We start from the raw sequence: 72,089 nt of genomic DNA, 5'->3' as shown, positions 1-72,089 counted from the left end.
TATTCATGGCTATAGGAATTGTTACTTATTCTACAACCATAATGTTTCATCAGATTTCATATCTGTTTAAGTATCATTAGTCTTGCACGAGGAATGATTCAGTGAGAATATTTTTTTCTTTAAGTTTATTTTGTGTAGAGTATATCCTTGAGGAATCAGTTTTCACAGAAGAAGGGTAACAGGACATCTGTCATCCAATGAGTTGACATGAAAACTGTTGTTCCCATATTCAAGCAAACAAGTATGAAAATGATAAGCACTAGTTTTGCCTAAGCCCAGAATAAATTTTGCAGATTTGATTTGCTTGAATAAGAATTAAAAATAAAAAAAGACGAAACCTTGACAGAAAGTATTAAGTGCAGAATAGTAAACTGAAAACATAAAAAAATATCAATGATATAAAAATTGTGTTTTGAAGAACTATTTTGATGAAACAGAACAATGTACTAATATTGGAATTCAGCTGGTAGTTTGTCTGTACTGGAATTTCACCTTGCCAATGGGAAGACAAAAAATAGATCTCAGAATTCCACACTTATTTCTCTTATTTCACTTATTATCACAGAATATTCTAATTGCTCTGCTTTTTATTATGTTCAGTTGGGAACTGATACATACAGGTATTTGAGCAATTGGTGGATGTGTTGCTGTTTGTATTAAGAACCAATACTTCTCTGGCCTCTTTGCTTTTATGTTAGACTTTATAATGCAAATGAAAAAGCAAATTCGGGACTTTAAAATTATGTAAACAAAACCTTCAGGCTTATTACTAGGAGTTTTTTTTAATAACTTGTTAACACACATTTTAATGCTTTTGCCCAGGCCTTCATGCATTTTCCATGCAGGAATGATTACAGATCATTTGAGATCAGAGAACTACCCATGAATCACTACAGATTTACAAGAAATTTGACTTCAAACTCAGTTACAGTCTGATTTTAAAGGCAGGATGGCAGTGTATCTTGTTGCGTTCTGCAGCACAACAACTTTGAGAATGTATTTCTGTGGAACAGAAACTAAAAATATTGATACTGAAATTAACACTCTAAACTGATCTAAATTCCCTACTTACAACTATCCAAATATTCCCAGGTTGCATTAATCTGAAAATATTGTTAAGTAAATATTAATATGGGAATTCCAGAACTGGAGAGCGATTGTTGTAACAGTGAGAGTCAATAAGGTCTTGGCATGAATGTTTTTTATTTTTATTTTTTTCATAAAATTAAATTTGAGATTAAATTTATTTTTGGGTTTTTTAAACATGTGTGCCTGAGAAATACATTTAAGTAAATGTTTTTTTTTCAACCCAAGCTTGCATTTTTAACCTTTTTGTGAATTATAATAGAATTACGTTTGCAGTGACAAAGAATTCTATGTACAATAATTAAAGTATAACTAAAAAATATTTTATGCCAATATATAATAGTTCTAGTTGTGCCATTTTTTCTGTATAATTTTATAGTGGCAGTATTATTAATGCTCAATTTACTTTTTTATTCTGATCTGCGCAGGCATTGAATTTGTGAATGTGCCTGCCTTACTGTTTTGTTTTACTTGTCATTTATATATTTTATTGTGTTTGAATTATTTTCTACTTACATTAGATATCATTGGATATTTTGTAAGCTGTCTTGTAAGAGGGTGTCTTGTAAGAGAATAAAAAAATACTTTGGAATTAGAATGTATCACAGAGATCTAGACCATTTATTTGATTTCCTACCTCTTTGTTCCATTTTCATTTAATATTTTTAATGTTTTATTAAAACTGAAAACAAACTAGTTTGGTAAAATGTATAATTATTATTTCAAAATACAAACTTGTTTCAGTGTATTACTGGAAATGCTGACTACTGATATTAGCTTTAGCTTTATTCTAGAGATTGCTTGTTCCAAAATGATGCCTTTCTGTCTGTATTATAAATACCTGTTGATATCCCTGGATAGCAGGACAGGTTTTGGCATAGATTGTGTTGCACTCTAAGAACCTATTTTATCTTTTCATTGACTTGTCATATTGCCAATTGCTTACAAGCCTGTTCTAAAGCTATCTAAACACATACAGTATTGTAAGTTGAAGAAAAAATATTTAACTCACAAAAGCTGCAGTACTGCAATGCAGTACTATATTTAAAAGCGTTACACACAATTTATAGAAACCTTTATTTCATAAATGGTAAATTAATGTATAGTGCAAATGTAAGATTCACTGCTAAGCAGTAGAACAGGGGACTTAAAGTCAGTATATGGAGTGTCCAGTATCTTTTCCACCTGAGTTCTGAGTTACAGTACAGGTCCAGCCATTCAAAATGCGCGGAGTATGCTGCGTTAAAATGCGGTAGGCATGGCGCGTCATAACGCATCATTCGTATCATACCGCATCATACCACATGTTATGATAATAGTATCCAGAATCACCTTGTAAAGGTGGAGCTAATAAAGCTTAATGTCTCATGTACAGCATTTGAGCTGTCACCAGAAAACGCCCGGTTTCGAATCCCGGTAACTGCTGAGGGACAATCTTTTTCCAATTAAGAATTTAAGTTATACTCTTTAGACTTTTAATAATTTTAAACTGTGTATTACAGCATGTTAATCATTAAACATTAAAAAGTCGGTATATTTTATAAAAGCATGATTTCTCAGTTGGACAAAAGTACACAATTATGCAGAAATATTTTATGCATCAAAGTCTTTACGAAAGATATGACTAATGAATGAGCTTGGACAGGCTGTAAGTTCAAAGTATTACCGTGGTCCACTTTCTTTGTAACCGTCTGCATCAGTGTAACTATTTTGACACGAAAAAACTTTATTTTTTCATTGACAAAAAGTAACACCACACTATCTTGTTTAAACGGATTGTTTTGTTGCTGCACAGACTGTTAAACCAGAGGAAAAGAGCACCTCTTTCTTCTAAGCATTTCGTTGATCTGATCACGTATTCGTTTCCAATCATACTATACAAAGTAAGTTTTGAGAATCTCCAGTTCACCATGCCTATAATGGTAATTTCCCAGAGATTGCTCATAAACGATATTAATTTAGGAACTTAAACATATTATGTAAACTGTATATGGCTGGTATTGGTAGTTTAAAAAAATACACACCAGTATTCCACTTTCTTCCTAAACATGTTAAGCATCAAAGTCTTTCATTCAGTTACATACTGTGGTTATTTTGGAATATTTTTTACGTGCTCCTTCTGACTATATTAAGTTGATATATTTCATAAAAAGTTATAATGTTTTAACATTTCCATGAATATTTGCGTTCGTTATCACAGTAAAAAAACGCATATTTTTTAGAATTTGATTAATAGGGAATATAATATGGAATAATTCTTTAGAATATCTAAAGAAATTGTTAACGATATAATTATATTCATATACTGTAGTTAACTATTTAGCTATGTAAGTGACATACCTTTATCGAAGCATCAAGATGTTTTATAAATAACTGTTTTTAAATAAAGTAAACTCTTTGAGTTATCAACTGTAAAATAACCAACTATAGTCTGTCAAAATAAATAGGTTAGATGTGTAATTGACTACTCAGATTAATTGTTCACTCAACAATGAGCAGGAGACACTATGCTCCCGAGGAATTTTGTATGAAACTCCTGACGTAGAATAATCTCAAGATGGCAGGGGAGAAATTCAAAGAAAAGCCACCTTTCTTCTGCAATTCCTGAATGTTGTTTATGCTTTAAAATTCTGTGTGTTTTTAATGGACCTGTTCATGAAAACAATGAGATGAGAAAAAGTATTGCATGACTATCTGAATTAATAGATATCCCACTGTATTTGAACAACAAAATTAAAAGCATGCTTGTCATTTTTCACTGCTTCCATTTAATTTCTCCTCAATCCAAAGCCAGAGTAAAACACAGCAATAAAAATGTCACCATATTGAGCATGAAAAATGAATCATTTTCAAACTGTTTTCAAAAGACATTCATTTTCTCTGAAAACCTTCTCTTCTCCCTGAACAAATATGTTTGGTGTTGTTTACTCTATTTTATTTATTGTATAAAAAAATGTTATTAGCAAGTTCAAATGGCTTATCCAAGGTCCTGTTCTGGGGAATAGAAAAATTAAATGTGGAAAAATTTGTTTTAAAAGTTAAAAAAATATTTTAATTATCCAAAACAAATTTACAATGATAATCTCACTTTGTTTAACACTATGCTGTTGTAGGATATCAGTAAAGACAAAAATGCAAAGTGGCTTCTTCCTTTTAAATTTATTAGAATTTTCTGCTAATTAATATAATTACTAGCATACTAAAATAAGAATGCAGAATGAAAAAAATTGACTTCTTCAAGTGGAGTTGAAAGTAAGTGTCACAATTGTCATCCCTCCTCTAGAGGGCGCTCCGACCCTTTTGTGTTTTAGTTTCATTATCACATTACACCTGTCTCTGGATTCATCGTTATCTAAACCCGGTGCTCTGGAAGAGTCTGTGGCTTGAAGGAATAGCCTTCCTAAAGGCGTCATGACCAAGCTGAGTCCAGGGCTCAGAGCGCCTGGCCTCGTCACTCCTAATTTACAAGTTCCTTGTCCCTTTCCCCGTTCATCTTGTCTTGGATGAATCACCTGGTTTCGGATTTTGGACTGTGCCCCGGATTTCCTACATTGGACTGTTTTTGGACTTGTTTGCCTGTGTTCCCCCCTTGCACCTGGGTTCACTGTCGGCACCGCCCCCTGTTCGCCATCCCTTCCATTCCTCACCGTGTTTCCCCATAGCCCTTTTCCAGTCACGTCCGGATTATACCGTCTGCACAGGGTCCTAAACTACGCACTACACGGGAGTCAGGACCAGCTCCCATTACAGTAAGATAGGTGAACATTGCCCTTGCTCCCCTTAAGCCAAACATACTGTATGCAGACTCCAGTTCCAACTTTTTACCTTTTCAAATTTTTGCAATGAATTGAAACAGAAAACAGTATTGATAAATTAAGCAAAAGACTAGATTAAAACAGTGTCTTGATAATGCTTTATAGAAACAGTGAAACTGAGTAGGATTACTTCTTCATAATTAGATAAATTAAACAAAAACAAATTAAAAACTTCTTCCTTTTCAACCATGGTTTTACTAACTGTACTTGTGGTATACGTGGTATCAGGCCAAGCCTGGCCTGTGAGACTTTCTTGAACCTAGAACATACTTAGAATTAAGCCAAACGTTTTTAAAACTGTCTCTGAGACTCAAGTTCAATTTCTTCTTTATGTCTATGTGGGAAAAAAAAAACAAAAAACATTCAGGCAATTTTTGTGATCTAGAATAAAAATGATGTTTTAGTGATTTAGTGATTTTAGTTTCATTGCCTTTCTCTCGCAGCCCCACATGACTGAAGAGTGTTTGGAAGATTGCCATCACCAAAGTTCCTATGCTAACAGTCTCTGGAGGTGGTTTAATATTATGATAGAAATGCATGACCAAATTTATTAATGAATACAGTAATTGCATATAGTTTTCTGTTGCTTTTTATCGCACCACAAAATGTGTGCTGTCTGCTGCCATCCTGCAGTTTCTCTTCAACCCTTTTCAGTGTTGTCTTTAAAATGATATCAAGGACAACTGGTTTTCTAAATTTGTGACATGTGTTATGATTGATAGAAGAGTGAGAATACTTTAATTTTCTATATGCATATTATAAGACTTTTGTAAGGACAGTAAACTGTTCTTTATTTAACAACACAATTAACTTCAGTTTCAATATCATCATTACCATCTTCTTTTGTTATCTGTCATTCTTGTAATGTGCTACTTTTTATTACAGTGTAGTGTACAGTCATCCACACTGTATCAAACCTAGCAGGAAGGTAGTTATAGTGGCCCCTTCTGGCAAAAAGAAAGGTTACACCCTTTGTTGCGTTACAGTCCGAATAGTGCTGCGTAGCTTGCATGGGGGACTGACCCTTTTTCTATGCATTACGAAAGACACTTGCACCTCTGGCCACGCAATGTTTGCATCCCTGGTATATCCTGTTTTCCTGGAAAAAAATGTAATTAAGAAACTAGTAGCTGTTATTATTAATAACAAGTATGGTGAAAATCCTTGCACTTGCTTAGTTCTTTTTATCCCAAAGGACATGCTTCACCCAACACTGAATTTCTTTACCCACTTGGGTAATGCATTGCAGCCATCATGTGATAGCAGCCCCACAACACAGCAGATCAGGTGGAGAACTGAGAATTGCTTCAGTCAATGGGAAATTTAGGGAGGTTCTATTGTATAAGCCCAGGACACCAAGTAACATCCTTGAATTTCAAACAGTGCCATGGGACCTTTAATGGCCAAGTAGACAGGACCACTGTTGAAGAATGCCATCTGAAGAATGGCACACTGTACGACAAAGAGTCCTCAGTCACTGTACTGGGTCATCTGTGTTGAAATTGTATTGAAATTCATTTTCCCTAGTAATGTTCTGCAATATGCAGCACCGTAATAATTCTTATAGGACATTTTTTTCTTTATTATTTGCCTTGGATTCGATGAATTACACCCTTTCACTGCACGAGATTTGTGACCTCGTGTTTGAAAGTGAAAATAAGATACATTAAACACATCAAGAATTTTTATCACCGCATCTGTTTCCTTTAATTTTTATCTGTTCTAGTGTTATCATCTTGTAACAATGAGCCAACAATTGCTTGCATTCCTGAAATGAAGAGGTGCAACACTTCTTTTTATTTACAGTTTTGACCATCGTTATCCTTCATTACTGCCTTTATTAAGTATAATATTTACTGTTTGCTATGCTTGGATTATTTGAAATTTATACATTTTCTAAGTTATTAAAAACTCATACTTACATGTGCTTGTTACGTTTTATAGTAGCCTTATCAATTTAAGACATACTGTATGATCTAAATATTTATTTCTGCCACTCTGCATATCAGTTAATTTTGGCTGCCCTGCAATTAAACACCATTTCTAATTTAATGCAATCCAAGTCTTAATTAAGGTGGGACTGATTATTAAATGTAAAGAGATTTACTGTAGTATACTTAATGTATTGTAATACTGTATGTAACCTGCAGCTTATACTAATATTTGCGAAAAAAACTAGTCTAAAAATTTTCATATACTGTACATCTTCATTGTTATACTTTGCTGTCTGATTACCTCTGAAGAATGGTTCCAAACCTTGGGCAATACTTGGAGTCTAGGAAAATGTCAATTTGACATTAATCTTTTACAGTGAGTGGCAACATTAATCTTCTTCCATCCTGACCAAGCTGCAGTCTATCCATAGAATCAAAATCTCTGCTTCAACAAACAAGCAAGCAAAGAAACACGAAACACCTGAGGACTACTCATAGAAAAATGAAAGAAAGTTAAACAGAACAATATTTTCAACACACTCTAAACTTCCATATGTACCATGTGTGTAATTTTCAATACTGTTTAATTTCACTGCTTGAGGGCTCAGAATTGAAGGATAAATGTTCAATCCAGGCTTTGAAGTTAATTCACTAAAAGTACAAAACAATAATAATTAAAAAATCCTGAAGAAGAAATGATTAAATGGTGTATCTAGAGTGTTTTGGGAGACTCAGACTGCTCCGTCAGCAGTCTTAGCCCCTGTTGAAAAACATTACAGAAATTCATAAACTGAAGGAAATCTCCTGAGGGGCACCTGGGAAAGAAATGCTGTTGTTTATAGTCTTTAAAAGTAAACAGTAAAATACTTTTTTAGTGAGCAAAATACCATTTTATATCCATGCAAAATTCATAGCCACTTCATCCTTAGAAGGATTGTGAAGTCAGAGCTTAACACAGAAGTCACAGGACTCAAGGCAGGACTACAAACTGGACAGGACACCAGTCCATTTTAGAGCTCGTGTATGCACACAAAGGCAATTCAAAGACACCTATTAACCTGCTATAGCCAGCATGCCCTTAGGAGGTAGGAGGTAAAAAGAGAAAACATTGCATATCCTCTTAAATCAGAATATTTATATATATATATCACTTTTCCAAGTCTATATTTCTCATCAGGCTTAGCCGAATCTGATTTATGTTTCAGATGAGATTGTGATTGCTTACTTGATCCAATTGTTGACCTAACTGGTCAAAATTAAGATGAAGTCTTTAGCAGTTGCTGATTTACATACAGTACATTGGACTGATGGAACCTGCAGGAATTGGTTGTTTGTGGAAGGTCCCATAAAATGTGCAACATTTACATTATGAACTGCTATTGAAAAGAAATGCTACCAAGTCCAAATGTTATTTTGATGAGTTGTACTGAATGTCAAGTAGATCAATTCCAAAAAACAACTGTGTTAATACTCCCCTATCTTTTTATGGCCTAGCATTAAAAATTGTCAGTTAAATTAAAGCTTCCAAATTTTCTGTTTTATTCAGACTGACTCCTTCGTCCTTGCAATTCCATCTGCTTTATATGATATGCACCATAAACACAGCACTGACAAACATTTGCTTTAAGAGCTTTTATATACTACCTTCTGTTTCTTAAAGGGAGGCATTAGGAATTTCTACAAAAAATGATTTGTACATTTTATAATTGTCCAGTTTTTATCACCCTTACTTTAGTTTCTGTTTACAACTGCTGTTTTCCAACTTGTCAGATATCTCTGTTTGAAAATGTTTTTCATTCTTTTGCATTGAGAAGCCTTTTCAGAAACTGGAAATAGTCTGCTATATATAAGTTCGTCTAAAATACAGTAATCATACAGAAAAACAATAAACAGTGCTGAAATCCATGGATATGAAATGTATTAAGGGATAATTACTTCTCTTAGATAATTCAAATTCAGAAACAGTCAAAAACAACAGAAGGGGTTTTCTAGTGTCTCTGTGATAGCCTATTGTGATAACAGGATTCCTAAATTGTGATATTCCTCTTGTATGCTTGGGTACTTTTCACTGCTTAAAGCTAAGCTACCATTAAGGTGAGAGCTTCAATATTTGAAATCCCATTAGAGAAGAAAGTCTGACAGTAATGATTGCCTCACTGTGGGAGCTTGTTAGGTGAGATGATCTTTGTGACTCTATTGTGTTATAGTTGATGGTAACCGCCTGTTAGAATTTCAATAAAAGTAATAAAAATGACAGAAGAATGAAAGTTATACAGTTCTACTCACAGGCTAAATGAAAAGCTTTTGTTTAATTCTTTTGCAAATGCAAATAGCTGCTGGATATGAATAAATGTGTTGACACATGGTTTAAAAAAATAGATGTGAACATTGTCCCTTTAAGAAAATAGAGCTGAGCCACAGTTCATGCATTGTTTCAGTGAACCATTTAATTTAGTTTGTCATGTAGTGTGCATGCATTTATATCAAAGCACTTCAACTACTTTTAAAGGAAATCCAGATTGCACAGGTTTCATTGAACTCTCTAACCCTAGTGACTTTTGATCATCCAAATTTGTATGAAATTATGTATTGTGTATTGCAGAAAATATCTGGCCACTTACTACACCTATTCTCCACTTTCATGAAATATTACAGCCTTATTGAATTATCATCATTATTACCAAAAACCTTTCTGTAACTTAATAGGGTAGAAGGTTAAAATACTTAATAATTGCTCACACTGTGAAACTTGTAATATTTAAAATGGAAGTTTGTAAACAGCTAAGGGAAACAGAGGTTGACTGGTAAATGTATAGAAATTAACAATGGCCTCTGGTCAACTAAGTGGTAATGATAGTTTTTAATAGCATTAATAATAGACATGTTCTCAGATGACAGTGAATTTTGAGTTCCTTCACAGAATCAGAAGTGTTTGCTGGTGTACAGAGTTCAAAGCAAAAGAACTGTTTTCTCTGGCACTGATGCAGTGAGGCTTGTGAGCATGTAGGAAATGAAGTGGTAGGAAAATAATAGGGGAATGCATGGAAAGGTCATTAATAATCTTGGAAGATTTGGCAAGCTTTAGTTGTAAAGCAGCATTGTGCCAGCAGAGTGTCTAAGTGGTGCATTCCTGTACTCTAAAGCACAGCATGGATCTCACACCATCATGCCTTATGTGATCCAGACATATGCTGGTCTTCAAGGATGATCGCCTCATACACTTGTTAAAATGTTCCAATTTTGAGGCGATATGGAAGATATTATTAATAGTATTAATAATGAATGACCTTGGACAGGCTGTGTTTTCATGTAATCATGGGTGAATGAGTTAAACTGATGCAGATGTTTACAAAGAAAGTGTACTTCTGTGATGATTTGAGCTATTTGAATATAATTATATCGTTATTAATTTCTTTAGATAAGCAATTCTATATTATATTCCAAATTAATCAAATTCTCAAAAGTATGCGTTTTTTTACTGTGATAACGAGTGCAAATAATCATAGGAAAGGTTAAAACATTATAACTTTCTATGGAGTATATAAACTGAATTTAGTCAGAAGGAGCACGTAAAAACTTTTAAAAAATAACCACAGTATGTAACCGAATGAAAGACGTTGATGCTTAAAATGTTTAGGAAGAAAGTGGAATACTGGTTTGTATTTTTTATTTAAACTACCAATACCAGTCATATACAATACAGATGCTCCACTTCTTTTTTTTTCTCAGCTACTAAAATTTCCCTTTAGTTGTAAAATTCAATATTAATAGTCAATATTAAGCGTATTAACATGCACAGTAAAGAGATTAAATTATTAAATTGTTTCACTAACCACGAGTGCCCCTGTCGGTCATTTTGGCCACCAAATCACATACTGCGGTACAACACGGTGAACTGTAGATAATTTCGCGCGGTACGTACCATGTACCGTGCATTTTAAATGGCTGCATCTGTATATGTTCCATGCAGAATGGTTAGTGTTTTATCTGGTTATACTTTCTTCACATTAATTTTTGTTCTTGAATTTCATAGCCTGTATTTAAAGAGTGATGATGCGGTTTTTGTGTTCATTTAAACAAATGTCTATGTGTTGTTTCATCTGTTGGGGGGAGGGTTCTGATGGATTTCTTCTTTTGTAGTTATACATTTTAGTGTTGACATTTGTCCATAAGAGACTGATTCACTTAGTCTCCAACAATTGGCTTAGAATTACACTGAAGGGAGAAATCAATTCATTACATATTGCATGCCAGTATAAATGTCCTGCAGAGACTATGATATCAATATGCATTTTATATAGAAATGCTTCAGTGACTTTCAAGTAATCCATCAAGATGTTAATAAAAATAATTGGATTTCTGTCTTCAGGCTTAAACTGGAACATTTGTCTTTCTTTTAGTTTGTTTAAACAGTGATAATGTTTCTGTGGTGCTTCTCACACTTCATACAAATCATATATCATATATATATATAACATTATGTTTTTTTTAAATCACAGCATTTATCTAAATGTTGAACATCCTGACAATAAATCTGTATAACACTTGTTAAGACATTAAATAAAGAAAGGATGTAGGGAATATCAGAAAAATATTACTACCATTTTTTCACCTTTTTTTTGCACCAGGATGACTGACTTATTATACTACAATTCCCAATGTAAATGTTACAAAAAACAACAAAAAATGGAATCATCATAGATCTTGATATATATATATACAGTATGCATGAATTTTTGGTTGATCCAGTTTAATGAAATATATTTAATTACAGGTCAGTACTGTAATCCCTTTTGGGTAAAACAGACTGCATACCATTTTCAGCACAATATGCTTTAACATAATGGGGTTTTGAGATGCATCAAATGTGGTAGCAATGATAAGTTAATTTCTTTTTTTTCAATTTAAATATCAACATACAGTATATTCCCAAGATATTGCTTGCTATGCCATACTGTAGCACAGTTGTTGAATTCTGTTGTGGTTGCTGCCAAAGTACAAAAAGGATATCCCTCTGAACACTGTTGTCTTCATCAACAGTTTTCATTTAATGATTACTACACAGTAGCTCTCTAATTTACATAAAAGTACTAGCTCAATCCATAAACATAGAGTATACTAGTATACTGAAATCCATATGGTGAATTTGAATACATTTACAAGGGGTTGTGGGAGACTGGAGAAATCTCCCCAGCCGTGCTGCTGGAACTGATACCTTGACTTCTTTAAGGAAACAGTTAGTTGAGATCCTCTAAACAAATGGTCCAAATGGCCTCTTCTTATTTGCATGCATTCTTTAAAATGTACATTTCACAAAACTGGGCATTTTCTCTATTGTTTGTAAAATTCAGTGGGGTGTTTATTTTGGTGTTTTTGGTTCAGAGATAAGGTTCCCAGCCTCCCCATATTCAGAAGCAAATTAAGTTTCCTCAGATGCTTTTCAACTGTTTTAGCCAAGCTTAAACTTAGCTATTGTTAGCTTGTGATCTTGCACAATCCGTGCTGAGAATAATAAAAGGATACAGAATGATGTGGAATTGATGTATTCTTCCATTCATTCACAGTATGTATTGTCAAGAACATTTCAAGTCAGGCATTTCATTTATAATATAGCCAGAAACCTTGTCAAACAAACCTTTTGTGAAAAGAGGAGTCTCTGATTATGAGCCATTAACACACTTACTCCTAGTTTCTTCTTGTGTCATGTTGTGAGTTATGTCTGTAGATGCTTTTCAGGGTTATACTTTTCATCTTGTAATTGTCTCTGTCCAAGACTGAATCAAGTGTTGTTAAAAGTATACAATACTTTTTAGTTGCACTAAGAGGTTAATAAGAGCCCATGTGAAATAATGTAAATTTTGGCTTATATTTTATAATTTTGGTTGCAAAGTTACGAAAGAGGCTGTGCTGGCCGAGAATTGATTTAAAGAGGCAGACCCAGGTTAATTCCTGTGCTAAATCCAATGTCCAATATACTGTAGATAGATTGAAGGTCCTAAATTTCGCTGCTGCATACAGTAAATCATAATATTTTAACTTTCTCATTGATACCCTGCAGTGCAGGGTAGATGACAAAGATAAGGCAACAATAAACACTTATAGTAAATTGTTCAATATCCATGTCTGTGATCTTAAATGCATAATGTACATTCTTACTGCCTACACATATGACTTCCTCTTGTCTACAGGTAATTCTGTTGTGTTTTTGATTGCAATGCTCTGAAAGTCTTCAAACTTGAAAGGCAGTGAATGTATAAAGTTCCTATTTAATTAATATATTTAAAATACTGGGATTACTATTGAACCTGTTACATTCATGGAGAGATATCCATTTTTAGTTCAGCCCTTGAAAGTAGAGTTATGTACATACGTTTCTAATGCTCAAAAGCTAGAACTCTCAAATTTTATTTTCTGCACTACAGCATGGGCAATATTTGAATCGCTTTGGTTCAGACATGTATGGACTAACTTCGTTACCATGGTGATGCTATCAGTGGCAGTGATGAATGATTCCTGCCCTGAAATACAAATGACTTGACAGTTTTGTCAAATTAATATGCTGATTATTCATTATATTTCTGCATTAAGGAGCCCCAGAAGAGCTTCTGCTTTCACTGATAGGCTCTGTGGAATGTCACTTTGTCAGGGAGAGAGAGAGCTTGTTCAAAGCTGTGCCATATTCTTCTGAGAGATAGGACCATTAGAATAGATGGTGTGTAAGAATAGCCAGACCTGAGAAAAAAAAGAAGCGATTCACTATGCTAAATGAGCTTACTCAACTCGAAAACTGCAATCTGTGAAATGCTCTAAGCTAAGCTGTTTTTGGTCACAAATGTCCAGAGGGTATAGGAAATGATACTAGGACCGCTGGAGATTTAAGCGTTAGAGCAGTTTCTTTCGAATTGGCTTTAGACTTGTATGGCTTATGAAGCTAGTGTTTTGATACAACCAGACCAAGTTCTGGAAGACATGGAATAATGACGTTTATGACAAGCCATGCAATATCTTACTTTTAAAAGGAATCATGTCTCATTAAACATTAAGAAAATAATGTTAACTACTGATCAGGATGCCTGCTTCTTTTAGTATCACCATTATCATATTATAAAATTGCATTCTGTAGTTTACTCTTTAATTAAGATTCATACCTGAAATGACAGTGATTAATTAGTTTTGGATAGGGAGAACTCCCTACGACAGGGATAGGAAAAATGAGGTGCAAGTGTGTTTGGTGAACCAATAAGTGGCTTTCTTCCCAGTGGAGCAGAATTTCTTAAAAATCAATGCGCCAGTAAAGTGACTAGGGACAATGTGCTTCCTCAGATGAGGTGTGGAAGAAAAAATGATGTATATTAAGTATATATGAAAGATAATATAGAGATACAGTTTGTAAAATATCAAGAGTATTAAAATAAAAATAACATATTATAGTTAAGCATTAGTGAAAATCATGAAATTATGAATAATCTGTTACAAACAACATCAAGTATCTTACTCAAATAATCCAATTGGTTGAAAAGAATATGTACAATTTAATTCAATTTGGATTTAAGAAGCATGATTGAACAGAAAATGTAGGTAACTGAGCCATATACAAAATCTACTGTAGAAAAAATAAAGCAGAAATGATAAATGAGATGTTTACAAAACATAGATGACAACATTAGATTAAACTTTCACTGGCCAAAAGGAAGGAATGAAAAAAACAAACTTGCATGAAATCGAGAGAAGTAAAAAAAACAACCAGCCTAAGTTTGCAAACTGCCTGAACTCATGGTCTGACCTCTGTCTGTCCACCATAATCTTTTCTGTGAGCAACTAAACACTCTTGCAGGCATGACCCAAACTAACAGGTAATGTAGGTCTGCATTTGTGTTTCTTGTAGAGCAAGTATTATAAGTGTGGCTTGTAACAGAAGTGAAACATTCCGGGTGTTAGAGACTTTCTGGGGTAGAATTAAGAATGAACCTTTGAAAATTAATTTCTCTTGTTTAAATTCAAAAGACAGGAACCCAAGTCAGAATGAGTTAAGCTTTCTATTAACTACTATAGACTACAGGAAAATGAATACTACAAAGAACATGTTAAAATAATAACATTTACTGTAGCTCCTGGTTGCCAGGAGGGAATTCTGCCCCTGTATAGAAGTGTTCACAATCTCTCCAAGGCCCTCAGCCAGTGCCCTCTGGCTGTAGTCTTGTCTTCCACTGTTTGTCTTGTCTTCTGTTCCTTGCCTGAGGCATAGGTGCATTTATCAACCCCATATGGTCCACATCCATCAGTCAAAACATGACACAGCAACATGATGTATTAGGCATATGTGGTTTTCACTATATTGAGTGACATATACACATTATGCAGTGACCTCTCAAACAAAGGACTGGAATCCGAAAATAGACAAAATAATATAATAATCAAATGTACATATCTAAATGCATTAGAACAATCATTACCTCAATAAAAGGGAAAAGATGTAAAAAAAATACTGTTTAAGGAATCATAGAAAAAATATGATAATGCACTTTGGAGGCAAACTGACAGATAATGTTTCCCATGGAGAGTTTGTCAGAACATTCCAGCCTTGCAAATTGAACTAAAGAATGTTAGTTTCTAATTAAAAAGACCATATGAAAATGGACCTACTGATCAGTAGGTCACATTATTCTATATGAATGCATGGCATTAGTACGAGCCTTAGAAGAATCTTACATGTGTTTGAGTAACTTTTTTGGTTATATGGTACATGTGGATATATTTGGAGAATAACTGAAGAATAGTTTGTACCTTGAAGTACAAATTGTTTCCACACAGCCAACCATTTGGAAGTGTTGTGTTTAATCTCTAACCTATTTATATCAACCCAGGGTCTAAGTGTATTTTCATAAGGATGTTTTAGGAATGCTAATAAAGAACATTATTAACTAAACATTTTATATTTTTCAAGATTTTAAACTATGTTTACATCAAATATACAGAAACACAATTATACTGTACATTCTGTACTACAGTATGTATATATGTACAGTATATATATATGTTTTGTCTTCATTGAAAATAATACCGTAGGATTATAATACCGTCATCTTTAGGATACTGTACCTCTGTTTGTTGAAGTTCTTGAACCATCAACTACTGTATATTCAGAGTTAAAAGGACCTGTGTGCCTAAGTTAAATAATAATTGTATAGAAGCAATTGGAATATGCGCATCTTTTAGCCATTCTGTTATGAACAGTAAACACAATAACAGGATATATGGAGATTTTTGTTTTCCCCCCTTTTCCTTCTAATTTCTGTGAAGTCTGGCATTCTTTTCTGCAGTCTCAGAAGTAATAAGCACCATTAAACTATAAAATGCATTAATGTGTTCTGGTTCCTTGACCCAGTGAACCTTGAATCTACAAATTGAAGGAAAATGCGGAGAAAGTGGGAGAGCAGTGTGCTGAAAAATTCATTACCTAATGCAGGACTAATTTAAGTAGTGCTGCTTTACTTCAATGCCTAATTAATCCCCATGGGTATATTTAGTATTTATTTTATAAATCCTAAAGAAAACACATTTAGAATATTACAGCAGGGACACATCACCTTTGGCATAAAAGAAAGGGGATAATTTGTCAGATGTTTGTGACATCCTGTTTGTAAAAAAACAAACTAGGGCGATAAGCACTAAACTAGTCCTGTGTAATATCTCAAAAGTTTTGTTCAAAACAACTTTTGTAGAACATAAGATGCATGCAGCTCATCGAACTGGACGTTCACAACACTGTTGCAGACCTCTGCTTAACAATATTGGATTCCTATGTCTTTAGTCATGCTGTTTCAATTGCCGTTTTTCAGCTGTGGCCAGGAAGTACCTGCATAATGATCTCTCACTGAACAGCTCACTGGAGGGCAGGGTCATTCTAGTTAATGATGCTCTAGTGTCCATATAGTCAGACATCGAGCAAGGCAGTATTTGATTTGGGACTTGTTTCAAGGTACAGCAGGTTTCTACATTCTTTTGTTGACAGAAACTGACTTTTTTCTGCCCAATGTGCAGATGATCGATGTTTTTTCTTTACATCACCCTGCAAAGTCTTGCCTGTCCTGCTCCGCTTCCCTGGCAATCCAGTCAACCCAGAAACACTTCACTGCTGGTTTTCTTTTATGAATTGCACAGGTCACTTGTACCAGTTCCAATTTACAGAGAGAAAGGAAGAATTTCAAATGTGATTTCACTTTCATTTTTTTTTACTGTTGAAAGATCAACATTGGAGACAACAGGAAAATGCAATCATGTACTGTATTTGCACCATGGCTAAAAACCCTTCTGTGAGGTACTGCTTTTTGTATGAAGTAACAATCATTAACAAAAATAAATTAAAATAAAACAGTAATGTAACTTCCTATATAAATACAGTATGTATAAACCCTGTGTGTGTTCATTTTGTCTCTTCATGGTTACAAACATAAATAGGGAAGATAATTCTCATGGTGTTGGGCATTTGGGTCACAGTAGCCCAGAAAAAATCAAAATGTAAGCAGGGCTATGGCAATATTACTGCTTATTGTAAGAAGCTGTTTGATTGTACCATAAAACACAATGATCTATATGGTGTCAGTGTTTGTGATTTGTGTAATAATGTATTTCATCTTCTCAGCAATGTATGGAAACAATAAAAAAAGAAAATATTGGGAAGTACAGATATAAGTGTAGATTAAATTAATCAAGGAATACAATTATAGATAGATAGATACTTTATTGATCCCGTGAGGGAAATTGCAGTGCAACAGCAGCTTAACACACACACAACACAGCCACAGTGTAACGAATTATATAATAATGGTACAATACATACAATACAATACAAGAGTTACTCACAGTCCGGATGCACAAGAACAAACTAGAACAGAACAGTACACAGAACACAGAGTAACTATAGATATAAATATAAATATAAATGTATTGCACAGGTCCCTGGCATATATTGCACAAAAAGTGGTTGTAAACAGGAAAAAGAAAAAGAAAAAGAAAGAGAACAGATGTAGCAGTAGATGTGTAGATGCGTTTAGTCCAGAAACAGGTCACTGTCGATGTTGCCTCTGCCAAGACGCAAGGTGGATGCATTGTACAGTCTTATGGCAGACGGCAAGAATGACCTTCTGTAGCGCTCCCTGTCGCACCGTGGATGAATCAGTCTATTGCTGAACGTGCTCTTCATTCCTGCAAGCCTGTCATAGAGGGGATGGGAGAAGTTGTCCATGATGGCCTCTAGTTTGGACATCATTCTCCTCTCAGCCACTACCTCCAAGGAGTCCAGGTCAAACCCAATGACAGAGCTTGCTCTCCTGATGAGCTTGTTCAGCCTTTTGGAATCTAATAGTAAGAATACATTTAGAAAATTATGGAAAAAAATGTATTTATCATGTTACAAAAATAATACTGCTCTTCTAAATTCAGAACTTTAAAAGAGTAACAGCAATCCTGGGCTTATAGGACAGTGGTTTTGACAGGCTAAAACAGCTAAGCCATTTTAGTCTCGAACAGTGAATACTATGAGGGGACTTGTTTTGCATATTCTCAAAAGCACTGGCAACCTACTGGACAGTGAAACACTGACCATAACATAGAAGTGGAAACTTTGTGGAGGTGCACGTAGAGACTCTGTGTCCCTTTTTGAGAGAAAAAAGGGGTTGTGGGAGTGTGGAGAAAGCTACCCAGCCATGATGTTGAAGCAGTTAGCTTGGCTGCTTGCAAGAAATAGCTACTGTATGTGAAATCCTCTGAACATTTAGCTACTAACAGCCAAATAAGTTGATGATGGGCTGATGGGCCTGTCCACATTTGTGAGTATTTCTTAAACCTATGTCCCATTACACTGGGTGCATTTTCCCTGTTTTTGTAAAGAGCTTCACATCTCACCTTAGGTGCTGCTGCTGATACCCGGGCTTCTTTCAAGAAATAGCTGGGTGCAATCCTGGGCTCAGTTAATTACTAGCAACCAAACCAGCGCGATGGAGTGAATGGTCTCATGTCATCGTTAACCTTTCTTGTATTCTGAATTAGTACCAACAGCCTGCCATCACTGTATCCTTGTATTTCTTCTTTCAGAAAGGATCCTTTAATTCTCATTTTTAATACAACAGCAACATTGTATAAGTTTAGTGGGATTAGTATGTTGTAGGACTTAATGTATTGTCACTAAAGGGTACTGTACATCTACAGATCTGCAAGTAGATTCTTTAGTGGAATTTTTAAATCCTATGAATGTATTTCTGTTCCATAAATCCCAGAGAATATTGTTAGATAACTGAAAAAAATCCTTAGCGAAAGTGTTCACATGTTCTTCTTATTGTCAGTTATTAGGTATATGGTTTATTTTCTTAGCAAAGATCCTTTTGTTATGAATCTGTCACATAGTGGCGAGCCAGGGCCCAACTCACCATAGCAATCCTGCATTCCTGTGTGGGATTCTGATCAGCCCATTCCCAGCTAAACTTGAGCCATCTGTCAGTCTTCATCATTAGTCTTGGTTTAATCACTTAATTGGGGTTAATTAAATCTTTTCTAGGTTTCAGTCAGTGCTGTGACATTGAGTCTGTTTACCCGCTCTCAGCACTTTAGTCTGTCTGGTCAGCTCCTCCTGTATTCCAGGTTTTTTTCCTGCTTTCTCAAACACGTCTACAGACCTTCCCCTTGGCCTGACCTTGTCTTCTGATTGTCTGTTATTGAACTCTGCTTGGACTTTTCACCAAAAGCCTGTTTAATCCTCTAATAATTCTCACTACGCTTGCAGTGCCAGTCCTGTCTGCTATCTGCATTTTTACAACCCCTGAGCTTGCCACTGTCCCCGCTGGACAACCTGAGCTCCACTTGTGCCAGCTGCCACCAGCCCTGCCTGCTTTATTTTCCACTTGTTCTTCAGTTTTCTCTCATTCATCCCAGCTCTCGCACATGGATTCCTCAGCCTGATTACTGACGCCACTCAAACTAAGTAAGAAGCCACATCATTACAGAATCCGATTCATTCCAGGCCCTTACAGTAAGACTAATGTAACTTAACACTACTGCACAGTGACAATGACTTTGTGGTAGAGCTGATAATATTTACTTATGAATCTTAGTTTCTGTTTTTCTTCTAAAATTTCAAAATTTACCTAAGACATTTGATCAAGGGTGGTAATTGGATTTTTAATTAGCTTCCAAACAAAATGTTTGTAAAATAAATAAATACATTTCAAAAGCCAGTTTCATACCAGATTAAGAGCTGATTAATAATATTGGCATGAGGGTATAGTGTTCAGAGAGGAAATGTTAACTGATCATTTTATTAAAATGGAAAATTTTGATTTCAAAATTAACATTTAGAAATTCTTTACATTTTATTTGAGCTTTGGAGTATGGTATAATGGAATTCTGGTTGCTATGATTGATTTTAAGCATTTAATTTTTTCCTGTTAAGTGACTTCCTCCTAATATATATCTGAAAACACAATGGCATCAGTGTTGATTTTGATTATATGTGTTGTATGTGCTTGGTTTACATTTTTTTTTTAAAGATCTGGAATGCTGTATACTGTTCTTTATTTCCATTTTACGTGCATGAATATTGTGGTGCTCTTACTCTACTCCTAGATTCATTCTTCAGGGCAAATTTGTTGCAACTTATCCTTCAAAATCTTCTGATATCACTAGTCTATAACAAATTTTCACAAGAAATTGATATTTAACAATTTCGTATGTCGTCTGGCTATAATAATCACCCCGGTTACATTTTATGCAATGGATACAAATTTATTAAAATTTTGTATCTGCAATATACTGTAAGATTGCTCTATGAGGCATTAGGGGCCATAAACACTAATAATTGTAGCTATTAGTCTCCTCATTAATAGTGGGTTAATGTGCTAGTGAAATTATAAAAGCATGCTAATTAGTTTGAGGGCTAAATGGAAATGGTCTACATTTAAAATATTTGTTTTGCTTTGAAAAAGAAGAAAAAACACTTTTTCAAAGCTATTTGGTGTTTATCCTACAGTACATTATTTTGGGTGCCTGTATCATAAAAGACAGTTGGAAAATCCAGTTACTAACGTTGAGAACCTGAGAAAGTCTAAAAATGAGTGGAGCCCATTTGGTCCATCATGTTTATTTGGTTGCTTCTGCAACGATCTCGAACATCTCAAATGATCTTCAACAATCGCAAACGATCTCAGATGAACATGAATGATCACAGAGAATTGCAAATGATCCCTAATGAGACTTAAGGATCTCTGCAGTCATTTCTTGAAGGAAACACAGTTATCAGCTTGTTCCTGGTTCCAGACACATTGAGACCTTGGTGTAAAGTACTAAATGTACCCCCAGTTTTCAGGTTTAGTTTCCATTTGTAGATTGAAATTCCAAGCTGCAGTGATTAGGAAAATCCATATGTACTGCATATACATACAGACAAAGACAACTGGATAAAAGCTTTTCTAGTAGATAAAGGCTAATAAAACATCTTTAAATCTTTGAAATCAAATGATTCCTTATCTTTTGCAAGGTCAAATTGAAGTAGTACTGCAGTATCCCGAAAGATATCAGAGGCATCTGACCTGCTTGTAGCTAAGGACTAGACTCGATATGTCATACTTATGCTCCCTCTGTGATAACTGCTCCTGCTGAATTAAACAGCATCATGTTAAAATTCATGTACAATCAAGTGCTTCTCACTTGAGAAATGATTTGCTATTGCCGTGCTCCTTAACAGTACATGGGGATTTTACATACAGGAATGGCAGAGCTCGCACTTGCTTCTGCGGTCTGCAGGCATTTGATGTCTGAGAATGTTACTTGTGGGCGATGGATTGAAATCAGCCTTGATGTCTTTGTTACTTTACTTCCTTCTTAATTAGAAATTAGACACGGCAAAAAAACAACAACAAAGATGATGCACCGCTCTGCCAGAGCAGGGAATGGATAACAAAAAACATCACATTCTTTTCATTGTGGAGTAGGAGGCATGTTAAAAGTCAACTACAGTAGATAGTAGAATTACAGTCTGAAACAACCTTCATGGGATTCGATGGCAGCAAATAAAATGACTGCTCAGTGTCCCCCCAGAATGTTGGTACTGTACACATCCTTACAAAGAATAAATAATTAACTTTATTAACTCTATTTGTATTCTGAAATTGAACCACAGTTAAAATCATAAATCTAATGGTTTCTGAGTGCCTGTACAAGCACAGGTTGTTGTTTGGAGTATATAGTTTACTCTTTTCGTCCAGGCGTTGCTTGTCCAAGTACAGGGCAGTAGTTGATATTGACCTGGATTCCATAAAGGGGAAGTGCACAGCTGGCCAAATATCAGAGTTGAGTGGGCTTCAGCTCATGTTACTTTTACTGTAAGGCATGGTAAAACCCATAGTATTTATAAATCCAAACTAGGTTCACTAAAAATCTTTTTTATTTAAAAAATCCTTTAAAAAGGTAGAGGACCATGCATATGTTTGTCCAGAATGTGAAATTGTGAGAAGTATTGAATACTTTCATGCTGAGTCCCACTGTTCCAATAGGAGAGTTAGCATTGATTGGAAAAGTGATGTGGTTTTCAGAGACAACACTGCAAACTTAGAGCTGCCCAGCAATTCACAAGGGGCAGTGTTGGCTGTCTTAAGCCTTTCCAGCTCTGGCTGTGCTCTAATTGAACTCCATGACTTGGGGAATTATGGTTGCAGTCAGCTAATGACATTCCCTAGACGTTCATGCTCCTCTTTTCTTTTGCATATCGACAGCACGGATAGCAGCAGTAACAGAATCGCAATGCTCAGCAGCAGCATTTACTGAAGAGATTGTTAGTTTAAGACCTTTCAGTAAATGTGCATTTGCAGATCAAAAAAAGGCTTGAGCCTTTGAAATCCTGCTGCCTCTGTTGAGAGTGAAGCAATCTTGGTTTGAGACAGTTGTTCCACTGCCTCTGGTAAAGTAAGTCATTGATAAAACAAAAATGCCTGTGTTTTTTATCATCCTGATATGTGACTGAGACAGGATACTTTAGTTTCGGCTTCCTGCTGGCTGTGAACACTTACAGTTGTACTCTTCTTGTCTGTATCTTTAGCTCTGGATGCCACAAAAGACCCCTGCCTGAAAGTGAAATGCCCCCCACACAAAGTGTGTGTAAGCCATGACTACCAGACGGCCATCTGCATCAACCATAAGCAACTCATGCACAGGTAGGTGTCAGCTAAGCAAATAAACCACTCATATTTAGGGATACCAGATTTTAAGATCTGAAACTGGGACAAAGATGGATACTGAGTTTGATTGTGTAGGTTTTAGGGTTGCAACATTCCAACTATGTGGGAGGGGTTGTCCTCATAGAAGTATTTCCACTTTTTTACGCTGAAAAACACAAAATGCATCACAAATCTCTCAAATAAACTGACAATGAATTTGGGGTTCAGATTTTTAGAATACTCTTTTTATAAAATATACAGTACATGAAATATTTACCCCTTTCAACTGACCTATATTTCCTTGATGCTTTGTTTCTTTGATCATGTGTTAAGGTAATAGATGTTTTTTTTTATTCGTTGCATCATTCCTGGCATATTGAAACAGTATGCTCTACAATTGATCTTGTCTGATGGAGAGAGACACTTTCAAGCTAGAGACTTGTGCAAGTTTGGTTTTAGGCTGAGTTGAAAAATGTTATCAAAATGCATACTTAATTAAGGTTACACTCAGTGTGACTAAGCATGAATGTAAATGCTGGTAGGCTTTTTCTTATTTGTTTGATTTACGGTAGAGAGGACTTGGAACATGTATTCTGGCCAGTTGCAAATAAGTCAACTGTACCATTTTTCTAATGGACAATAAAAAATGACATGTAATCTTAGTGGCAATTTTCCAAAATGCCTCTTTTATTCATTATTAAATATGTTACATTAAATACATTTTGTACCATTCCTTGTTGGATATACTGAGTAAATAAATATGACATTTATAAATATACAACCATGAAATAGTACATTTATTACAAATTGAATTCAATTAAAATTGACCAAAGTGCTTTAGTTGCCATAGAAAAAGATTATTTATCTAAATGTGTCTTCTAACAGACTTCATGTATAATGCGACTATTCAGTGCTTTGTTTAATGCTCTGTTTTTGCAAATAAGGTTGATTCCCTTGGGAATGAGGATAAAATCTGCATCTGTTTGCAGTGATGTACATTTCTGTATGAAGTGGTGGAGTTGTTTCCTTGTGCCTATCACACTAGTTGTCATATTGTGTTACTCAACATGAACCTTGTAAATCATACAGCTTCAGGGGTTGTATTTTTTTTCTAAATAGAAGATGCAGAAAAACACCTAATAAAGAATCAAACATTAAACTGTGAAGACAGTTGTGAAAGGAAATTTGTTCACCTGTGATTCTAAGGTTAAAAAAAAAACTTGTTTTATGAAAGTGACAGAAGCAGACATTTTAGTCCGGGTTAGTGAACAGAATCTCAGCTACCTTAAAATTGTAAAGCACTGAGTACTGTTCTTTACAATACTGTGCTTTTAGTAACAAAACAAAAACCAGTAAAACCAAATTTGTATTATAACAAATACTTGTGAAACCCTCAAGAAAACAGAAACACTAAACCATATCTTTCCTCCTTTGATCAATTACTGATTATAATCCAGGCACTCTCTACTTTGTCACAGTGATATTACGCTGTCTATTGACTTTTAACCAGGCTCAGGTATTCTCACAGGCGGTCGGCACACTAGGCCCTGAGATTTCCTGGCACATCCTGCCTGTATTGTATGAGTGCTAACAAGGTGGTTTTCCTTTCCCATTAGCTTGTTTGATCTTGAATGCATTGTCCACGTGTTCAATCCATGTAATGTGGCAGGGCTTTCCCAAAGCTAATTAGCCTGCAAAAACTGGCTTCTCATTACCAAGCACTTTGCTACACAGAGTATTCCCAAGATGGCTCTGCTTTTTCCCACTGAATGGCCTATAGTGTGCAGAATGGTGCCATTGGCATGTTATAATATAAAGCTATATGAAATGTAGAAATTGAGACTAGGGAACAGACACTGTTAAAATGGCCTATTGACCCCATTCTATTCAAAATAATGACTTAAAGTTTAAAAGCATTAAGAACAACGCAAAGATAGAATGCAACTGGAATACAGTGCGTTACAACATTCCAACTTGTGCAATATGTGAAAAAACAACACTGATAACGACCCAACTTGATTGCAATTCCAATACTGAAGTGCGTTTATAGGAATGCTGTACTCGGTATTATTGTGGGATTTAAAGAACTCAAGTAATAGTCCTACTGAACCTTGTTAACCACTTAATGATCTCCACAAGCCAGTCCTAGAATAAGAATATCTCAATACATTCTTCATAGCACTGAAAAGTTGTTTGTTAAATCCCACATGGCTGATGACACACTTCACTGGCAATCATGTTTGCTGGACTGACCTCCTGATCTTTCTCCCCTCTTCAGTCAGAAATACCCTCCTTCCCAGCATTTCAAGATGACTTGAAAGTCTGAGGTCCTGTACAGTAGCTATAGATCCTGTTTAATCTAGAATTGTGTCAACTCTAAGAGACTATAACACAAATAAATATGATAAACTTCAATCTGTCTGTCATGTCAATTGGTTCAGGGTACTTCCAGGGGTAAGAACATTTATGTTAAACATTATCACATCTCCTCATTTTAAAACAAAATTGATAATGCAAGATTACTCAGTTATATTCGAAGCATCTTATACTTACTACCATTCCACAACATTGGTTATCTCTCACACCTTATGCTATGATATCTAGATTTATTTGTACCAGTATGAAATATCCCTTTACAACATTACTGAGCAATAAAAATAATTATTAAATACGGCAAATGAAGTATTGCTCCTACGACAAAAAATGCACCAAAATTGCAATTCAAGGGGCTGGCTAGCGGATAGCAATGGTGAATGAGCACTTCTTATTCCAATGGATCTCTACAGGTCATATGCATGAGGCAAGTTAAAGTCCTTTTCAGCCCTATCATTTGGCTGATACATCATTTCTGGACTGTCCTGAAAGAAGTTAATAAAAATGCAATTAAAATGGAATTAATAAAAATACTGGAATTTCTCAGGTCACCGACTTTCAGCAATAACATTTAATTTTTAATTATTTTAGGCTTGGAGATAGATCCCCCTTATTGAATATGTGATTTTTCCTACAAAGTTGTGACAAGGCTAAATGATAACACACTGTAAAAACCAGGTTGGTCTGTCACTTCTAGTATAATTAATTAGAATAGTAAAGCACAAGGTCTTCCATTGTGTTTTCCTGTTGTTTGGGTTAATAAAATAAATGTGTGTTACTGATTCCAGTCTTCTTTTCCTGTAAAGCAAATGGTGTTGTCCCAAAATGTCACATGCTCCTCTTCCTCTTACAGACTCTTGTTTCCATTTCAACAAGGCAATGTCTTTGTGTGACACAAGTGACATTTCCCCCTTTTGATTAATACATTTAGCTTTTCCATTTATATTACGTTTTCTAACTTAATGAGATTCACAATGAGCTACAGAAAAAAAACAAAGATGCACTTGCATTTTCTGTATAATGTTACTTTTTCAGAGGGCTTCATTTATCTATAACACACTAGTAGATTGTTTCAAATGGTATTTATTGATGTGCTTAGTATTTAATATTATCCAATGACAATTAAAGCTGGTTTAATGTGTTTGAGGACTGTTTACAAAATACTCTTAAAATCCTATTACTAAATAGCTTCTTCATGAGCTGTCAAACACAAAATCTGTCTCTCTGTTGATATTTTACTAAATGTCTTCAATAGGTTCTATAATGGCTTGTGGTATTTTCTGAAAAAGACTCCTGCTTCTTTGACTTGGCAGGGTAAAGTTATGTAATTGATATGGCAAATTGTTTATTAAGTTTTTTATAAGAACAGAGTGGGAACTTTAGAGCCCCCTGGGTAGCATTCATTGCCCTTGACAGCTACAAGATAATGCATCTCTGTCAACAACTACTGAGAGATAGTAAAGTAATTTGACACTATCAGTGCTTTAACAAAGTGTAAGGGTCCATTATTAAGTTGAACTTAGTGATTAAATTTTAGCATGCACTGTACCAACAAATGCACTACATTGGTTGACACAATTCTAGATTTATTGCAGGTGATAAACAGATAGACCAGTGATAGTTCATATTTGGACAGTCTCATAGTACTTTTGGCCCCATGAGTGGGCTGTTCTATTGAAAAAGACAATTTGGTCAGAATCTTTTTTTAGATCTCTTTCACTTTTATATCAGTTTATCTTGCAATTAGTCTCTTTAAAAACAAAGAAGAAAAATGTTGTAGGGTCATTTCATGGTCAGGGAAAAAAAATGCTATTTTAAAGATAGAGCCAAAAGTTTTGAAAGATACTTTGCCTCCATAATTTCATATTGGCCTGTAATATTGTAAATTCTATATTGGCCTGTAATATTGGGTCAATGTGACCAATAAATTATGTTGGTTCAACGAACCAACTAATGGCCCTGCATCCTACTTAAGCAATCAAAAATGAAGTATACTGTACCGTTGTTTTTGAGTTACTAAGTGTATCTTAGAAACATACACTTTCCCAGCCCTGTCATTTCTAGCAGCCATATCACTCTGCAACTCACAACTGGCAACCAACTGAAGCTCAGTAGGTGTGAGCCTGGTTAGTACCTGGATAGGAGACCTCCTGAGAAAAACTAAGGTTGCTGCTGGAAGAGATGTTAGTGGGGCCAGCAGGGGGCGCTCACCCTGCAGTCCATATGGGTCCTAATGCCCCAGTATAGTGACAGGAACACTATACTGTAAACAGGCGCCGTCCTTCAGATGAAACGTAAAACCGAGGTCCTGACTCTTTGTGGTCATTAAAAATCCCAGGGCATTCCTCGAAAAGATTAGGGGTGTAGCCCCAGCGTCCTGGCCAAATTTCCCCTTGGCCTTTACCCATCATGGCCTAATAATCCTTATCTCAAATTGGCTTCATTACTCTGCTCTCCTCCCCACTGAGAGCTGATGTGTGGTGAACGTTCTGGTGCACTATGGCTGCCGTCACATTGGTGGTGGAGGGGATCCCCATTACCTGTAAAGCACTTTGAGTGGAGTGTCCAGAAAATCACTATATAAGTTTAAGCAATTATTATTATGATTATTATTATTATGGTAGACAGTTGTACACTGCCACTTGCAGAATCACTGTCAACCAGAGGAAAGGGATATACTTGAGAAGTGTGGTCATAGAGCTCAACATCTACTTGGAGTGTACATGTACCTTTACAGTTTGAGCCACTTGGGAGGCCCTTTGTACCATACTGTACGTCATTATTTAGTATTATCTGCATATATTTCTGCATACGTACCAAACTTTTCATGGTTTGAGAATTGAGAATGTTAGAAAAATGTCACGTTCACAAAATAGATGTATGTACTGACAAGACCATATACTCTAATTCTATTATCAAATAATTTATTTTAATACAACTAAAATATAATGACCTATATAATATATGACCTATAAAATATAATGACCTTTAAACACAGACAGTGTTGTTTTTGTCAGATGTTTCTTTAACATATATTCCTAAGCTTGATTTAAATTAATTACAGTTTAATCTCTTGTCCACATCATTTGGTCTCTTTAATTATATCCAGGGATCTACAGCTTTGTATTGGTTTTGATCATGGTCCTTTAGGAGGTCTTTTTAAAGGGAAATCCTTTATCAAGTTTCAATACAGATAAATCCATTTAGTGCAATTACTCCTTAATTACTTTATCTCTCTTTTACCATAGCCATTTTAAAATGTCTGAATGATCAGTTTGTCTCAAAGGAGAAGTATTCCTGTATATATAGTTTTGTAGTATATTGTTGTTATCATATCAGGGTAATTTAAATGTTCCTCTTGGGTTCTGTTCATTCAGTTCTGCTCCAGTGAACATGCAGATGATACTCATCGTTCCAGACCAGAATTTCAAATCTAATGCCATTAGGTGACCAAAGATACCATGCTATAAGAAGTGCTATCCTTTAGCTGAGCAACTGAACTGAAGTCCTGACTATTGTAAATTTAAGACCCTATGGCACTTTGTGTTAGAGTAGTGGAGCTACCCTGCTGTCATGGCTAAATTCTACATCGTGCTTGCACAGTCTATCCTACCTAAACTTCCTGCTTAATTCAGTTGAGTGTTACAATTCAGCTGTTAATAGATTAAGTAGCCTCCAATGTGTAAAACAATAATTATTAACTGACTTTATTTTAGAAAAGTCAGGGAGTCATTATAACCCTTTGTAACCCACATTGTGTGTGGGTTAAAACTCTAAGACAAGCTGTTAGGAGACAGCAGCATGATAGTCACTATTCAAGTATGTAATATGCACAGAGTGTTGTGTGAACTCACAATACTGTTTTAGGTTAAGTATTAAAAGATGGTTAAAGCCTATTAAGACTGTAATAAAGTGCTGTAATACGTAGAACTTGCTTATTGTCTAAACTCTGGGTTATTACAATAAATTGTCTGCTTATTACATGTAAAAGTATAAAACCTGATTCTATCGAGACAATGTGTGAGTTTAATAAACCTTCATGCTAATAAAAACTGTCTGGCAGAGCATGTAGTAATATCAACACAGCTTGCAGCTAATTGTTTTTAACCACTGTGTTGTGTGCACCAGTTGCAGCAAGCTGTACATTTTGCTGTTGGATCTAATAAGCTTTCTGGCTGGAGGCTAGAGAATTATTATAACTTAATAAAAACAAATGTGAACACATTCACTTTGTGAATGCAGGGTGCAAAGATCCAGTTGCCATGGAAACGTGAGAGAGTGCCCAAATCAACTGTAAATGGTAACTGTTTATTACGGCTTCACTGGCTTATGGGATGTTTGATGCTGTTAGCAGTTTGACAATTATCTTACGATGTTTGTTTTCAGACCTTGACAATTGTCATGACCCATTGAAGATAGGGTCAACACACACAGTACTTATGTGGTTGTTTATTAAAGCATTTATGTAAATAAAAATCCCAAGAATATTATTTGTGTCATGATTGTTTATTTTGTTATGTGCTGTCCAAAGCACTTGAGCTGAAAATATTTGAATATTTGTATTTTGTTTCTAGTCACAAATTTGGTATTTTATTTCACTTAAAAAATAGAATGGTTAAAACTCCAAAATGTTTAGGAGCTGGGAAAGAACAACAATTCAAATCTTGTTACTAAGTCCATGCAGGTTTCAGCTAGAACTAAAAACAACAGCTGTGTGTCTCCAGGACCAGAATTGGGAATCACTACCTTTCCATGCACTTGGCCTGAAACCCTGCCTGGGGCTGACTTTGAATTGTCATTGTACCTTGAGATTACACAATGCTACTTAAGGCACCAAATTTGTTTCTCCATTGTTAGTGTTTGTTTGTTTTAAGTCTTTTTTCATCAACTTCATCTACATATTGTATACCCTAGCATAAATCCAGAATTAATCAGTAAACAGTTTTACTGTATTTAGTCTTCCTGTTACCACAGAGTGGTAATAAAAAGTGGATTTCTCAGACTGGTTATTAAATGTTGGTAGCAAATTGAATTAATTGACGTTATAGAAAATTGTTAAATTTCAAATTAAGTACAAATTATGAACTTTGTGAAAAGTACTGTAAGTCACCATGTTGTCGTAAACTCGCATTCGAGTTCCCATGAATTGCGTCGTGATGCGGCTCTTCCTGTTCACTAGTCTCCGTAATGACTAATGAAATACAATGTAAGAGCGAATAAGTACAGGTTGTGCAGCACATATTTCAACGCAGAGATGTTCCAAAGTGTATATGCAGAGTTAACAAGTTAAGAAGTATTTGTCAGCAAAACCGTCTAGAAATCGAGAGCAATATTTCTATTGGATTGCAAGAGATGTATGCACAAGCCTGCTTGTTTACAAATGTAATGAGGTCGCATTACCTCACTGGAGGTTTTGTTGCCTTGTTCTGAATTGCAGAATACAGTACGGCGCTGCACATACTATTTTGTGATGCAAGTTGGAGGTTTTACAAGTTACTATGTACAGTACATTTAACTTTTATTGTGGTTTGAAAAGCACTCATTAATGTTGACTCTTTCAGACCCCTAAATATAAAAATAGTGTTGCAGTTCCCATTAAATTACAGAATAAAGTTACAGATGCTGTAACATCTTGTAGTATAATCTTGTCAAGTTTGAAAAGGTAAGCCAAGCTGGCCCTGGTCAGCACTGGTATGGGAGACCTCTATAGCGTACGAAGTTACTGTCATGTATTCTGACGCTGGAAAGTCCAATCCTAGAGAACTCTGATCCAGGAAAATGGTAGCATATAACTTAACTTTAGATGTCCCTTCAATCAATAGCCACTGAAAATAAAATCAGCAATTCTAAGGAATAGTCCTGTCTCAATTTACTGATGAAAATCCCCACTTTCTCCAACTCACATTGTACAGTAAATAACATCATTTTCATGTTCTTGACTTTCTGTCCTTTTTAATAAATGCTGATGTCTCAAAGATGTCAATCTCAGGCTTTCGATTTTTTTTAGAAGGTCTGAATGTTAAATTTTGGTATTGCACTGCAGTCTTAGGATAAATTGCAGGTTGAGAAAAATGAGTTATATCCATCCATTTGCAGTGAATATTATTGCTCACAGTTACTGATGCATCGATTGGTTTAATGACCATAATCGCTTCATGTAATTAAGGGATGTTTTCTAATGAGACAGTTTAAATTACTGATGCTTGTTTTTTAGATTAGTGGATCATGAGCGCCTATTTAAACAAGATACATTTTGAAAAACACACAGCTATGGTTACAGTGTAAAGTTATAGTTACACATCATTGATCAAGTTTGATTATAAATACTTATGCAAGATATTAACAGTAAATGATGCAATATAGAAATAATCACTCATATACAGTACACAAAATCTGATTTGTTTATAAATACATTATTAATCATGTATAATTACGTTATTATAATCAGATAACACCAGGTTTAAAATTAATTTTACTATGATATTTCAAACTATATTTATTATGACTAATCTAAAAATAATTTTATAAGTATTTATTACAGAAATAACTTGAAAGGCATTGGAATATCTAAAAAAATAATTTTCCAGAGCTTTCTAATAATTTTATTTTATTATTACCTAGTATCTTTTACATTTTTCACTGTGCAAATTTATGAAACACATTTCTGTTTCATTAAGAGTAGCCTATACATTATTGATACTGTATATCATTGCTCTTTTGTTAATGCTAGAGCACACTATCACCACTTGAGTGTTTAATGTACAACACTGATATAAACTACTTAACGAATAGACCACAATGCAGCAATTCAGATTTTGTTTTCCCAAATCCTGCCTTGAAATAGTAATACAGCTCTTAAGGGAAATGGGTTTCTAAAGCCTACTTAAGATCAAATGGTACCTGTGTGTAAATGATACTGATATCTTGCTGACACGATGCCAACAGATATAACACATTGCCTTGCCTTATACATCTCTTCATTTAATTTTTAGTGAAATATGCCTAATGACTCCACTCAAGAGCTCCTAACTATGCCTTGTGCAAGTAAGCTACCTGTAATTAATTTTGCCAGTAAGTTGGCTAATCAAATTTACTCAGTTTAGTACTCAATTAAATAATTAGTGAACAGTGCATATAAAACATGCAGCAGAGAGGAATAGACAGGGAATATGTTCATTATAATTGCAAAAAAGAAGAAAAGCTAAAGAAATTCTGCATTGTTGATCTGAGTATAAAGCTATGACTATGAATATATTAAATATTTACCTGTCAGCGATGTCTGTAATGATTTGCTCTGAATATTAATATGAATGTTATTGTGCATAAAGAAGAATATATTCAAATATGACTTTGTACATGTATTACTTCATAAATGAAAGAAAAAACAAATACGAACAACATCTTTCTAAAACAATTTGAATCTATGGATGCTGCCTATACTTTGAAAGTGCCATTCCTCATACAGTAGATGATTTGAATCTTATCTATCCTATGTGTATCTGGCAGGGAATCAATGTTATGGAGTTTTTAATGAAAGTTCGGGAGGAATGAAAGCAGCCGAGCTCATTCGACACAGCTGCCGCAATTCCCACTAATCCTGACGTAAGCAACCGGTCTCCATATATATCAAATGTCACCCTCTCCTCTTCCTCGTTCGTTTTCCGCATGGTTCGTTTTCACCTAGCTCGAATCCGTGCTCCCTTCCTATGGATCTGCAAATTCGCTGCTCCGATGAAGACCTTTTCTGCAGCACAGGAGACTCTCCTACCCCTCTCGTCCAGCCTCCCCCCCCCGCTCCACTCACCTCCGTCTCATCGCCTCCTTCACCCGCCGTGCCACATCAGCGCCGCTCATCTCCCAGCCAGTCCTCACAAGATTCAACTCCTCGCCGAAGACTGCGTTCCGCCGTCGTAGTCCCTCTCTCACCACAAACCCAGCCTTCCCGTCCCTCCACGGCAAAGTCTCCAAATAACCCCCGCTTCTCTCGAGGACGTCCCAGCCGCCGCGCTTCACGCACATCGGCCCCCCCTTCTCCTGGATCGTCCCTTGCGATCTCCAACTGGACCGTAGCAAGCCTCCAGAGGATACTTCAAAAACACGGAGTCCGTTTTAAAAGAAACGCTTCCAAAAAAGCCCTGTTTTCCCTGTACTTAACCGCAGTCTACACAAAGGAAACATCAGCCACACAGCTTCTCCCGGCGCCCTCCGATGACATCACCCGTGCCGCCGCCTTTCATCCCAACGTGAGGACCCCGAGGCCGTCCGCGCCTCTGCCTGTCGCGTCTTCCGTCTTGTCTTGTACTGATATGTCCGTGTCTCTTCCCCAACCAATCCATTCCTCTGCCGAACAACCGCACCTAGCCTCTTCCACCCAGCCTCTTTCCCTAAACTCCTTGCTGCCGGGTCTAAGGCCCCAGGCTCACGCCCCTCCCCAACCCCCTTCTCTGCTTAATCTAATTTCTGCACTCTCTTCTGTCTCTACCTCCGGCGTCCAACATGGCCCAAGCTCCGCCAGCTTGGTGCCTTCGGCCCCGGTTTCTTTTCTTTCGGCCCCTGCTGCGGTTTCCACGGCCCAAAGGCCATCCAGTAAACAACCCGCAGCCCAGCCAGCAGGCGGCTCCTACCCTCCCCCACCCCCTGGCGTCCAAGACGACTCGGCAGCCCCCTCAGTCCTTCACGCAGCCTTCGCCCCTGCTTCAATTCCTCCTCAACACCTTTCGGCTTCCATATCCCAAGCCAATGAGCTTCAGGCCCCAGATCTGTCTAACCCCTCCTACCACAATCTGCTTTCCTCTCTTCTTCCCTCCTCATCCTCTCCCATCCCCGGTGTCCAACACGGCATCAATCATCCCATGCCTTCGGCCCCGGATTCCAATCTCCCCTTTACTAAGGACTTTTCTCTCCGAACAGCCGTTCCTCTCCCAGCTCCTCCTAACGCACTAAAGTTTAGTCCTCCTCCCATTTCCTTCTCACTCCGGCAGCAAATTCTACGAGGTGCGGATGTCAATCTAGCTCACCTTCTCTCTTCCTCCAGTTACAACTCCGATTCCAGAACAGTCGACTGCGGCTCGATTTCCGTCACTCTCAAATCTTCCGACCCTCACCCCGCTTCAGTCCTTCGAATTTCCGACTTCTGCTTGGCTTTCAGCATTTTTCGCGACATCATGTGCTCCGCCTTTCCTGAACGTCGTCAGGAACTCGACGATTACATGCACATCATCCTCGATCTATCCGTCCGTTTCGAGGGCTCCCTGTTCTACGAATACCACAAGCAGTTCTCGGCCAAGGCCGCTGCCCGCCTACTCCAATGGAACCAGCGCACCTACTGGGGAGCCCTCGACATTGAGCTTTATTGCCGCACTTTCGCCGGCATCAGAGCTCTTTCCTGCGATTTCTGTTCCTCTCGGACACATTCATCAAATCTTTGTCCAAATACAGTCCACAAGCCCAACCCCGACTCTGCCCCTTCTCCCCCTCAGCATCAATTCTCCCGCCAGGTCTTCTTCAAACCTTCCCGGTCCAGAGACGTTCGTGGTCGCCCCATCGTGATGATCAGAGGTCAACAAATTTGCAACAACTTCAATTCCTCGACATGCACCTCTTCCCTCTGTCGTTTCCTCCACATTTGCAGCTTCTGCGGCGAAGCTCATGCTCGCTCCGCCTGCCCCCGCCGGCCTTTCCATGCTCGCTCCACCTTCAGCGTTCCCAAATGACTACTGGCGTTTTTGTCTACCCCAATCGATATCCCCGCTCTTGCTTCCGAACTGCTCCGTCACCCCGACCCCTCTTCCACCCACATCTTACTTGACGGCCTTTCCTTCGGATTCTCACCAGGCCTGTGCACACTTCCTTCTTCCCCCGTCTTTTGCAAAAATTTGCAATCTGCCACCGCCGATCCCCAGTCCGTCGATTCCTTGTTAGCATCTGAAGTCGAGAACGGTTTCATGATCGGCCCACTCGACTCTCCCCCATTCCCCGTATACCGCATCAATCCCATCGGTATAGCGGTCCGTAAGTATTCCGGTAAAAAACGCCTTATAATCGACTTGTCAGCTCCCCATAACTCCCGCGTGCCAAGTCTCAATAGCCTCATTCCCAGTTCAGACTTCTCCCTCCACTACGCCACAATCGACCATGCCATTTCTCTCATCAAAATCGCAGGTCCGGGCGCCTGGCTCGCTAAGGCCGACATCTCCAGTGCCTTTAAAGTCATGCCTCTCGATCCAGACTTCTGGCACCTCTTTGGAGTTCATTGGCGTAACAAGTTCTTCTTCGCAGTCCGCCTTACTTTCGGATGCAGGAGTAGCCCAAAAATTTTCGATACCTTAGCCGAAGCGCTCTGCTGGATCCTCTTAAATAACTATAGGCTTCCTTTTCTCGTCCACCTTCTCGACGATTTCCTTACCATAGATTTTCCTCACGCCCCACCCGCAAGAGCCTCTTCCACACTTGCTTCCGTTTTCGGGAAACTAGGGGTACCTCTCGCCACAGACAAAACAACCGGTCCTTCTCATATAATCCAATTCCTCGGGATCACCCTCAATTCCATCAATTTCTCTGCCTCCCTGCCTCGCGACAAGATCGACAGGATCCAGACGTACATCTCTACCTATTCTTCCGCCACATCTTGCACAAAGAGGGATCTTCTCTCTCTGCTCGGCCACCTTAATTACGCCATGCGTATCATCCCCCAAGGACGGTCATTCATCTCCTACCTTCTCGACCTCGCCTCTTCCGTGCCCTCTCTTTACCACCACGTAAGCCTTTCAGCCGACTGCAAATCCGAGCTCAGACTCTGGCAGCTTTTCTTGGCCAACTGGAATGGCATATCTCTCTTCTACGATGACCTCCTCTCCGATGCCGAGGATATCCAGCTTTTCACGGACGCAGCCCCCTCAGTCGGTTTCGGAGGCTATTACAAAGGCCAGTGGTTTGCGGCCCCTTGGCCTCCTGAGCTCTCTTCGATCCCTCTCGTTGACCAGTCATCGGCCCTGTTCGAAATATTAACAATTGTCGTTGCAGCTTCTCTTTGGGGCCACAATTGGAAACAAAAATCCGTCCTTATCCATTCGGACAACTACGCAGTAGTCCATATAATCAACAAAGGAAGGTCTTCATCCCGATCTATCATGAAATTTCTCCGCCGCCTTAAATGGACTTCTCTCACACATCAATTCGTCCTCGTAGCTGCTCACATTCCAGGTCACCTTAATGAGATTGCTGACTCTCTCTCTCGCTTTCAATTTCAGAAATTCAGGAACTTGGCACCAGATGCAAGACCGAACCCATGCACAGTACCTCCCTATTCGGAACTCACGTTCCTCTGAATCATCCTTTCCATCACTACGTCCAGCTGGCCCAGCAAACTATCCTCTTAGGGATTGCCCCTCGAACTCTCAGCTCTTACTGGACCGCCTGGAAGGGCTTCCAATCCTTCCACCTCTCCACGAACATAAAATTCCCTTCTTTCGATATTCTCACTGTATCATCCTTCGTTTGCTATTGTAGAAACTCACTCAAGGTACGAGCATCCACCACCAAAGTATACCTGTGCGGCATCCACTTCTTCCATAAACTCCTTTTCGGCACGACCTGTCCCTCCCTTATCCACCCTCAAATTAGTCTCCTGCTTAAAGGCTTTCAGCGGCTCGAAAAACCACTTCCGAACCAACGCGCACCACTTACTTCGGACATCCTCGAATCCTGCATCTACATTCTCAGGTCGGGTTACCACTCACCCTGGGTCGACCGCACTCTTGAATCTTTATTCTTGTTAGCCTTCTTTGGCTTCCTAAGGTGCTCCGAAATTACCGCTGCTTCCACATCCTTCGATCCTTCTTCTCAACCCTGCTTATCCGACATCTCCATCTTATCTTCCGATACACTGACCTTCTATCTCAAGAAAAGCAAAACCGACCAACTCGGGTCTGGCACTCTCATCTATTATTTCAAACTCTGTTCATACGTAAGCCCATACGAGCCTCTATCCCATTACGCACATCTTCGCACCGCTGCCGGAGCCTTGCCTACTGACCCTCTGTTCGTAAACGAGAAGGGCCGTATCGTGACCCGCAACTGGTTCCTCTCTCACCTCTACGACATCCTTCTAACCGCCGGATACCCCCCTGAACGATTCTCTGGGCACTCCTTCAGATCAGGGGCCACGTCCTCTGCCGCTCGCCAAGGCATACCCGAGTATCTCATCAAGCAACTCGGCCGTTGGTCCTCCGAGGCTTATCATGCATACATCAAAACTAACCCCAGTACCCTCAAGCAGGCACTTTCTCTCCTGGGCTGAATTAGTTTAACAATCATTTGGTTTTGTTTTTGTTTTTCTGCACTGGTGATTGGGGGTCCCGCTTGGTTCTTTTGGGGGGTCCTATCCTCCCCGTCCAACGGCCGGGAGGTCGGCCCTCAGCCAAGCGGGTTACGCCAAATCTCCACATCTCAATAAATGATTCTAAATTCTCCCAAGCTTTCGGCTGCCATCATTCCTCGTGAAATGGAGTTTTTAATGAAAGTTCGGGAGGAATGAAAGCAGCCGAGCTCATTCGACACAGCTGCCGCAATTCCCACTAATCCTGACGTAAGCAACCGGTCTCCATATATATCAAATGTCACCCTCTCCTCTTCCTCGTTCGTTTTCCGCATCCCTCCTCCACCCCCTCTCCACCTTTGCAGCTACCCCATTGGTCGCATGGGGGTCCTATCCTCCCCGTCCAACGGCCGGGAGGTCGGCCCTCAGCCAAGCGGGTTACGCCAAATCTCCACATCTCAATAAATGATTCTAAATTCTCCCAAGCTTTCGGCTGCCATCATTCCTCGTGAACTTGAAATCTGCATGAGACTGTAAAAAATATTTGTACTATCAAAAGGATATAAAGATTCTACTTTATTCTGTTTTTTTTTTTTGGCAAGTTGGCAAATTAGTGGACATAAAAATAACATAATAGTGGTACATACTGTATTACTGTAGGTTTAATAAGAAATAACATTATTTGTTTTTTTTGTTGGCATCTGTTTGCAGTATGAAACCCAGAAGAGGAAACCTGGCCCACAAGTACTGGATGGGAACAGGCAACCTAGCCAAGTGCAAGCCCTGTCCTGTGATCCACCCTAGCCCTGTCTGCGGCTTAGACGGACACACATATTCCTCTAAGGTAAATACCAATGAGCTGCTGAAGACAGTGCATTGGAAATAAGTTTTTACTTAAAGCATTTGACATTTACAAGTTTCCAGTGGTCTGAATACCCCATTATCTCACTGTTCGGAGGATTTCACAAAGACAAATATTTGGTTGCATTCTCTTGGGGATTTCCTTGGGCACAAATAAAAATACATGAAATGCAGTTTAGATTTAATATTTCCTAGTATCCTGCATGGAGAACAAGTGCTTGTTGGTGCTGTAGTATCTACCAGGAACTGAAAAACATCAGGACTTAATAATAATGTATCAATCCGAGAATACTTTGACTTATTTTTAAGTGAAATGAACTCATCATCCCCTACCGTATGTTTTTATATATTCGTTTTTAAACAGTCTTACATAATACTGGTTTTTGGGAATTGCAATTACAGTATAAAACTTTAATTCATCTCCTGAGATTTGGCCTGGCTTTTCATGCAAAAGAGTTGAACCGGTGTAATGATCTGGTTTCAATAATGTGTCTCATGATCCTAAAAACCATTAGCTGTGAAAGACAAGAGACAGGATCATCCATTGTTTTTTGTTTTCCTTCGGAATATCTTATTTGAAGAGCGGAGAATTCATGTTCTTTCCAAACAGATACTGTAGCAGTGGCTGTGTAAGAGTTAAGTCAACCTTGCACTTCTCTGATGTGCATTGTATCTCATTCCCTGCAACAGCATTAAAAAATACTGTGCAGCAAATGACCACGCCATCTATGATGGATAGTGGTTGCAATGAACTTTGACCAGGATTACTATTGGATTCTGTTGTTTTGTGCTTCAGGACATCTGAAAAGTACTCCAGCTGGGTCAATTACCCATGGTTTGCTGAGAGCATACCCTATCAAGCGCCCACTTTGATATAAAACCTGGGAAAACATGCACTTTAATGACTGAATACGTTTTCAATAACATTCTCTCTGTAATCTCAAAAACCATATAAAGTAGAAATTGCACCACTTTGGACTGGTTTCAGAAATTCACTTATCCCTCTTTTTTGTGGGTTTGCTAGCAGTTTTCTGATTGGTATCTCATATTTGTTAGTTTTTTTCCATTTTGAACTTTGGATTACAGCGCCAGTCCCTGCACCGTATTTAATTTTTTATATTTGTCATTTCCTTTTACTGTCGATTTGTGTAGACCTCTACTCTCTTCATTTGGAATGAAATTGATTTGTTCAAATGTAATGAAATTTTGTTTTTAAGACATAATATGAGAATATTCCCTGTTCCGAAAATCTTCTATGTCTCCCCATACTGTCATCTAGTATTTTATATGAAAACAAATTTAATGAGATTGGCGATTTGATCATTTATACTGTTCATAGTTATTAAATAATTGTCAAAGAGTACCAATATTTTTCAGTGTCCTTAAAATGTTAACAGTACATAATATTTACTACTGTAAGTTTATTAATATTTTTGATTATAGAAAATTGCCATTCTCAACCTACAATACCTGGTGGTACCTTGCTGTCTTATATAGATGTTCAAAACTTTTTAATTTCCTAGATTTGTATCATGAGGCAACTACTGTACCTCTGGCTTCGACTCACTGTCAGATTTTGGTATTTGTATTTTACTCCAAAATGTGCAAAAAGAGGGGTAAATGCCAATTGAATTATGTTATTATATTTTAATGCTAAACCATGTGATTGATGGAGTGAGTCAAGCGACCATCACTTCAATACTTCTAGTTTCTAGAACAGCCATTAGATAGCATATGGTTATTGATTTGGAGCACCTAGAGTTGATCGCAAGCATGTTGTTTCAGCTCATTTTTCGTCAGTAGAATTTCCCTCTAGCACTGCTTCAACTGCAGGTTATGTCCTTTGCCAACTGGAGAATATGAAACATAAAGTGTGGACTTTATCTGAAAGAGAGGTCTTCCTTTACACCATGTGCTGATTTTTAGAGTTTATTAATGGAACCAGACTAGTGAATGCAGTGATTGGGAGCATGAGAAAATTAATTTCATAACTATTAACCTCATTAGGTCTGCTGGTTTCACTTCAGTGCTCCAAGATATTAGAAAAGCACAATGTATGTTCACTGTAATCAAGAAATGCTTCTGTGCCAGTTAAAATGTTTTAGGCAGATGGTGCAAAAATGATTTGTGAAGTGTGTGGGCATTTCTTCCAACCTGTATTGTAGTAAAATGAAAGCCACAAATTAAATCTTAGTCTTAGTGAGATCTAGTATTTAAAACACTGCTTTACACTAGGTTTATTTATGTAATTAACATCGACTGATTGTGTCACACAATCCTGTTTTATTTTATAGAACAGTTGCTCCCTCCAGTTTGTATACAGGTTTACTTTGTCATTTGAGCTAGGTGTTTTGCTTGCAGGTTTCTCTATTATAAGCTCCAGTCTTGTACAGTAGCTCTCCCCTGTCATTTCCCAGAGGCTGTTTAGGCAGGAAAAAAATCCTACCTTTAAGTGCTTGAATGATATTTGTTAAAGATAGGAAAGCTTCAAACACTTATGGGTATTCTTTATTGACTAATGGTAAGATTTACAAAGCAATACTAAGAATTACAAAAAAAAAGTTTTAGAACTGTTCTAGAATTAGAAATACAGTAATTAGCTTTTTTTTAAGGAGGACCTCTGATTACCTGGCTACATGTTGTTATAAAAATAATTGCTTACACTTATATACAGTCTACTCAAAGCGCTTTAAAGGTAATGGGGACTCCCCTCCACCACCACCAATGTGGCAGCCATAGTGCGCCAGAATGCTCACCACACATCAGCTATCAGTTGGGAGGAGAGCAGAGTAATGAATTACATAGATGGGGATTATTAGGAGGCCAATGGGAAATTTGGCCAGGATGCTGGGGTTACACCCATACTCTTTTCAAGAAACACCCTGGGATTTTTAATGACCACAGAGAGTCAGGACCTCGGTTTTACATCTCATTCGAAGGATGGCACCTGTTTACAGTATAATGTCCTCATCACTATACTGGGGCATTAGGACCCATGTGGGCCATAGGGTGAGTGCCCCCTGCTGGCTTCACTAACACCTCTTCCAGCAGCAACCTTAGTTTTTCCCCAGGAGGTCTCCCATCCAGGTACTGACCAGGCTCATACCTGCTTAGCTTCAGTGGGTTGCTAGTTGTGAGTTGCAGGGTGATATGGCTGCTGTCTATGAAACATGTAAAACATCTAAAAAGATGTTTGAACATGTTTAAACATACTTAATTATATTTAAAAGAAAACCACGGTACAACATGTACTGTAAGAGTAAGAAAAAAGGGAGCAAAAAACATTTATGGCCTTTACAATATATTCAATTTACCACTTCCAGTCTGTTTTCCTAAAGTCAGGTGTATCTTGAATATTTTCTCTCTAGGAAGATACTGTATGTCTGCTGTGCGTTCCAATCAACTGTCTGTGCTACTGTGCTCAATAACCTTTTCAGTGCCAAAATAACTGTAAAATATGTAACTTTAAAGGAGACCCATTTGTAAAGTAAAGGGCACATGCTCTTCTGTGTGCTTTATGTTGTTAAGCTTATTTGATTTAGCTGATCACTGGTGAAATTGACAAAGACTTTGCAGATTGTGTATAGTAAGACTAAGGAGCTTTCTCTTGTTACAGAGGTTTTTGCACATTTCATTTTTCTGATTTTGCTTGTATAATTGATTTGTTTTAAATTGTTTTGAATTTGATTTCTCCCAGCTGCCTTTCTGTAGCCATGATATCTGAAATTTACAGTAAGTCCCTCTCATGTGGATTTTTTTTTCAAACAGATCAGGTACACAAGAGGCCTGCCCTGGGTTAATGAACTCAAATTGAATTGAATTAAAAGCCTCTTATGTATTTTGTGGTGATTTAGATGTTCAAAGAGAAATTTGATTTAAATAGATTTATACCTCAAGGTGTCAGTTCATTGTAGTACTATTATTAGTTCTTTTTTACGAGGAGTTATCATATTAATCAAAGGATTTATGAAACTTCTGTAGTGTGTAGTTTAGAACAAAAATTGAATTGTAACTCCATTATGTTTAAATCAAAACAAGCTTTAAAAGGTAATTACTGATATAGAAATGTGCTAATGAGACAGCTACTTAATATACAAAGTACCTGATTATCCCTGAGTTCTGAATTCATTATTAATGCTTAGCAATGTACTTTAAAATTAAATCTGCTTTTTCATTGTATTTACACTTTGTGTTATTTTATCTTACCATCTTAATTTAAGTCATTGTGAAAGGACTGACAGGGGGTATACACAGATTCATAGCCCAATAGGTTATATATCGTGCCATTGGATATAAAATCAGTGTTGTTTCCGGAATGAAAGAAAGCATATGTTAAAATCCAAAACAATATTTGAATTAAAATAATAATACATTAAATTGTGTCATCTCTCTTTTTGAATCAAAATTGAATGAATATTGCTGTGAATGCACAGAAAGCATTCAGCTTGCAGAGACAGCACATTTATGAACATTCCTTTCCTTGATATCTTTCACCTTTAGAAAAGTGACAAGCCAGATTTAAAGTGGTATAGCTGAAAACACAAAGCAGTTGAAAAATAGATCAAAGATCATGTGTAAATGTCAGCATCTATTTACCATTTATCCAATATGCATGACTTTTTATTTCACATTTGTATTTGAAAATGGAATCAAACCACACAAGAGCAGCACAATTTCATGTCTTGGAATGCAATAAACAAATTTGTCCCTGAGGATACAATTTAATTTAAAGAGATGATATTGTTATTAATCTGTGAAGGGGTGAAAAACATTATAATTGCAGAGATATAAAGCTTTGGGGCTCTTCCCCAGACTAGACTGTTTCACTGTACCCAACCTACTTTTCTTGAATGAACGTAAGTGAACAGACTCAAATAGTGCTTGGGTGCATTCGGCCAATTAAAAAGCAGCTACAGTACATAGGTGGAATTTCTGGGTTGATGTTTTAGTTATAAGTAGGCCACAATCGTCCTTGAGTAGGATTTTGTTTTGTGACTCGACCACGTCCTCAGACGATTTGAATAAGGATAAAGATCCTGCATTGCCGTTTAACTATTAACTAATTGATAAGAATAGAAACTTTTGAATATCAGCCCATTGCTATTAAACTTTGCATTTATAGAGAACATAGTTAAAATATGAAAAAAAAAATATTTGCAAACCACAGTATGACCAGACTTTTTCATGCCAAATGTCACCCAACTGTCAAGTTTTTATATTATTTTGGTTTGGAATCCTTTTTTGGTACAGTATGTAGTCACATGTCAGATTGTGGTCAGTGTTGACCTGCCACCTATGGACTAGATTGTAGTACTGTAGTTCATTTGAGTTCTGAAAAAGTTATTCTTCCATTGCTGATGAAATTTGCTTGTACTCAGATTGAGAACCAAACGTCCAGTTTTATTTAATGTCTGAGACTTGTGACTCATTAGCCAAAGCTCTGTCCTATAAGAGATCTGCAAAAAGTCTTACTCGGGTGTAAATTTCATCTATATTTCTCATTCTATTCCAGTTTGGTTTTTATTTTGTAAAATTAAGTTTGAAATTATATGAGATAACTTTCATGACATGACCTGAGTGAAACTTACATACCTATAATAATGTCAGCTAATTACAGAAGCACCCTTTCAAAACTAAGACATTCATACACTCCAGGAATAGCTTGGAAAAGTTTGTTCTTTACTGAAATTCAGATATTAACAATATTAAGTTAAGGTAAATTTATCAAAAGGTCTTGTAATTAACTAGAGTTATTTAGTGAATTTATTTTATTTATTTTTCTCTTAATGTTACAAGTTAAAGATTTCTTAACACATTTTAGACATACAGTATATATCTTACATGTTAAGATAACTGCAATAAATGCCAATAACAGAGTGGCAGTTTTAACAAGCATGAAAATAAAAAAAAAGTAGCAGATTGTCTATCATCAAAACATTAAGAAACCAAATCATGCAATAAAGAGTGAAGATAATTCTAAACTTCAATACTTGTTTTAACAAAATGTCAACATGCTAGATTGTTTGTTATGGCTGTTGATGTCAACATATTCATCTGTTGTTTTATTATCATTATTTCTAATTATGGTCCTAAAAAGTTGGGCATTGGAGAATTTCATTTTGTTTACTTTTTTATTTACACATTTTTGTAATTATTTACACTGATCAAAATGATTTTACATCCAGTTGTCCAAAAATGGTGCTGAATGATTTGGAATGGGGTCTGTGTTTTCATTTTTGTGTTTTCAAACTGACATACAGTATATGGGATTGGTGGGAGGGAAAGGCTGGAGCAGGGTTCGAAATCATGATAAAGCAGATTTTTTAGAATCATGAAAATTAAAGTAGGTCTTGCATAAGTTGGGAAGAAAAATACTGTATATATGTCTGCAAGCAACACTGAATGGGCAAACAACAAACAAGCATTCTGCCTTGGTATTTAAGCTAACAAGGGCCATCGTTGTCTTTGTACTTTCTACCCAAAAGCGGAGATGATTACATAAAATATTTACATAAATAAATTAGATTTTTCCTGTGAAATATTGGAGCTGAGGCACATTTTGAGGATGTTAATCTGATATTTCATTAATTCACATCATGTATATGCAGGAATGGAATAAAACGAGATTTTAATCGACCTCCTTCACACAATGTATTAACATTATGTTTCAGGGGACGGTATTTTGTATATTGGAAAGGAAATTGGACCTCAGGATTTCAATCTTGTGATGACAGCCAATGAATTAACATCATGTAAATGGAATAAGACGGAATTTAGATGATGAGAGGGGAAATATAATGTGATAGATGTTATCCCTCTGCCTCTTTGCAGTGGCTTGATAACGCATGTGTGAAGAGGAAATTTAGACTCTGAAAAGAGGGATTTAGTCTAATGGTCTTTTGTTAAGGAATTATTTACAAAGCATAATACAGCGATAATGTTGTACCTTGGGAGGAATTTTAATCCCAACAGTGAGAGAACAACCTCTTTTCAAGTCTGTCTGCTGGAGAAGCTGTTTTTAAAACTCAGAGCTGTTGTAGTTGAGCCATACTATCATGGATCATCAGGCAGTTTTTTCAATTTGCATTTGTGTTTTCTTTTCTCCATTTACTTATATCCGATAGAGGGAGACTATTTGAGGAAAAATAAAAGATACGTACAATCCAATTGCAATGTATTGAGGCATGACATCCTACAACACCTTTTTATTCATGTGCTGTTAACTCTGGAAAGCATGGAGAGGTCCAAGGGTCTGCATGATGCCCTGAGGTGTTATTAAGAAGTGGGGAAAATATCTTAGCTCAAGAATGGTGTGTGTACAACCATTTACACTTGCTGCGTGTTCAGTTGGGTTAAAACTCCTGTTTTGTTTCAAATAACACTATAATCAAGACTACCTCTTTTTGCTGTAAAAAAAACTTTCACTTCATTATTTAAGCTGTTGCCAAACCTAAACTTCCTAGATCAGTATATCTTATCTAATAGCATTATATTGTTCTCTATCACCAGATATAGTCCTTTCCAAATATCTGATTTTCCTCTGAATTAGTTATTTTTTCTTTTGTCACTGTGGACGTGTGGACAGAGAATTTTTAAGTCGTCAATATTATAAATGTGTAGTGGGGTCCACAAGTTCTGATCAGGTGGATTGTTCAGTTGCGGTCCTTGCTACAGATGCTGCTTTTGTGGGACTAATGTGCTTTACCTTGATTACTCCCATCCACCCAGCTGAATAACATGCTGGGGCTCTGTCATGGACTGGCATCCTTCCAGAGAAGGGAGTCATATGCTCCCCTTTTACTTTAATGCCGTGTAAACCAGCATAAGCTCTGGACCAATAGGGCAGTTGTGCCTTGAATCCAGAACTACCTATGCTTAATACAGATTTATCGAAAGCATAGAAGCAACGTAGATTTAAACATGCTATTGTTATTGGTATTCACTTACTAGTGAAAGGGAACAGACCTTGATCTCCTACCAGAAGGACATCCTGGTTTTGTTTGTTTAGGGTTTAGGTGCTACAATCAGCCTCTTGCTTATAGTTGTCAAGCTTAAACTCATTACTTGTGAAAATTAAAAAAGCTGATAAATTAGCTTCCTGTACCTACTTTACTCTATCATATATTATATATTTTTTATTTTACACTTTAATGACACAATATTTCTAAGGGGTCTTATTAGTAGAATGCACTCAAATACAGTATATTACATATAGATATGTTAAATATCATACAAAAGCACTGTAGAATTCAGTAGTTTGTATAATGTTGCATATTCAGTTGTTTGTGTAATGTTACATTATTGTAGTACAGTGAAAAACACAGAAAATATGCTGAAGAGAATGACAGAACAATATGTGTGGAATTGGAAGGAAGAGAGCCAGGATCAGGCATGTTGTTTTGATTTTTGTATTGTTTTCTAAATTCTTCACCTCAGATAAAGACAGTTCCTGACATTTATTTTACAATAGACATGCCACTACTCATTCTTCAGTGTTTTGAACCAGCCTTGTCAGCATTTGATCTTTTTCTGTTTATTTTGTTAAGTTATTTGATGTCTGCTTATATCCCACAGAATTGCCTCTGGTAATTAATTTCTAGGTTTCTAATTACATTTATGATTTTTTCTGGCCTGTGGATAATTATTGTGCTAGCAACTGCCTGTTTTTTTTTCTCTATGAATTTTCTTCCTACAGATTTGTTTCATAATGAACATACAACAAAAGGTATAGTTGCTAGTGGTATTGCAACAGACTGCTTTTTACTCAAATAGCAGTGCTAGCAAATTGAATTTTTTGTTGTAGGATTCTTTGGATGACTAATGCAATATGTGGAAAGCAGAGCTGCAATGCCTTTCTCCTGCAAATTTAATTAGGAGATATTAACACAAGAATCTAAGAGCTGTCAAACTGAAAATGATGGATTTAATAGTGGATTCTCAGAAACAGCAAATTCAATATGTCAGAGTAAATTCTAAAATTACTAAGTCAACAAATCTAAAGCAGAAGATTCTATTAAAGACTATAAAGAAAGGAGGAATTTTGCAGCCATCAATTTGGTATCAGCACTTTTACTCTCAAAGGTGTAATTTGTTACATTATCGTTTTCCGTTTTTTTAGCCAAATGACCAATTTTGCCAGCCATTTTGCTGTAGGCCGATTAAGGAAGGACAGGTGGCATTAAGCTGCAGTTTCAATTAAGACATTTGCAAAAGACAAAGTGGGAAAAATAAGAAATGTCTGAAATGAAAGTTACACCCACAGTGACATGGATTGCTAGAGAGGGAAATGTTAAATTAGCAAACAGTGATTGATCATAAAATAAAGTCTGCTCTTGATAATTATTTTCTTTAGGACTGTGATTATAGCAGGAAGTAGGAATGATTTCTGAAGCGTAGTTACAAACAAATCTGTGAAAAATGTGTTATTTCAAATTTGGGGTTATTTTTCTGTCACATCTGCCTATTTCTTTTGTTCTCCTTTGCTTACTTCACTGTGCAGTGCAAACTGGAATTCCAGGCTTGCTCTACAGGGAAGACCATCTCACTGAAGTGTGAGGGACCCTGCCCCTGCCTTCCAGGCCAGGAGGTAATCAAACCAAGAAATGACAAAAATGGTAAGTTTGGTTTCTTTACTTTGGCTGTTTTTCTGTCTAAAAGACAAAACACTATATGCACCGATCCTCTGAAGTCTTCATCTGAAAGAACCTGGCCCAATGCATAATTTGGAAAGGCAAAGACAAAGCTGCAACATGCAAAAGGAAATATACAGTAAGTGTCTGGACAGCATGGATACCAAGCAGCTATGAAGGCAGCCTGGTTTCATGCACTCAATGTCTGCAATGAACTGGAGCATCAAGCAAACCAAGCTGGGAGCCGAAATAACCACAGCAGATGTTGAAGCAGATGAATCTTAAGCATGCACCAAAATGCAGCCAGCATTTCATCGGCTTTGATTTCTGAAGTTAGTAAATTCCACCATTGAAGAAGAAGTATGGAGAATGTATGGGCTCTGAAAGTGGGAGGATTGAGAGAAGAATTGTGAATCTCTGGCAGAAAAATAGGAACTTAAAGAGCAGTAGAGGTTGAAGCAAGCAATAAGTGACTGAACATACTGTACATAAGAGCCGAGTTGCTGAGAGAGCAGTAAGCATGGACTGGGGTTATGAATACCAGAGGCAATGGGGAGCCCATTAAGCCACTCCAGTAAGGAAAAAAAAGCAAAACACATAATTTTGGTTTTGTAGTGGACAGAGCTTTGGCAGGAGAAAAAAAAACTAGGCCTGACATTTTGCAATTAGTTCATACACATTCGCCCATGCAAAATAAAAAGGTAATTATTTGATAGTTATCATTTTAAATAAAGGGTGAATACCAACTTCTGATCAGACTGAAAAGGCAATTAGAAACTGTCAAAATAGGCAAAAGCTGTCATTAATAGATGAATGTTTTGGTATGGTATTTGGTGTCCTGCAAAACCCAAACATTGAAAATGACCAGTCCAAGTTATCATACTGTACAATGACAGCTATTTATTAAGAGAAAATAAATCTACAGTCATTGGTAAGAGATTGTTTGGTTTTCTGATAGATTTGAATAAAGCAGGGTTCTTATTGCAGTGGGGCAGCCAGACTTTATTTTGTATTTTATCAGGAGGCATGTACCAGGTAAAATTCCTGTAGTAAAAATAAATGGTTTTTATGGAGGATCAGATGATGCAAGGTTTGCAAGACAGCTAGTGATATTATCATTGTATGAACCGTGCAGTATGATTTATTTTCCTGTTTCTGGTTCTTTCCTGGTGTCAGTGATATCATATATAGACAAAGCAGTCCTAGGCGACTCAGTAGAAACTTTAATGACGCATTACATTTGTTATTATTATAAAAATGCTGCCATTAGCTGCTCGTTCTGGGACATCAAAAGACACTAAGGCTTGAGATTGCCAAATTAAAATCATGCATTGATATGAGTGATAGTAATAGAGGGCAGTGAAATTTCAGTATAAAGATTATATACTGATTATTGGAGATAATGCAGTAGGCCTGTTTAAGCTGACATTTTCAATAGGGTCATAATGAGGTTCTTAAGCACTAATGTTGTGAGAATAGGATGACCCAATATTAATTACACTGACTGAGAATAAGCTGAATCTCTTCATTCAGTAGCATTGTACAGTATTTCCAATATACCATATGTAGAGAAAATTCAATAATAAGTTATTGTTAACTTTATATTTCAGTTATGAGACAGTTAGAAATGGTATATCTAATTTACTAACAAGACTTATAATGAGGAATTTGTGCAAGTATTATAAACCTCTGTTGTTTTATGTCTAAATATAGATGTTTTTAAAAGTTGTATATAATTTTAAGGTTTGTAGTGAAGACTCTTGCAAATGTTTTTTTTTATTTTAAAGAAGTTACATTTTTTTCTAAACAGTTGAAGTTGGGCCTTTGAATATTATGTTTTAATTTAATTTAAACCATCTAAAATTAATGTAAAGCAAAAAAAACATCTATTATAGATGGAAAATCTGAATTTGAATGCTGACCCAAACAATGATGAATCTTATACACAATGGCAAAGGCAAATACTTATACTGTCTCTTATAATTAAGCTCCTGATCTTCTTGAACTTCATTATTCTAAATAGAGCTTTGGTGATGGGCGCTTCAGTGGCACAACAGATATTTCCTGGATGAAGATCAAAGTTCACAAATGTAATTTTACTTTGGTAGCACTATTTTACATAATAATGGATCCTGAGAGCTCAACAAAAAATTAGTAACATTCTGCTAAACATAAAAAAAAGATAAATAGTATTAAATGTCTTAGCTCAGACAGACAACAGAATTGTGATGATAAAATTAGTCAGACGTAAAATTTGTTTCAGGGTGAAATTTATTCCTGCCTTCACATGCAGAGAATAATTTTGTGCCAAATATAGCCACTGGTAGTCATCAATGCAAATGGCTGGTTTGCATTTTTTTTTTCAATGTAAAGATTTATTTGTCATTGTCTGCATATGTCACGCCCTCTACAGCTAGAGGGCACTCCTATTCTGTCCTGTTCCTTGTTTTCCTGTGCTTTGCTTGTCCTTCCGGTGTGTCTTTGTTTGGGGCTATATATTTCTGGGTCACCCTTTCCTCCTCTCTCAGCATTGAGGGTTCGGATGTCTTGAGACGTGCCTAACACCAGGTCGTCTCCTCCGCGGCCTGAGGGCATAGATTTCTACCCGACATCGTCTGACCTCCTGAGCCCTGGCTAACCCTCCTTTTGCCGCTACGCATAGGGTCTTTTTTGCTCTCCTGCTATTCCATGGCATGCCTCTCCGACATCCGTGACAGCATTGAGTTTAGTTCCCAAGTCTGGGTCCTTCTTCTCTTTCACTGCATATAACCCTTAAATAAGCTAGTGTTCATGACGTCTCTATTCAATGAAGAAAAATGCAGTTAACCCCAATTATGAATTGAAGTTTGTCTTTAACAAATTATTTGAGCTTGAGTATGCATTAAAAAGTACCAAGTCCACAGAAAATAATTTAAATAATGTAAAGATCACACAAGTAGTTTTTTTTTCTTTAACTTCAGCTCTTTAACTTCTGGTTTTCAAATCAGTTTAGATCAAAAGACAACCAAGAAAAAGATATTAAAGGTCTTAAAGCGATCATTACGCTCAAAATATGTTTGATTTTGAAAAATATTTATCGCTAAAGTAAGGTTTATCTTTTTATTGTATAATACTTTGAAATTTACAGCAGCAGAATTATTATTCAAATCATTACTATTAAATTATTCATTTCACAATTTTGATTTTTTTTTTATTGTTTCACGACAGAAAAGTGGCAAATACTGTGCTCTGGAAACCTTTGTTAATTTGTATGTGAAATGCAAAGATACAGTACTTCACAGTGATATTAACTTTGTCTTTCTTGTAACTATGACCTGGTATAAACATTTTAAAACATGATGATTATTTTCTGGAAATGATTGATTTTACATTTGATCATTTAAGATGATCTCTCAAAGCTTACTGCATGTGATAAGTAGGAGAATTTAACATTTATTTTAATGGCACTGTATATCCACAGTTTAGTTTTTAGTTTTAAGACCCAGTTCTCCAGAAAGCACTTCCTTTGAAATACACATGTGCAACACCATCAACGTTATTTTCACACTGAAGAGCCCACAGTGTACACAATAGATGAGACATTGATTGAAAAAGTAATAAACTCTCAGTAGTGCCACTGCAAGCTCATTGGTACCTGACAAGTCACAGACAGGGTCTCTGTTGTGCAATGATCCAAAAATGCCCTGGCCAACTCAAACCTGCAATATCAGTTAAAGGAATCTCAGGCAAAATCACGCAGTGACTAAGACCACATTCAAATAGGACCATAGGATTCTATCGCTGCTAGCAGAACCATTTTTGCTAAACAAATTAATACTTTACTGAGTTTTTTCATCCCTTCCTTGGACTTCAGCCTGGTACATAAACTTTAGAGCCTAATGTGAGATTTCACAGAACATTTAGCACCTAAATCATAATTACAAGCCAGTGCTGTTAACTGAAACAGAATGTTATTATTACTTTTTAGTACTTTTAGTAATTGTTTTACCATGTTATAAAAGTGGTCCTTTAAGATGCACAGGTCTAGGCATATGCAATGGGAACATTTGTTTTACGATCACAAAGATAGCAGGAGAGATCTATCAACTGCTGAGCTAGTGAAATGCACAGCATTTGTACATTCAGGCCAGACAAACTATCAGGCATAGCAAATTCACAGCAGCATGGTATGTTTAAAGGATTTTTTAATTGGACACCGAAGGTTGCATTTTGTTTTTGTTTTTGCTAATGTTCCTTTTGGTAGTATTTCAGTCTGGAGAATTTCAATGAAACTTTAATTTACTAATAAAACACAAACATGTAAATTTACACATTAATTTATGTTAACTTGCCTTGCATATGCAAAATACCAGGATTATGAGAGTAAAACATTTCTTCTTTACTGTAAATTATTTTAATAATCTGGAAATTACATAAAGTAATGAGAACAACATCATAGAAAGGTCAAACATTAGCCTTTCAAAGAATTCAAATGTAACAAACAAATGTTTCAGATAACTGAATGCATAAGAGGGCAACAAAAAACCTTTTATTTCAAAATGTCGTTAGCAGGCAATCTCCTGAAGAGGAAAGTCTCTGTTGATGTTACAAAATGAGTAATAAGCAACAAAAGGGTACATTACAGCTGCTGAATGAAATTGAAGTCTTGCAATATGAAAGACTGACTCTCAGGATAATAAAATGAAAAAAAGGGGAACATTCTTTGTTGGAAAGAACAGAAATAAGCACTGCTGTGCTTGCGTTGCAAGGATTTAATGTTATTTTGTCTCTCTCCAACAGTTTCGACAAGAAAATCACCATAGATTAAAAAAAAACAAAAGCTTTTAACCATTAAACTCTAGTTCCATTAAACCCAGTGACAGTTTTGTAAAATACATAGATTTTCTCTTGAGCCCCCTCCAATCCAAAATAAATATCCATTCCATGGGTAAAGCCTGTACTGTTCAGTTTATATATGTGTTCCCTGAAATCCTCCAGAATGATGATTCTTCCCCCTGGATATGTTACTCTGCAGCAGTCTACATAAGTGCTTCTAGGCTGTCTAGTGGTCTCTTACAGAAGATCATTATTTAGTTTTCCACCTGAATGGCTAACAATGAAGTAGATCTACTGTGCCTACTGAGGTGCATTTAGACCTGTAGGACAGAACACCCCACCCAAACCCTATACAGTACAAATATAAGCCCATGAACAAAAAAATCCATGCCCTTCCAAATCAGTGTTAATCGAATGGCTGTGGCAAAGACAGTCATATTAGTGATAATACAGAGTGACCTGTCTGCCCATAATGTAAATGACTAAATAAACAGATATCATACAGTATACAGTATCAAAGATCCTATCCTGCAAGGTCTAGCCTGTATCGCCTCTTTATGATTTAAGGCAGAAAAAAATAGGTAAAGTGACACTTGGATTAATGAGTCGTTATTTCCTGTATATTAATTTTAAATTACTATCTAATGTAATTGCAATACCTCTTTGGTGACAATGAAAACAAATCGGTAATAATCAAAGAAAATTGGAACACATTAGTTTTTTTTAGACTTCAATCCATTAGTCATCTATTCAGTGCTCAAGCACTGTTGAAGCAGTGGCAACCCTTTTGTGCTAATTAATTAATTTCATTAGTTCCATTGCTGCCTAATAGGGAATTTCTTCAGCAGTATGGCATCATCTGTTTGAGTTTCTTTGGCTTATTGGCAGTATTTTTTGTACGTGCTTGAGAACGGTCATTCAAAACAGTTGTCAAAGTGTTGACACAAAGGGATGAAAAAGCATTGATTTCAAGGAAAAGATAAATTTTAGTTTTTAATCCTAAGAAACTTTAAAACTTCATTTAAATCATTAATTTGCTTGAATTCCCTTAGGAAATTATTGATATTTAATCACATCAGCATTTTGAGCAGTGGCCCTATATTTTTACAGCTTCTTTAAATCACATCATGACTCACCTGTAATAACACCTACTGTACATTTTAAATAACAGCTCTTTTATGCTTCAGCTATAAGTCACATATATTTCTTTTTCAAAAATTGCAGAATGCTGCCCTTATCTCATAATTCTTTTATAGCTAGATAACCTTATCCTCAGTAATGCTTGGCTAGATGTTGACCAGTAATTCAAATAAGAGTTGTCTCAAAACTATATCACATTCTGTACTTCATGACAGAAGTGCTCCAAGCAAGCTCCAGCTCTTTCCAGTTTTTCTGATACAAGTGGACATTTCCCTTTCTTTACATATACATTTCCAGAACACATGTGAGCACCCATGTGAGAAAATTAACAGTTAAGATGCACAGAGAGAAACAGATTCAGTAATGAAATCTGTAAATACCTCACTTCTTCTCTACAGATCTTTAACATTCTATAAATCTAAACTTTGTTTTTTTTTACTTTCAATGTATTTCAAAGTTCTACAGGGATATAAGGTTATCTTCTTTTAATTTTCACACTGACAAAGTTTTCAGTGGTTTCTATGATAATGATGCCTGACAGCAAGTCAATTGGTGTCAATTTAGCTCTTCTAAGGAGGATTACATTGTAGAAAAGATAGTTTAATAAGCTTTGTAAGGAATATAAAACTTCATTGGTAGACTGTTCTACGTGTGATTAGAATCTGATGAGCCATATTAAAAAATGAAGCACTCAGTCATCATGGCAGTCATAAAATATGATGTGTGTAATGTCTATTGCCAATTTCCATATTTCTAAAACCATAATAAACATATGCATTATAAATACACTGCATTATAGACCTAGTCTGATTTGTAAAGCTGCATTTTAATATAGTAGCTCAGTGATGCAGTGAAGCTCAAAATTAAGGTAAAGAGATTAATCTAATGTCAGAGTCTAGCTTTCAACAAAGGTACCAAATGGCTGTTTTGAAGTGCTTCACTGTGGTGAAGTCCACTGTACTTTCACAAGGAAGTCTTAATTCAGTATAACTATATACTACGCAGTAATTACTAGTACAGTTATTACTGTAATAAGTAACATTCACTAGTCAAACACAGGACAGAATACAGTAATTTATGTTTGAAACTGGGGAAGATGAAAGACTTGGAAATCAAGTCTCAGTTTCAAATCAATTTCATATTTAGTTTTTTGTCAAAATTAAAACACCTGTACTGGAGATTGGAAGTAAAACAAATGATATTCCCTCAGTTGGATATGTGTTTTTCTCTAAAGTTATTGTTAATCTACTTTACTTCTGAAGCATGTGCACAAATCGGCCAGAACTCTCATAAACAGGCTTTGGGTTCAAATCAAGGATGGAGATTAATACATGATTTTAATAAGGAAATTCCCTTACCTATATCAGCATCACTATTACCACAGACAGAATGACATGAACATTTGTTTGATGTCTTTCCATTGTTTACCGAAGTAATTGAGACCAACTTACTATACTTCTTATCTAATCCCAGTGGAAATACAGGTAAGGACAATAAACTTCACCATGACATTGTAAAAGTCTACTACAGGGTTGAAGTTAAACATTCCTCCTTCTCATTTTACTCTTTCGTCTATTACTTAATCTCTAAAAGCAATATCCAGTTCATGCTTCTGCAGTAGGAAAGTACAGTTTGAGACAATTTTGATAAAATCACTCGTTTGGAATTCATTAATTCACCAAATTTGGTATCTTCAAATGAAAGTTCTACATTAAAAATATGGGAAATATGTCTGCATTACACTTGTTTTAATTAAAGCTGAATCTGTATCTGTTCTGCATGTGTTTTTTTATGATGCAGAATATAGTGATTATATTATAGGGAAAAATAACATTACACTATGCATATGATCCCACCCTCCACCCCTTCAAAACCAGTGTGTTATAAGCCTCAGCACTACAGACTTAAACAGTTTTTAAAAGCAGCATTGATTAGATTGTGTGCATTCTGTAAGCACTTCCCTTTTTGCCATGTTACTGTTAGAAGCGTCATCATGGGTAGCTTTAGTTGTGTTTCTACATAGAGGACTTTTGAGACCCCACAGGTCTGCTGATTGATGTGCACAAAGGTCTAAAGGTGAAAGCTCTTTGGCTTTAAACTTGCTTTGTTAAATAAACTGCCAGTACTCATAATTGTGCCTTTTTAACTGACAAGTAAATGAGGAACACTCTGTGGTTGTTGTTGCAGGTGTCAATATACCTTTTAGCTGACTGCTAGCTTTTCAGTTTGTGCCCCAAAACCTAACTATTATGTGAGGAGCCTTGAAATACCTGATTCTTTGCATTTCAAGACTTTTTTCCCTCTTTTTTCAAAGGCTCTTATGTGACACAAAAGGAGCATTGTACCCATTTGAAGATTTTCTTGTGTAAACTGTAAAAAAGGTGAAAGTTGCATAAGCAGCCATCCTCCTGGATTGTAATGTTTTAATACTGTATGTAGCATAAGTAGTCCATCCATCCATTTTCTAACCACCATTCAATTCCGGATTGTAGGGAAGACGGAGCTTATCCTGGTAAGCAAGAGGTGCAAGGCAGGATACACCCTAGACAGGACTCCAGTCCATTGTAGGGCTGACACACAGACACATACACACTCAATTTTCCTATTGGCTAATGATCTTACCAGTATTTGGGAGTAAACCCACATGCACATGGACAGATACACAAATAGCTCTCCAGGTATTTAATGGAACCCAGGGCCCCAGCTCTGTGAGAAAGCAAGGTTAACTACAGCGCCATTGTGCCACCCAGCTTAAGAAGTATTTCTCAATTACTGTATATGCCAGTCAGGAATGTTCCCAATAGAGAACTGTGAGTCTCTGAACCCAAAAGAATGAGGCCATTGACACTTCATTCTTCTATGAAGGTGTTCCTCATAGCTTACGGTATTTTATGGAAATGAATAGTTTGCTCTAATATACCATGTGAACAGTGAAAATTGCATATACTGTACAGTATGTGTGTTTTAAAAAGAAACATCTTTAAAGTTTATGGGCATTTTTAAGAAAGCAGTTGGACATGGGGCAATTAGTCCTAGGAGATGGATGAATGTCCAAAGTGGAATGTAAACTCGACCTGAGTCACTGGGGGTTAATGAAAATTGACATTAAATAGTTCTTCAACTTTCACAGTGCTAAGCAGGGCAACATTAATAGTTTAAAGAGGTTTCTAATTCCATCTAAATTGATATACATGTCAACATTAGCAGCCACATAAAACAGTATTGTCCTTATAAAGGCTCATCTATACTGTAGGATGACATGGCTAACATAAAGAAGTGAAACAGACATGTATTTAAAACATGTCATGAACAGGTTTATTATGAATTTTAATAGCCTCAGTATTGTGAAAGATTAATAATAATAATAATTCCCTACACTTTTTTAGCACTTTTCTCAACACTCCACTCAAAGCGCTTTACAGGTAATGGGGACTCCACCACCACAAATGTGCAGCCCCACATGGATAATGTGACAGCACTACACTTCAGCTCTCAGTGGGGAGGAGAACAGAGTAATGAAGCCAATTCATAGATGGGGATTATTAGGAGGCCGTGATTGAGAAAGGCCAGTGGGAAATTTGGCCAGGATGCCTGAGTAACACAACTACTTTTTTTGAGAAACACATTGAGATTTTTAATGACCACAGAGAGTCAGGACCTTGGTTTTAGGTCTTACCCGAAGGATGGCACCTCTTTGCAGTATAGTGTTCTCTTAACTGTACTGGGACATTAAGTCCCACATAGACTGCAGGGTGAGCACCCACTACTGGTCCCCTAATATCTCTTACATTAGTTTTTCCCAGGAGGTCTCCCATCCTGGTAATAACCAGGCTCACACCTGCCTAGCTTCAGTGGGTTGCAGGGTGAAATGGCGGCCAGCACATGTACTGTACTGGGCACATAAAGGAGATATACAGTATACAGTAGAATGTATATGTGTATATTCTACTGTTTATCTCCTTTATTTGCCCAAAAAAGACAAAAAATGTCTGTAAACAACAGAGAGTGCCAATATCACGATAGTTTTGCTCTTTCAGTAGATGCAAGCACTGAGCGTTTGCACCATGTACCATAGCTAGAGTCAGCTGATGCTAATGTTTCTATTTTTTCACAAACTCCAAATCCAACCTTACAAGTTCACTCAAAATAGAAAAATTGTGCTAAAATATATTTATAGAACTGTCTGCTACTTCTCTAAATTATTCAGAAATGCTTCTAAAATCTGAGAATCAAATTGTCTCATAGCACTTTACTAAGTGCATGGCTAGAATTTATTTCAGTCAGATGTTTGAAAGTTGGTGAGTTCCTAGAAGTTATCTTATCTGTACAATAATACCTTCTAAATAAGGCTACTTTAGGTTCCAGTATTAAAAATAAGTCTCATTCACTTAAACTTTTAAATTTTTAATGTGTAAAAAGCATGCTTGGGTTTTCAGTGTGTAATCCAGTCTCCTTCCATCACCTACAGATATACAGGTTAGATTTGCCTGTTCTCCTGAAAGTTTAACTGCCCACGAGAAAGAGGGCTGGTATTGTTACCCAACCTTGAGTGAAAGGGGTTTGGTGCCTCTCTCCCCTATGTCTTTCTCATAGGAAAAAATGTTCCACAACACAATACAATACATCTTGTTTGGCTCTTAAGAGGAAATCAGAAATACTGTCAAGAATCAACTATATTAACCCTGTAACCTTTGAACTTGTATTAAGAGGAGTTTTATCATGCTGTAGGTACTGGCAACATTTTGCTTATAAGACCATCTTCCATTTGAGGAAAACATGCTGTCACAGAAGCTGCTTCTGAAACAGCAGTCGTTGGGTAGAGGGTAGTATTCTTCTATGTCATTTTATTTATTCAGTATCATGCCAGTGTTCAAGTTAAAATAGATACATTACATGTGTTAGTTCTCATTCAGTAGGTGGATGCCCCTGATAATATATAATCAGAGTGAGTAACATGTTAACACCATGACTTTCTTATCTCTCGGCTATTGCTATGAATTATCCATGATAAATGGAAGATTTCCCGGGTTTGTATTCTGCAGTGGCTGTCATAATGGTAATCCATGGTATTGTCAGAGAGCATTACTTCCTAGATCAGCAAATTTAAATAAACATTAAAGGTTATTGTAACTTTTAGATTTTTAAAGTGACAAGTTATTTAAGCATCTTTTTCCTTGCATGCCATTTATTTAGTACTGTATTTCCAGATGACTAGTTGAACAGGTTTAAGTGAAATGGTGTTTTTAAACAAGCTGTCAGGAAAAGCCCGTTATGAGAGCTTGTTTTGATAGCACAGAAATTACACCCACCCATCTAGCTCTGCTTTGTCAGTTCAACCAATGAAAATCTCCAAAGGCATTTTAGGAAGATAAGACTGTGCATTGTCAAAACAAATGACACATAAAGATCTAACTGCGTATAGTCACTCTTCTGGAACACTCCAAGCATGTCTAGTCCCAGCCAGCACTGATATTTCCAGATTTGTTCTGAAACGTGTTCTGAAAATGTTCAACTGTGTGGAAAAAACATGGATGCTGCAGATTGGATTTCTGACAACAAGGTCATAATGTTTCATTCTGATAAAAAATGTTCAAATGACAGGTATAAAAGATTCAGCTTTCAGTTAATCAGCAGTATTTAAATTTTAATGAAATTATTTTAACACCACATGTACAATTTATTTATTTTTTCTTTTTCTTTTATTATGCTGCTTTCTTTGTGTACTGTACATCTAGGCTTTGCTAAATTTGCATCATATTATAATTTTATACATTTAACATTATGACATTATATGTTCTATAGTACACATAGAAAACAACATACTGTATACAGTACATCAACATACAGTAGCTGTGGTGTGTGATTAAAGTTTCTTTTTCTACCCGAAGGTCTGGAAATAGCTGATAATATGGCATCTTTGATCCCTGATATCACTTTTACTTTACTTGTATTGAACACTGATGACTGATTCATCTTGTTGGTTAATGCAATGTGGAGACTGTAGCTCTTCTCAATTTTCTTTGCTATCACTTCAGTGTTCTAAACTATTTGATGATACGTGTGGGTTGCTACTGTGATTTATTTTCAGTGCTGTCTGATTTGCAGCTGTATACTGTAGCATATCAAGTCAGTTTATTCACAGTTGCTCAAGAAATTATTTTGTAAAGAAATGTAATGTCTTGGATCACCTGATGTATTTTTGCATGTACTTTAAAAACATTAAGAAAATACAAATTCTTTTGGTTGCTTTTTTAATTTTTATTATAAAATACATTTTATAATATTTATACTGTATATCAATTCCATATGTTAATATTATGTCTGCAACAGATTCTGTCTGCCTGGAAATGATCTAAAACAGTTAATACAAACTTGTAATAGGTTTAGATTAGCAGTGAAACATTTTCTTTCTGATAATATATTTAGACAGCAGATGGAAATGTGTACAATCTCACTTTATATATTATTGTCTTCAATTTATAAGTTATTTAATATATGAGTAATTTGCTATTCTATACCTACTTTTCAGTATCCTAAAAATACAAATGTGCAATATTTTAAAATAGTTTAAACTTCCATCTTTTAGAAATACAAAAAAATTGACACAGAAAAATCACCAATTTAAAAAGTACATACTCAACTCAAGACATACAGTACTACTAAAGTGGTCATTGGCAATGCTTATACACCTGTCATTGACCCTACAGTTTTCTTATAATAATAATCCCACACACTTTCCAAAGGATTGCAAAACACTTCACTCATAGGAGGGCAGCCACTTTATCCTCCACTGAAGTGGACAACCTTCCTGTGTGACTCATGGCAACCATTATTAGCACTGGGAGCCGCACTACACAACAGATTGTTCAGCATAGGTAGAAGCACTAGACTTCACTTGAATTAAGAAGCCAATTTTAATAGACCAAATTATGCCTGGCTAAAGTGTAATGTAGTCTGGATACCCTACAAACATAGTTGTGATTTAATGTGTGATTAAAATGTAAGCACCTCCTCAGCATTATTGATCACCATAATTGGTTTTGGATTGGAAATTGGGGTCCAGATGGAAGAGTGTCACATGCTGTTCCAAAATGTCACTTACAGCAGGACCCAATTTTCCAATATTCACTAGACATCCCCCATCTCAGTGCTGAACTGGCTCAGCCTTGTTTAGCATTTGAGATCTGATAAGATCAGGCTATAATGTCTCAAAAGTGCTTTAGCAGAATGTTAAAATGTTAAATTTGTGTTTTAAAATTCCATATCTATTCACTTCTTAATATTATATTCAAAAGCATACTGTGTAAACACCACACATATTCCTTTGTGTTTCTAACCATTGTACAGTACTTTAGTCCCTTGATATCTAAGCAACAGCAGTCCTTAGCAGACAGACACAATGAACATGTTTGTGCCAATTCCAACATACATTTTTTCACCAGAGCCTAAGTTTTGACTTTTGTTCACTGTCCTATCTCATTTTATTACTTCCCATAAAGGCAAACCTGCCATGTAAAACTGTCAAGTCTCGCAGAACATTCATAGACAATTTCATTTTAACATATAACCTCTGGCATAAACTTAGAAGGTTTTGGTTTCATGAGTTGGGAGGTAATGTGCATTTTCACCTTCATATTGCGGTTTTCAAGAATTCATGAAGCTGTCTGTGCATTTTTATTAGTATTTTTTCCTTATCTGCCCTTCCATTACTAAATTATTGTTTCATTAAATCATTCATAAATACATTTTCAGTGTAGTAATTATTGGTAGTAAACTGTTCAATATCTTATGAACTGTCTTCACCTCAAAAACCTCAGAGAGAGATCAAAGAAGCAAGACTTTTGCCCATGAAATATTCCCATGTTTATGTGACACAGGAAGAATGTTTGATTAGATATGGAAGAGCAGTGCATTCATAATTTAAGTTGACTCTTTTTCATGGCTCATCCTATCTACTTTCAAGGTGCCTCTGTCAAAGCAGAACAAATGGTAACATAAGGTAGGGTACTGCACAGAATCTATTGAAATGCAAAGGGACTTAGAAACATTAGTGACAGATAGTAATGACTAGTAGCTTGACATGGGTTATCTGTTGGCCCTTGAGATTGGCAGTGATGATAGAGCTGGGTTGTTGTGGGTAAATAAAATGAATAGTACTGTGGTTGGTGACGGACTGGACTGTGGAGACCTGTTAAGATATCCAATTGAATAAAAAGTGCCAAGGAAATTCTTAAATCTTCACAATGAGGCTAAAAAATTGGTCTGAACATTTCCTAGCATGTGAAATGTGACTTACACAGAATTATTTCTTATTGTTGTAACTGTTTCATAAATTAAATTAGTTGAATTGCTAATAATCCACATAAAAGATTGATTATTATTGAAGCCAGACTCACTAAAATAAAGAATGTTCCTTATTATATGTTCACTGAAGTCTGATTAGCTATTCCTTTGATTTCATGTAGCGCTAAAAGCAAATTAATTGCATATGTTCTTATATAGTAATTAAGCTTTCATTATTTAATTCTATATGTTATAAACTGACAATGACAGGAGTTTTATTTTCCATCACTTGCAAACCATGAATATAGATTAACATACATTACATGGCATGCAAACTGAAATATCTTAATTACAGAAGATGGTAGTACAGTATGAGATTTGTGTTGTTTATGTACCAATACTTTTGTGACATCACAGTATATACTGGACAATTGCAAGCATTCCATCTATGCCATTCTCTTTAAAACATTTATCTTTTGTCTATTATCTGAGTCTGAGATTTTTTGCCACTTCAATTACTCTTCACAACAATTACTCTTTCACAAAAATGGCTGCCATGCATATAGATTAATATTACAATATTGTCTTTTGAAAATGAGTCCCTGACTTTGATATTAAAGAAGTCTTTGCAGAGACTCTATGAACCACTAGTAGGAAAGAAGCACATGAGGCAAAATACTCATTAATCTATCGATGGGGTCTGTATTGTAAAAACTAAGCAGAAACACAAAACCCTCTCTTAGAATGAAACAGAGTGGTGCTTTAGTATTCCCAGCTCTGATTCAAGACCTGCACTTGCTGGAGCAGCACTTTTTTTCTCTCCCAGTGGATGTTTGCTGGTTTTCCCATCAGTGCCGTTCAATCTGTTTATTACCTGGTTCCATGGCTGGCGAATTTTCCCATTCCTCTTGTTCTCATCTCCTTGTTTCGTAGTTCTCTGAGGGCAGAGAATAATTAGTATTTATTTCTGTCCTTCCACAAGTAGGAAAAGGCTTAGTGTATCATGGACAGACTTCATCTAGGGGAATTCTGTACATTTAGGGTTTGGTTCGGGAAGAGGGGGATCTGGAAGGCATGGTGGTATCTTCTCACAGTGTCGGGGCCCTGGTTTCAATTCTGGACCTGGTGTGCTATCAGTGTGGATGTCTGTCCTTGTTCAGATGCTCCAGTTTCCTCCTACAGTCCAAGAACATGTTGTTAGCTTAATTGGTTTCTGGGAAAATTGTTCTGAGGTGTTAGTGTGTGTATCTGTGTGTTTGCCCTACAATGGACTAGTGTCCCACCCAGGGTGTACCCTGCCTTGCATCTTGCTTGCTGGGATAGGTTCTGGCTCCCCCAAGATCCTGAACAGGACAAAGGTGTTAGAAAATTAATGGATGGAATAGGAAGATCTGGCGGTTTCTGTGATACTAGATGCTACATTAAAGTAAAATGACAAACTGTACATATTGTACCTCAGAATGGATTTTATTCATCCAGTGCTTATCAACAATGCTCCTTTTAAGAATGGAGCCCATGTCAGCTGGGCTCCCCACATTATTAGGTGCTGTAAAAACACTTCAGGTTCTTGGAATATATGACTGATATTAGATGATTACTTAGAAAAACGTCTGACGAATAAAGTTCATATTTGGAATACAAAATTTAAACTTAAGCAAACTTTTGGAGACTGCTGAATTAGTTCAAAATGTTAAACAATAGCAAAAATAACAAAAGAAAGAATTTAAAAAAATTGCATTAACTGAAGAATTGATTGAAGTATGCAGGTTGGTGTAAGCATTTTTGCATGAGCCACTATTTAATCACTGTCTTGCTTTAGTGACAGAGGTGGTGAGGGAAGCCAAAAAAGATTCATTTTAAGTGACAACATGTTCAGTGAACAGGCCCATAGCTTTGTCAGAATCACATACAAAAGTAGCTACAGTATCACAAATATGAGAAAGAAAATGCATGGTTAAAAATTGCTGATTGAGTCATGTACTTGAATTGAAAGTTTGGTCTCAATTTGATTTTATTTGTTTTATATAATTTTACCCCTGCATTTGTTTTTTTAAAATCACTTATGTTATATACAAGGTTTTGTCAAAGTATGTGCAGAAGATTGGATATAAACTAAAATCCTTATTGGTACAGAGATAGAGTCATTATCCTGACAGTAAAATAACAAGTAAAAAAATAACAAGTAAAAAAAAGTACAATAATTAGTACAGCTATTTACTAGTCTCTCCCTTCCTCATTGTTATATGAATACAAAAGGTGGGATAATAACTGTATTTAATTCAGCAAATGATAATTATCAGTGTCTGTGTATGACTGTGCTATGTATCCTGACATGAGATGGTCATCTGGTTAGTTTTCTGTTGAACAATGTGATGCTGATGCCTTGCATTGCCGAATATAGGTATTTAGATCTAGAAAATAATTGCTTGAATTTTTTGTAGTTCCAAACTGCAGACATGATCTGGGTTTCTCATGTGCAAATGTTACCTTCATACATCTATTTATAATACACCAGAGCTGCCAGCCTCCTAGCTTGATTTTTGCAGTCACAACTCCTCATTTGCATAAGGTTCATTGTCATAACCATCAGCCTTAACCTCTGTCTGCAATAAATCATTACTACTTCAGTGCGCATACTGTAAGTAATTTTCAAAGTCAGAGACAAGAAAAAAATTACCATTGGATAATGTAAAATACTTTATAAAAGTTAATCTCTGTGAGCATGAGGCTTATAAAGAAGATGTTTCATGTATTGTTAGTGAGATTTGCAGTGTTTTCCTTTTCTTTAATGTCATTGTACAGTATGTACAGTACGTCGAACAGGAGCGAACATGCAGAGGGTGGGAGAGAAAGTTGAAATAATAAAACTACCAAAAGGTGTGTGGTGTGGTGCAATGGGTAGGTTGTTGAACTCTGAGCATTGCTGGGGGTAATACTTGCAAACAAACTAGTACCCAAAATGGGGGGGTTATGTGCTCTGTAGTCTGCTAAACACAACAGAAACCAGGAGGAGTTGTGGCCCCAAGAGGTGCTGTGGCACCTGCAAAGGGAAATAACAGTACTGAAATAATACCAAATGAAAAACATTTTGGAATAATATATATTCACTTGTTATAAAGGTCAATAAAGAAAAACATAATATTATACATTTGTCTTAACTGCCAGCTGAGGAGGATCAGAAAGTGACACTTTTCAGGATAATGATTATTAATTAAATGTCATTTTAATGCTTATGACAAGTAACACGTAGTCACCCATGTCACCTATGGGAGTACATTTATGATCTTTCATTCGAGCAATATGGTAAGAGCATTTCAAAATACGATGATGTTATTATTCTGTAATTGCTCAGGTTCAGGAAACATTTTTTTAAAGATTTTTAGCTCTTGAAATTTCACAGATTTGAATTATTAACATGTAGAGTAACTCTGAGTGTGTCACTTGCTCTCTCTTAACACACCCCTGTAAAGAGATGCTGTGTCTTAATAATATGTATTTGATTTAAAAAATCATTATATTTTCTTGGGGTGCCAAATAAACTGAAGAGCCTGCTGAAGAAGCTGTCTCAAAAATTAAATGATTGCTATTTTAACAAAGCTTTAGAAAGAAAAGAGCATTTATGCTAATAACAGTTGATGAAGGCAGATATTGGAGTACCTACTGAAGAATTATTAGCCTTTTCAACAGAAATTGTTATTTCATTATGTTTCATTAGCTTAAGTAAGTTACTTACTGTGAAGTGTTCTAATACTGTATATTTACCAGAAAAAGCTGCCAGCTATACTTCTTGTTTCATTGACTTTCACTTCAAATGCAGGGGTAAGTTACCCGAGAGAACTAATTTTACAGCTGTCAAAATAAATAGCTGCTTGCTATTGGAAAACTGTTTATATTATGTTCAGGCATCTACATATTCAATGTAAAGGAGTATTGGTTTTACTGAAAGCTGAGAAAATTAATTTCTCTTGAATGAAACAATAGTAATGGCAGAGCTGATTTCACTTAAGCTTCAGTTACAGTATTTCAATTATTGCCCTACATGAATGGTGATGATAACGAACAAGAGAATGCCTCATTGTGGAAACAGCTGTAATGACACAAATGAGTCCATAGATGAGCCATACTCTGTGGCAGAAACTCAGAATTAACATAAAAGGCTTCTGTAACTGATTTTAAACAGATAGATAGTGGGTACATCCCTCTCTTGTACCCCAAAAAGGATCTAGTTAAAATGATAAATGAAGAGATACAGATTCTCATAGGGCCCGCCTTCTACTGTGTTCAGTAACTTTGTAATGAGGTGGGCTTCTGACTTCCTTCGTCTAAGGTGTGCATATTAAGAATATATAGAGTTCAGCAGGTTATGACATAACCCCCACTTCATATCTGACTATAATAGCGATTAGAAATTACAGCAGATTACAATTCTAAAAAATCATACAGTATATCAGCACATACTACAATAAGGCTATCCAAACACAAGAAGTTATCTAGCCATTCATTATCAGAAAGCTGCTTAAAAGGGAATAATATTCTTGAGTAAAAAACAATGTTTTTATTGTTTGAATGATGGGTCATTGCCAGGGAACTGTTGCTTGTGCTCTGCTCACCTTTTACAGGGTGAAAACCTACTGTAGGTTGAATAACAAGCAGCTGTTCCAAATACAAATGGAGAAAAGCAGAAATTAACTGGAGTTTGGTAGTTGTAACAGAAGTCTTACAGGCAAGGAAAAAACTTATTTTGGATATTTAATCCCATTCTTCAAAAAATGTTTCAACAGACCTTTTTATTTAGTATTTTACTAACATTTAACATTATTCCCATGTGTTGTTTTTTATATATTCTTAGATTATGATGATATCAAATTGTAGTATTTTGCTGAAAGAGTGGGGCTTTGCGAGGTGTGAATGGGTCATCAGATATCTTATGCTATTTTTTATTTCTCTTATATTCTGCTTCTAAAGTGAACCTCCACTGTTAACCTTCAAGTCAATAGTTCTTTTCCACACTTAACTTTTATTTAAACCTTTGGCACTATTTCCTGTTTTATTCCTCCGCTGATTTCACAGGGGGGGATGAGGAAGCTAACCACATTAAAAATGCATTGCTTTTTTTTACCTGGAACTTACCTTTATATTGCTAACTCTATTGAGATCAACAGCTTGGCAGTTTTAGTAGCTGATGGATTTATCTCTCTTACCTTGAGAGAGCCTGATTGAATTCCCAAAGTCAAAAAAAGTTTGATAGTGTGAGAGACAGGCCTGGCTTCTGGCAAACTGTGACATACTTGAGAAGTCTGCTTTATGACTAGGAAGCATGGTATAAGGAAAATTGATCTGGAATTAAATTGCGCTATTGGTGTAGCTTTTCTCTTCTGATGGAGTTTACTCCTTTGTAGGGGAATAAAGAAACAATGCAGCCTTCAAAGTTGGCATTTACCTTTGCTCACCTGTCTGGAACAGCTCACAGAGGTGTCATTCCTCTTTGAGCCATCATTCTGTATATCAAGCAGGAGCTGATGTGAGCTCAGAATTAGAATGCGCAACAGTTTGGTTTGATGCTACCAGAGTGACAAGCCTGTTCACCATTAACATAATGAAAATCAATGAAACATGATGATTCTTTATGCTTTATCAAGAAAAGTAAACGTCTTTTTTAAGGCTTTTATTGAGAATTAACTGCAAAACCTACTGTATGTAGGAACAATGGCTTCTGTGCTAGTTAAATGTCCTCTGTGCCTTAGAACTATAGTACCTCAGTACTTTGTATCCAGCCAAAAAGCCAGCTGAATTACAGTTTAATAGGCCTTCTGTATAAATAGAGGGATGCATTTCTGCTAGTAGATTCAGATATCATTGCTTACCAATTTAATATGGTGTTTAGGAATTTGTAACATGTTTCACTATGCACAAGAAGGATTAAAATTGGTTCCTTACAGATTTCATTCCACAGGCAGGATTTAATTTTTTGACAAATGTATTTTTAACAGTGCAGAATCTTTTATTAGCTTGCCATATGTTTTCTTTTCCCTAATGGTTGAAGTTAAAAGAATCTGATGTATATTATAAACAGGTTTTTGTGTTTGTGAGAAATGTGGAATGAGATCCTCAGTGGATGCCTAGGTCTGTTTTGTTTTCTTCTCATTACATATACTGAGCTTTGAAGGACACTTTTGAAAACAGGCAGTGCCCATTATCAGACCCATAGAAGTAATGCAAAAAGAAATGCTTCCAAAAAACGGCACAGTGATACATTTCACTTTGTAATTATTTTAAACGTGATATGAGGGAAACATTGCTTCACATACAAAATGTGCAGACTCAGATTTAAAATTTCAGGTTTGCAAACTCTAATTAATGTCCATACTCATATAAAAGAGAAATAAATATATTATTTTGGATATTTAATTAATATTGATGGCAAAATATTATGAAGTACAGAAAGATTACTGTAGGAAAAGAGTAGCAGAATTTAAGAGAGCAGAAGTGCTAGATTACAATAAACCCTTCTGGACTTCTGTTTAACTATACCATTTTGCATAAGGGCCAGAGAAGTACATGTATGTAGTCTATGTTTTCTCAGGTATGCATTCTAGTACTAGTACTAGGTATGCAAATAGTTTAAGTAGGTAGCTGCGTCAGCATGCGTAGGCTGCAAAGGAACAAGTAAAAGTTTATTCCACGCTGAAAAGAGAAGAAAACAGACACAACATTTTGGCTGTTGAGCCTTCTTTGGGTGTGAGAAAGAGAGGAAAGTGAGCAGCATAGGAGAACAAAAACTGGGAGTGGAGAGGAGGCCAGAGCAGCAGGGAGGCAGAGTGGGCACTTAGGTGGTGCGAAGTCGAGAGAGGTGAAGAGAGGTGTGAAGTCAAAACCTACAAATGAATAAAGAGAATTAGAAGGAAACGAGTCTGTCATTGAGAGAAGGGGGAAGGCGTGATCCAAGTTTCAGGATAATTTTGGTTTTGGATGTCTTTCTGCAATATGAGTTGAGAAACCCTTCTTTGAGAACACAGACAGAGAGATCAGTGTGATCATGGTTTAGAGGTGAAATGAGAAACTATGGGCTTGGAGAGATCTTTGATCCTCACAACCCTAACATGTTCTCTGAAGTGGTCTCCCAGTCTCCTTCTTGTATCTGTCCTGGGGATAGATAGTGTGTTAGGGTGGTAGGGAAGCACCAGAGGAATGTGGTTGTGAGGTTGGGAGTTCCTGACTGAGTTGATAATCCGAGGGCTGTTTTTGGCTTGGGTGAGGTACTTGCCATTAACATAACCCTCACCCGAAGAAGGCTTCACAGCTGAAACATTCTTTTCTTCTCTTTTTAGCATGGAATAAAGCTTTACTTGTTTCTACTCAAAAATAGGTTGTTTTTCATTTAAGGCAACAAAGGACAAGAATGTTTTAAATATGCCAGTCTCAAGAAAGATTGAGTTTAAACAAAAACTATATCTGTAGGCAGAGATGGTAAATAGTTCTTGGATTCTACTGTATCTGGATTGTCAGGATTCCCAAGTGTGCACACAAATAAGGGCTACAAATGAACTGATGCCTTTAGCTCTGAGTTTAGAAGACCCCAAGAGAGGCTCCTTGCCTTGGGCTTCAGAAAAACTGCTTATGCTGCTGATTAAACTACAGTAAACTATTACAGAGCACCTGGCATCAGGCAAATTAATGTTTAGGTGCATTCACCTTGGGAACCGGAAAACAGTTACTTCACATTTTATCAAGGGATTAGTTTTGAATTCAAATCAATATCACTTTCTGTAGTTTTCAGAATGTCATCTTCGGCATTCTGCGGTTCTACAGTAATTCATCTAGCAGGTCCCAGCGGGTTTCAAAGACCACATGTTAATCTGTCTAAACCTTACACTGCACACATTATATTGCTGTGTTCACTAAATCAGTTGTGCCCCCAAAGAACATTTTTCCACTACTACTAACTTTATTATCTCATTCTATTTGTCAGTGGAAAACACTCCAAACTGCTGGACATACTCTGAAAAGCCCATCAATAGCCTTTGTGAATATAGGTCACATCAATCTCTCAGTCTCGCATAGTGTTTATTCTTTTTTTATTAAAGCATAAAAGAGCAAGGCTGTTTTGTAGTTCTGAGTTTGTCATTGCTTTATCATTGCTGCTACCAGCAGTTCTTCTATTTTGTCTTTCAGAGGCTCTAGACTTTTTTAAGATTAGCTGAGTTTTTTTTAAAGAACCCAGAACAGACAGAAACAATAGAACAAAACCGCATTGCTGCATCAAGGAAACAAAAATATGCTATCTAAAAAGTGCTATCATTATTCCAAGATTGTACATTATTGCTTACTTTATGTGATAATCATGTGAAAGCACAGTTGTCATACAATACCTACATTATCATTAGTTTGCTTCAGTTTAAAGCAGTGGAATTGACAGTGATGGTGTTTACATTAGGTACAAATTGTAACATTTCATTATGAAAGTTGAAAGTAAAGTAAGTCCGTGCACATTCTGCTGCACTGGACATGGTTACAAACACTAAACTCACAGTTCCTGCTGAGCTGTTGGTAGCATCTACTAGACGTAGTTCTAGGTGCTGGAATAGTTTGTTCATGCACTCAAATGATCATTAGTATCTTGTAATAACGAGATAACATATGAAATATTTTTTTCCTTAATGGCAGCAATATCCTTCGGTAAGCTTCTAAGCAAGAAAATGAAGTTAAGATACAAAAAATGTGACAAAATATAAAAATCATATGACTGTGTTCCAAGCCACAATTTGAAAACGTTTTTCTCCTACAGTACGTGTTGCTGTACTCTTAGTGTTTATGATACTTGTGTTTGTGTTTATGATAACATAACTTGTCTTAATATATACAGTACTGTATATTCCAGTAAAAGGAGTAACTCAACATGGCTTTATTATCAAAATCCTAGACCTTTTATTACTAATTAATAATCGTTTTTTATGTAATATAAAAAATATAATAAATTCCGAGGACAAAATTATTTAAAAATCTATTTTGTATTTGAAAATGAAGCTGAAAACATAATTTTTTCTATTTGGTAACATCAAATACAGATATCTATATATAACCCACAAAAAACTTCCAGCTGAGTGCATATCCGTTTAATGCTTTTATGTTTATTAAAGATAGCTCTCAGGGTATTTCAAAAGTATTTGTGTCAGAGCAACGTCACCATAGCAAGAAAGCCTATTTAGTATGGATACAGGGCTCAATGTGATTTCATCCAAGTTACCTGAACAAATGAAGCATAATAATGGGGACATATTAATGTCTTTCTGTGCAACCTCATATCATCCAGTGTTACAGTGTCTTTGATTCATGTCAGCTTAGGAACAGAGTGACTCATGGGCTGTAAACAAGATGTGAGCTAATCTTTATTGCCTTACCGACTGGTAGATTTAAAGTAATATTCATTAAACTGTATCAGTACTTACAGGAGCTTCTGTGAATGTAGTCTAAGAAACAGGTCAGAATTTCACAGAACCCAACACAGCCATTAAGAAAGTAATGGACATTTAGAAACTATTGTTTTCTAATTTCTAAAAGAGGCTTAAATAATGCTGTAAATTTTAAAATAATTTTCAATATTTATGTTGGGCATCTTGATTAATAGCACTGTTGCC

The 72,089-nt window shown here is 36.3% G+C and overlaps 1 protein-coding gene across 1 annotated transcript; it reads left to right on the top strand.

Moving 5' to 3' along the window:
- Positions 1-33,906: 33,906 nt before the first annotated feature.
- LOC148821257 (uncharacterized) lies at positions 33,907-37,708 on the top strand. The gene is made up of 4 exons (XM_088933452.1): positions 33,907-33,929; positions 34,445-34,697; positions 35,313-36,727; positions 37,381-37,708. The coding sequence occupies exons 1-4, from the start codon at positions 33,907-33,909 to the stop codon at positions 37,706-37,708; spliced, it is 2,019 nt and encodes a 672-aa protein (XP_088789578.1).
- Positions 37,709-72,089: the final 34,381 nt, after the last annotated feature.

Source organism: Atractosteus spatula, chromosome 14 (assembly GCF_055471065.1).
Source record: "Atractosteus spatula isolate fAtrSpa1 chromosome 14, fAtrSpa1.hap1, whole genome shotgun sequence".
Lineage (NCBI taxonomy): Eukaryota > Metazoa > Chordata > Actinopteri > Semionotiformes > Lepisosteidae > Atractosteus > Atractosteus spatula.
The sequence above is the reverse complement of the archived record's forward strand: the minus strand, read 5'-3'. Positions and strand labels throughout refer to the sequence as shown.

Excerpts from the sequence above, each read along its gene's own strand:
- LOC148821257 (XM_088933452.1), top strand. The coding sequence starts at position 33,907 with ATGGCCCAAGCTCCGCCAGCTTG. Across the intron at positions 33,930-34,444 it reads GCCCAAGCTCCGCCAGCTTG|TTACAACTCCGATTCCAGAA; the intron begins GTGCCTTCGGCC and ends CTCTTCCTCCAG. Across the intron at positions 34,698-35,312 it reads ACAAGCAGTTCTCGGCCAAG|TCCGTCGATTCCTTGTTAGC; the intron begins GCCGCTGCCCGC and ends GCCGATCCCCAG.